The 70260-nt window shown below is 42.7% G+C and overlaps 3 protein-coding genes across 14 annotated transcripts; 1 reads left to right on the forward strand and 2 right to left on the reverse strand.

Moving 5' to 3' along the window:
• The first annotated feature begins 252 nt into the window (after positions 1 to 252).
• On the forward strand, positions 253 to 43823 carry LOC120749645 (rap1 GTPase-activating protein 1-like). 12 transcript variants are annotated; one of them, XM_040057253.2, is made up of 24 exons: positions 253 to 362; positions 8386 to 8479; positions 8927 to 8962; positions 14030 to 14077; positions 15210 to 15248; positions 15366 to 15557; positions 19520 to 19623; positions 21085 to 21163; positions 21447 to 21500; positions 21591 to 21674; positions 22048 to 22148; positions 22779 to 22908; positions 23159 to 23314; positions 25527 to 25598; positions 25785 to 25871; positions 26524 to 26658; positions 28004 to 28150; positions 29360 to 29463; positions 31760 to 31873; positions 36620 to 36746; positions 36836 to 36938; positions 39926 to 40011; positions 40169 to 40239; positions 42982 to 43823. In XM_040057253.2, the coding sequence occupies exons 3-23, from the start codon at positions 8945 to 8947 to the stop codon at positions 40190 to 40192; spliced, it is 2004 nt and encodes a 667-aa protein (XP_039913187.1). In that variant the 5' UTR covers positions 253 to 362; positions 8386 to 8479; positions 8927 to 8944; the 3' UTR covers positions 40193 to 40239; positions 42982 to 43823. The 12 variants fall into 12 exon arrangements, 10 of the variants coding, with proteins under 10 accessions (XP_039913187.1, XP_039913181.1, XP_039913192.1 ...); XM_040057247.1 differs by lacking the exons at positions 253 to 362; positions 42982 to 43823 and adding exons at positions 3337 to 3499; positions 42186 to 42882; XM_040057249.2 differs by lacking the exons at positions 253 to 362; positions 42982 to 43823 and adding exons at positions 3367 to 3499; positions 42186 to 42882 and having other exon boundaries at positions 40169 to 40226.
• Positions 43025 to 50744, reverse strand: GSTK1 (glutathione S-transferase kappa 1). The gene is made up of 8 exons (XM_040057265.2): positions 50593 to 50744; positions 49827 to 49908; positions 48928 to 49056; positions 48488 to 48588; positions 48033 to 48068; positions 45208 to 45324; positions 44603 to 44696; positions 43025 to 43311 (listed from the first exon to the last, which is right to left on the reverse strand). The coding sequence occupies exons 1-8, from the start codon at positions 50656 to 50658 to the stop codon at positions 43271 to 43273; spliced, it is 666 nt and encodes a 221-aa protein (XP_039913199.1). The 5' UTR covers positions 50659 to 50744; the 3' UTR covers positions 43025 to 43270.
• Positions 50745 to 53055: 2311 nt separating this feature from the next.
• Positions 53056 to 70007, reverse strand: LOC120748344 (antigen WC1.1-like). The gene is made up of 16 exons (XM_040054483.1): positions 69938 to 70007; positions 65345 to 65659; positions 63535 to 63843; positions 62208 to 62522; positions 61075 to 61386; positions 60461 to 60778; positions 59426 to 59740; positions 58446 to 58760; positions 57718 to 57780; positions 57317 to 57631; positions 57091 to 57126; positions 56652 to 56789; positions 56246 to 56351; positions 55613 to 55680; positions 54325 to 54504; positions 53056 to 53153 (listed from the first exon to the last, which is right to left on the reverse strand). The coding sequence occupies exons 1-16, from the start codon at positions 70005 to 70007 to the stop codon at positions 53056 to 53058; spliced, it is 3273 nt and encodes a 1090-aa protein (XP_039910417.1).
• Positions 70008 to 70260: the final 253 nt, after the last annotated feature.

Raw genomic sequence — 70260 nt, forward strand, 5'->3', positions numbered from 1 at the left:
ATCCCTGCAGGTCTGGGATTAGAAGCGCAGGGAGCAGGATGTGGATGTACAGAGCTGCCTGTCTTCCACCTCTGGAGCTGCCAGTCTGTCCCCTTCTGCCAGGGCAAATCTTCTCTGCTTAAGAGCACAGCTGCTCCACAGGCTGGCTGTTCAATCGACAATGATCTCTAGTTTCAAGTGTGACGGCACCGACCTGCTCGATCTCCATTCAGCTGCAGGTGGGGGCAGCGGAAGAGAAAGGGAGGGAGGGAGAGGGAGGACACTGCAACCTACGTGAATAATTGATAGTGCAAGGAAAGGAGAGCAGCTGGGTTCCCTGTCTCCATCTGCTCACCAGCTGGGGATGAGAGATCCTTGCTCAGGTAGGGGATGAACAGCTTAGCTGCTTTTATTCTCATCTTGCTTGCAATGCCAATTAAAAATATTTTGCATCTAGAAGGAACGGGAGCAAAGATAGGTGGGGGAGGGTTGATCCAGATCTTCTCTTCTGCTTGCGTGGCGTTGTGTAATGGATGGAGTTTGGGGCAGTTTCAGCCTCATCAGGGAAAGTGTGTGTGCTTTTTAAAAGACATTGTGCTATTCTGCATTGTGTAGAGAAGCAGTTGCAGAGGGAGAAAGGGAGAGTGGAGGTGGGGAGAGCAGATGTCTGTGTAGGAAATGAAACAAACTAAAGGGATGGAGGGGCATGAGAGAGGGTCTGCCCAGACTCAAAGGAATCCCACCCTGACTATGGCAATCCTGGACATAAAATGAGGAGTCCAAGTGAGATGCGGGAGGTGCTGTCTGTGCACACCCGGTGCTATATTTAGAAACTGTGTACACAGATCTGTGGAAACAGCTGATGTGAAAACGTGTATTTCTGTCTGTGGATGCAGCTATGGGTTTGTGTAATATTGAAGTAAAACTTAAAAAAAATACATTTTTTTCCCCCAAAGAGTTTACCCTTGAAGGATATACTGCTGTGTTTATGTGGTACTGCGCAGCTTCCGTGGAGCTGCTGATGGTCTTACAATGACTCAATTAACAGAATTGCAGGGACCAGTTTCTGTGTTACAGACTTTTCCTGAACAAGATAAAATGCTAATAAACTTAAACACATGGAAAAAAAAAATCTCCTAACAAAAACTGGGAAAATATATAGCTAAAGGTATGTAATTACTATAATACATATTTAATGTGCCTACAAGGATACCTGAAAGAACAAAAACTTACATGCCAGTCCCTAAACCACGCAATAACTATAAAAAGCATAATGATCCATGCAAGTATGGACACATAAAGGGATTAAAATCTGAGACTGTAAGTACACCGAATTAGTCATATAAGAACACAAGTATCAATAGGAGCTGAATCTACTTACTTCAGCTGAAGACATATATTAGGCAATATTTTCGAATCAGCAGGGTAAATAGTAACAATCTTCAGCATGATTGTAAGTTAAGGAACAGAAAGCGGTCCTGTGATTTGCTTACATGTGATTTACTCATATTGCTATTGCTAAAGGAGGCTAATTGGAACAGTAATTAAGGTATTTAATAATTGTTTGCTGTTTTTCTTATGCACGCTGAAGGCTTTATACACAACTGGATTTGCACAGAAGGTTAGGTAAAGCTGTGAGACAGTTAAATGAAAGCTGAGATCAGTGTGTATGTGAACAAAGTTGGCTCTTGCCTGTAGTGGCAAGCTGCCGAAGAACAAGAATGGCAGAAAGACCTGAGCCTCTCTGTATGCTTTGCTTTCACCATGGCCAGGCTTGATAGCGCTGCTGATAATGACCCTGAGATGGGGGAGGGCAGTAGTTACTGCTGGCAGCCCTAACAGCAAAAAAAATTTGTCTCTTCCTCCTTCCTAGATGCAGCAGAAATGGCAAGCTTGGCTCTTTGCCTTGGTCCAGTCACATCTCTGCTCAGAGATTCAGGTGAATGAGTAAGACCTGCTTGTGCAGAGAGCAGCTGCTCTATTCAGTGCCCTGGGCCCATTTGGGAGGCATTTAAGTTGGAGTGAGGATGTATGAATTGGCCCACGCCCCAGCATCAGATCTTCTGGGGAATTACAAGAGGTAGACAAGAGGAAATTGAATCACCTGGACTCCGTGCAAGTTACTAAAAACAGCAAGCGAACCCTTTCTTTTTCCATTCAAAGTTGCCACCTATCTTGATTCCTTACTCCTTACAGTCTTTTTGCCCACCAACACACCCTTGAAGTCCCCATAATAATTTCCATCCAGGTCTTTCAAGAGTAGAATTTATAGGAAGCATTAGGATGAAAATGCTGCATTCATCCTCAAAACTTTGATATAACTCCTTGCTCTCTGCATTTTTCTTTTTTCCCCGTCTCTATCTGCTAGCTCATATTTTCTGTCTGATCTGTCTGCATACTGTTTGCACTCTTCCTTTACATCTTTTCCCACCTCTCTGGCAAATTCTGTCTCTTGTTCTGTGTTTCCTTATGTCCCTTTCATTAGTTAGAATGAACCCAGTGTGAGGCTGACATTTGGTGTAAGGCTGTAGCTGCTTCTTTTATAGGTCTTGATGTAAAGAGAAAACATGACATCATCCTGTGGAATGAAACTGAGAAGTGCTGGAAAAAATACATGTCCAGAAGAACTCTCTGTTCTCATTTAAACACAAGTATATGCATATTGTTGCTATAGCAGACCATGTCCTCATGCTCAGTTTTTATCAGGAATGACAATGTTGCTGAATGAATGAAAATACACGTGGTTAAGGTTTTTGTGACCCATGAAAATTTGAGGTTCCCTAGTTTACACATTGCATCAATGAGCTGTTTCGTAAGGGGCGCAGAGCCAAATCTCTGCGGTACTTGAAGTATGTCAGGTCCAAATGACAAGTATTTGGATTTAGTGGATTTAGTATCTTCCTAGCCTTCCCTTTAAAAGAATGGGGATCTGTGGAGAACTGCTTTGATGCTCACTGGATACTGAGAGCCCGGAGATGTGATCTTCTCCTAGAGCAGAGCTGAAGAAGTGAAACCCCTCTGCCGTCCCTGTCTAACGCTGTGCTTGCGTTACCCTCACGGACAGTCTGCAGAGCAGCGTCCCCGGCTCGGCTGTCCCAGCAGCTGCTCCTGCACGCTGTGCTCCATCCATGGGCCCCCACAACGAGGGGCTCCGGGGGGAACCGCTCTGCCACAGCGGAGGAGGGGCACAAGTCATCACCCCATCCCCCCTTCTCTCCTTGTCCTCCATCCCTCCTCCTCCTCCTCTCCTCCGTCCTCTCCGGGGCCGCTGCCCGCCGGGCCCGGTGCCGGCCGTGCGGGCCCCTTCCCCGTCTATCCGGTGAATCCCGGCCCGAGAGGAAGAGGAGGGGTGGGGGCGGGAGCCGCGGCTTCGCAGGGGGCCGGGAGGGAGCCCGTGCCCTTCTTCATGGCGAGGCCGGGGGAGAGCAGGCTCCCGAGGAGGGAACCCGGGAGCTGACTCAGCGGAGCAGTCCAGCATGTTTTCCCGGGAGCAAGGCTTCCCTGCGGGAGCCAGCGGAGGGTAGGTACCGGCACCGGTGCCGGCGGCCGCGGGGCCTGGGGCCCTGCCTCTCCCGGACAGCCCGCTGACGGGGCAGGGCAGCGGCTGCCGGCGTTGGGATCGCAGTGCTGGAGCAGCAGGAAGAGCCCTCGCGGCTTGGCTGGGAGGGCGGAGAACCGGGGAGGGCGAAGGCGATGGGCGAGCCCAGCCCGGCAGGTCCGGGTCTGGCTGTGGGCCCGGCCCTCGCTCCCTCCGTCCGTCCCTCCCGGCCCCGCTCCGGGCCCTGGGGCGGCAGCGGGTGCCCCTCTGCCTGGAGGGAAAGAAGGAGGCTCGGCGGGTTTTCTGCTGCCGTCTTGGGAGCGGGGGACCTCTCCTGTTGGGACTTCTCAGGAGGTGGGGAGTGCGGGTTGGATGGCAAGATTAATTTCCCCCTGGAGTTCTCCTTTCTCCTGCCCCGCAAGGAGAGCTGGCGGGGTTCTCCGGGCCCTCCCGGTACCCTGCCCTCCTCTTCGTGGGTACACGAAGTCCTGAGCACGGGCTGCCCACGAGTGGGAGCGGTGGCCAGCACGGGAGCTGCCCAGCAGCCAGAGGGGAGTGCGGGTGGCAAAGAGGTTCATACTGGAAGTCAGAATCTGTGGGCAGAAAGTTTGTCACCAGCTGAGAGCAAACCGCCTGTCATCTGTAGTGGTTGCTTCCTTTTCCGAGTTCTGCTTCAATAATTCCTTCTCTTGAGTTCTAGGAATCCATATGTAAGCAAATTTCAAAGCTGTACAGGTGTTCTGAGAGTAGGGCTATTCGTGTCGTGTTTTCAGCCGTCTCCACCAAGTAGCTAGCAATTGTATTTGGTAAAGCAAGTGCATCTCTAAAGCAGAAACAAGGGAGTGAAACAGCAGAAACTGTTTCTCAAGAAAAGTGGTTGCCCAGAATTTTCCTTATGAGCATTTCAGGCCTGTTCTTGTCCCACATTACCTTCAGTTCTTCTGAATTGCCCGTGCCTTCTAGTGAGGGATTTAAAAAACATATTAATGTCTCCCTGTAAGAAACTCTTATCAGGCCAGGACACCGGTTAATGTACTGACTGTTGTTCCATAGATAGCTGCAAATCATGCTGTGGTGTTTCTCCTGTTGGAAGCCTTCCAGATTAGCAGAAGTGTTTACAACAGCTATTCACCTGCTTCCCTGTGAACTTTCAGGAAAACAGTTATCTGAGCATTTGGGGCACTTGCCTTTTAGAGTGCAACAAATCCCCATTTGCTCTGGAATATTTATGAAAAGGTGTATGAAATTCTGTCCAATTTGTGTTTTTCTTAGGGCAAATACTTGCATTGACTTGGTTATTGAACTGACTTGGCTACAGTAGATAGCAATGATTTTTAAAGCTGGGTAGAGAGATCCCTAGACTGAAATAGACGAGGATGCTGCAAGACAGGGATACAAGGCATGAACAGAGTTGTAGTGGCTTAGAGATCTTCAAGGGTTCTTCTTGTTCCATTTCAGAATTGAGAGTGGAATTTATCAGCGAATCGGCAGTACCTACATTTAGTTTGACTACCTGCTTGAAATTCAAGCACTGATTACTGTCACTAGCAAAATCCCAGTTTAGCCTTCAGCATTTTCCAGGCCCTATGCTTCCCTATGTTGCCATATCCTAAGAGTAAAGCTTCAGGAAGTATACATTTGCACATAAATACTCCTTTCCAAATCTGCAGAATTGCTTTCCTCTTTCAGAAGGATGATGTTCTTCTTTTCTGTGGTCAAAGAGTTAGAAGGTCCAGTTTGAAAAGAAGCATGTTCTCTCTTTGTAATACAGTCTAGTGCTTTTCATTCCAGAAGTTCAAAGTTACGGAAATTGAATGTGGACTTTAAAGCAATAATTATAATAGCCCCAAATTTTTTGTGGTGGTTTATAAAAGCTAACGTAAGATCTAAGGCATTATCTTGGATTTTCAAAGTCCCGTGGCATATTCCTAATTTGGGGTAAATACAGAATTGTGACCATCTCTAAATGTACTGTAAGACTGATGATTTTGGCATCTACCGGACTCATTTGGACAACAGAACTGTACTAGGATTCAAGAGTAAAGAACAGTTTCTGCCTGAAGTTTTCCAGTCAGTCCAAAGTGTTGAGATGAATGTATGGTGAGAGGACAGGGGCAGGACTGGCCACGTTGACCTCCTGTAGAAGCTGCCAGATTTCCATGATGCAGGTGTGTATTTAAGTCCTCTGAATGATTCAGCATTCACCTCAGTGACGTGCCAAAGAAAATACTAGCATGCAACAAGGCCCCAGGACATCCAGTTGCACAAAAGGTTCTATTGTTACACTTCTTTCTGAGAATGAGAATTTATCAAATTAAGCTCTTGCCTTTTCAGGGCTCACAGAACAGAAACTTCAGATTTTTAAGAGACAATGAAAATGCTTCATGTATTGCCTTGTACATAAATTTTGCTCATCCCAAACACTCTTCAAGTAAATGAATAAGTTGATAAATAAGGCATGTATTAGTATAGTATCAATATTAATTTAAAATACATTTGCCATCAAACTATATCAATATTTATTTGAGGTTGTCAAGACTAACTCCTACATCTTCCCTCCCAGACATATTATGGCATTAATTTCTAGATGCATTATATAGATCTCTCTCATTTGAATTTCAGGAGAAAATTGTGGGATGGAAGCATTGTGTTACTTTGTGTAGATGAGCCTATATGCAAGTTACATGATGCCATTGGGCCACTAAAATAAATTGTGACTTGTCGGTGAGCATTATGGTTCTTGGAGCTTGTGACAGAGCTGTTTCAAGATTACAGAAGTATGTTGTACCTCCATACAAGAGGGAATGTAGCCACTGCTCTCAAAACAAGGGTCTGCATGACTGCAGCAGCAGTCATGCATCTAAAAGCTACAGGACAGCAATTATTGATTGCCTTTTAGGATTATTGTATGCACTGTATGGTGATTGTACAGCCAGTGACAAGTGGTGTCTCTCGGGGCCTGTCTTGGGACTGATGATCTTTAATATCTTTATCAATGACATAGACATTGATAAACCTCAGCAGGTTTGCATATGACACAGAGCTGAGGGGTGGAGTTGACACAACAGAAGAAGGGACCATCTGGAGAGACCTGGACAAGCTTGATGAGTGGTGGTCCCGTGGGAATGTGAAGTTCAACAAGTCTAAATGCAATGTGCTGCACCTGGTTTGGAGCAATCCCAGACATGGACACAGACTGGGAGATGATCTTGTTGAGAGCAGCCCTGTGGAGAAGGACTTGGGGGTTCTGGTAGAGGAAAAGCCATACATGAGCCTGCGGTGTGTTCTTACAGCCTGGAAAGCCAAAGATACCCTGGGCTGCATCACAAGAGGAGTGGCCAGCAGATTGAGGGAAGTGATTTTCCCTCTCTGCTCTGCTCTTGTGACACTGCACGTGGGAATACTGCATCCATCTCTGGGTTCCACCCCCAGGAGAGATGTGAACCTGCTAGAGTAGGTCTAGAGGAGGCCTCAAAAATGTTCCGAGGGCTGGAGCTCCTCTCCTACGAAAACAGCCTGAGAGAACTGGGGTTGTTCAGCCTGAGGAAAAGAATGACCAGGGGAGACCTTATTGAAGCCTTCTAGTACTTAGAAGGGGCTTATTAAAAAGGAAGGGTGACTTTTTACAGGGCAGGTAGCTACAGGACAATGAGGAATGGTTTTAAACTAAAAGATTTATATTACATGTTAGGAAGAAAGTCTTTACTCAGAGGATAGTGAGGCACTGGAACAGGTTGCCCAGAGAAGCTGTGGAGGGCCCATCCCTGGAAGCGTTCAAGGCCAGGTTGGATGGGGTCCTGGGCAATCTTATGTAGTAGGTGGCATCTGGCAGAGGGGATGGGACTAGATGGTCTTTAAGGTCACTTCCAACCCAAACTCTTCTGTGATTCTGTGACCACCTAGCTATCATATTCATGATTTCATTATAAAGTGGACGAGTCCTGTCTCCTGTAAACCTGTTCTTAGTTCCCAGCCCCACCTGTGTGGCCTTCACCATGACTTAACCCCAATTGTGACTGCTAATAAAAACTGTGAGAGGCATGGAATGTTTATAAAGTAACAGTAGGAGAGGGGCAGCTGGCAGTGAGACTATCTGTAGTCCTGTGGGCAATGCTAAATATGTCTTCTAAAGCACAGTGTAGTGCTTGTGTTGCTTTTTATTTTCTCTTCTATGAAATCAAATAAAGTTCTGCCGCTGTTTGTACACACTGCTGCTCCAGCAGGGACCATAGTAATAATATATTTTCCATAGCAGATGTGCAGACAAAAGCTCACCTAATCTCCATGCTGGCTGTACCAGCAGTGGTAACATAAAACTGTGCCTGCATCTCTGCGGGGTGCTATCGGTTCTGTTCTAGTGCCATCTCTGTTATGCTCCTGTCTTTGAGATTAATACCCAGGCTGTGGGAGCTAGGACTGTCCTTTTGGTGCTGACTTCAGTGATGGTTCAGAACTACTTTCATCCTTCTTAATACGGTTCTGCTTTGGGATCTTATTACAAAGATTCTTGTGACACGTGTCTTAATTCTGCTCCAAATCCATGATGGAAGAGGAACTTGGCAAAGAAAAATCATTCAGCACTTCATGACAGTTGTGAGGAAAATATTGTGTTTAAGCAGAGGCAGAGCAGTCAGAAGCCAGAAAATTTTTGCTGTTACATCCAGGATGTTTGCAAGTGGCAAGTGGCAAGTTCAGGCACCTCAGGGATTCTCACAGGCAATGACAGCTTCCTTATAGGCAAGAAATGGCCCGGGGAGAGGAGTAGTAAGCAGAAGGCAAAGGAGACACTGCAGGCAAGCACTGACATCTTAAATTCTCTTAGGAGTTAACTTTTTCTTTTTTTTCTCTTCTGCCTCTGTGTGTTACAGGAGGTCTGAGGAGGCGGTGCAGGGTTTTAGTGATGTTATAGATTCTCCCACTGAAGACTTTCCATGTGTCCTCACTCCTGCTGTCCCCAACAAGGTAAAAGCAGTCCATGTTTTGCTCAGGGTTGATGTGTGCTCTGAATTATGTGTGCAGAAATACTGACTGAAATCAAGCTTGTGTGCGTGTGTGTCTTAGAGCTATAGCTGCCTCCTTCTGTGAGAATCCTAAACTTGTTAATTTGACCAGTTCTTATGCCATACTATCTCAAGTCAGTCTGAGCCATTGAAAGAGAGAAATTCCTGATACCTGATTGGCCGGGTTCCAGGTCAAACTTTTGCAGCGCAAGCAGAAGACAATTTGCCCAGTTGTTTTGTCCATGCTACCAATTAAGGAAGAACAGTTCCATAATGTCTTCAGCAAGCAAGTAGTTTCTTTGCCAAAATATGGAGGGAGCTGTTGGCTCCTTCAACATCTGGGTTACCACAGAGGATAATGTTAGCTTCTGCAAATGTCAAATTATTTTTCTCTGTTGTCTTTTCACAGACTGTGGACTTGTTTGAGATGATTGAAAAAATGCAGGTAAGGAGAAGTAATTCTGTAAAACTTTGGGATCTCTTAATTTTTTTGTAGCAAACAAATAATCAGCTACTATTTGTCCTATTGATTCACTCACAATATACTTTGATGCGGGCTTGCAGAATTTTTACGTCTTCTGGGCTCAATCTCTTCAATGGGATTTCAAAAACATTTTTCTGTGTTCATTTTTCCAGTCAGCATGATGGAGGCAATAGACAGGTTATTATAGGTTATTATAATTCTGTCTGTTCTTTGCAGAAGTGTGATTCTGAGAGAAAATCAAAGTTGCAGTAAGTTATCTCTGGCATCTTCTTCAGGAAACTCTGTTCTGCTGGGTAGCAGGTGTAATGACAGGTGATTAATGGGATGTTAACCTAACTGCGTTTAGCAAGGTCAGACAGTTTAATAAATAACTACTGTAGGTTCTGTCTTTAACTTGTGTGAGAAAGAAGGACTCTGGCTTAATTCTTTCACAGAAATACATGCATTTAGCTGCATATATTATGTTATAAACCTAAAATAGGGCAGAGTTGGATTTTCCCCTTTCACCGTATCAGATAAAGAAAGAATAATATGTTATATGTGTTAAGTAGCTAACAATGAAGTTAGATTATGCTTTCAGATTATATGTTGTCAGAGCATCCTTGCAGGTTACCAATATTTTCCCTGAGTGTTGTACCTTCTTTAAAGTGCCGTGGTTAACTTTGACCTAACATAACGCATAGCACAGCACATAAATCCTGCCTTTTATTATGTGCAGGAATTAAAGTTACCAAAACAAATTAACTTATTTTCTGAAATTTGGGTGATCAAATTATGAATATGAGGAAGATGCCAGACTTCAGTGAGACTACAAAGGTGAGGAGGTAGAAGGTAGCAGCAAAATGCTGAGTTTGGAGTTATGAGGCTGAAGTACTTTTTGGCAGACTTGGGAGGAGGAGTGTTGGTAGGAGGGGCTGAAGGTGTATCTGCCATGTGCAGACAGACACAGACCTTGCAACCACTGTACTGACATCCAAACTATGTTTGGGATGTGTTCTCAGTGCTTTGGAGTAGCAAGCTCTGTAACTGTGCCTGGCTCATTTACCTCTGTGCAGGGAAGTGAACTTGAGCACAAACTGCTGCTTCAGTTGAAGCACATGCTCCAAGGTGGTGACAGTCCTTCCCAGGCCTTTTGAAATATGGATAAGGAAGATTCAATACCGGGTGTCCCTCAGTGGAAGACTGGTGCTTAAGATAGCCAGTGTTTCTCAGCTCCCAGTTTACCATATGGAAAGTCTGACTGGATTTGCACCTCTTTGGTTAGAGAGATAACAGGGAGCTGATGGGAGTTTCCAAGGCATGCAGACTGCCTAATTTTGCATCTATGATGTTTTCTTAGCTGCCCATTATTAAGACTTTATAGCATTCTTTTTCTAGTTAAATTTGTTTTGTCACCTGAAATGTGCTAGAAGAATAAATAACTGCTGTTTAACAAATTTTTTGAAAGTTAAGTGTCTTCCAAATAATAATAAAAAAATTCTAATACTTTTTATGATCTTTGTTTAGATTTTTACAAATTCTTTATTCTCTTATGTTTGTTTTTGCTTTCCCTTTCCTTCCAGTTGACTGTGACTATCCTTTAGGTTTGAGAACATCCTTGAAAACTAAATTTAGGATTTTTATTAGCAATCAAAGTGAGTGAAAAACAAAGCGGGAGACGTAAACATTTCTCCTGTAAAATATCAACAAAAAAGCCTCAGGTTTTTTGAGTACTTTAACAGTTGGGCTGGAATATAATTGTTGGACTGAAAATTAGGATAGCCATTTCACATTCTGTGAGATTAATTAACAGGTAAAGTTGTACTGCCTTTTTGCACTGAAAATAATCCCAAGATCTGGGAAAGAAGTTTACCTTTTTTTTTAATTTTTTTTTCCCTCTTCAATTTTATTAATAGTTTCTTGGAAATAAATGAGCTACTGGCCACCTTGTTCTGTGCTCACTGATCTAATGAAGTATATATTCTGTTAAAGACACTTAGTAATGTGTTGTTCCTAGATTGTTTTGCAGTGCTTTGCAGTTGAAAAACAGGGAAATTTTACTTCATCCAGTAAGCTCAGTTGTTTCAGGTCTTTGTATGTTTGCATAGCCAATCCCTCTTCACTTAACTGCTTTTGTTCACTCCTTCTGTTTTGCATTCCTACAGTTTCTGCATATTCTTCAGTCTTATTTTCTCACAACTACTTCCACGGGGTTTTTTTCCTGTCTTATCCCATTTGGTATCCAAGTTGTCTGTTTTGAGCAAGTCCCTTCCAGGCACTCCTTTTTCCCCATAAAATACATGTATTATCATAGCATTGTTACGCCACGTTGGACCCTCACTCTGGGTCTGGACACCTTTTTCTCTGTCATTCATTCTTTCATCCTGCTCAGGCCAAGTGTTTCCCCTGTACAAGACCTTGGGAATATGAGATTCCCAGACTGATGTTGTCTCCAGTAAGCTACCCAGGGAAACTGGCAGTGCTGCAAGCCAAACCAGATCAAACCAGGATGTCTCAAAGGGTGGCTGAGACTGCTGCAGTTTATTCCTCTCCCTTTTGGGGAATGGCAGTGATCATCAAGCAGTTGCTCTGCCTTTGCTTTGACGCTTCAGAAGCTTATGCTGTAAGTTTCCTGTGGTCCTGGTTACCCTTTAAAATAAAACTTTGGACTGTACACCCCAGGGTTGCATTGTTCTTATCTTAAGCTTCACTCTAGAGGAGAGGTTGTAAAGGCTGTGATACAAAGCTCCTTTACAGCAGCCCAGAGCGTTTTCCCTCAGGCCTTGCTGAGATACTGGTCTCTTACCAGTTCCTCCTTTTAAACTGGAAAATTCTTGCATTTATCAGATCTGCCAAAATGCCAAGGAAGGGGAGAGAGAAATATTAGAAGATTGCAATTTCCCAATCTCTGTTTCTGTCGCAGCACTTCCCGCTGTTTGTTGCGGAAGGCTGTGGCTGCTTTGTACCTATGTGTCCATCCTGCCTCAGTCCTATTTTGACAGTGCACTGGACTTCCTGGTGGTGACAGGACTTTCTGTCTCTTCTCCAAATCCCTGTTTCAGAACCTGGACTTCCTTGTGAACCTCAACTCAGTAGGTTGATAACTGAAACTTGAGACCATGTCAACAAAACACTTTTTAGCACTTACATTCCGTGAACTCAACTTTTTCACCTTTCCAACTTCCCTAAATGCAAAATGGTTACTGACTACCTCTGCAAAATCTTGTCAATCTGTGTTCTATCCTCATTTCACAACTTACCACATCCTGGTTAATTGGTTGTTCATTTTGTCAATGCTGTGTTCTGACATCACAATTCAAAACATATATTCTAACGCTTTCCCATGAAGAGTATTTCCAGGCTGGTATTTGTTTAGTCTCTATTGTTGTAAATAAAAAAGGAGAACAAATTTTTTGGGAGGGTGTGTAACTGTCTTGGAGCTCAGCTTTTGTAGTTTGATCATATGTCACCCTGTAGATAACATGTGAAGCTTCTTTCTTGTAGTAGAGCTAAGGAAAATAATTTGGTCTTTTGTTATCTGCTCATTGTTCCCCACTTGCTATACTGTATTTCTATATTTATCCAATTAAAATTTGTTTTTACTGATACTTTTTGTGATTGAACTCAACCTCAGACTTCTGAAGAATGACCTCATGCATCTACTACTAGTCCCCTTACCCTGTGGCCATACTGTTTTACTTCTGATGTTTCTAAGAGTTTTTTAAAGGTGTTAAGCATTTGTTGTGTACTCAAGGTCTGGCTCCTCATGGTTTAATGAAGGTTTAGGGTTTTTTATGGCTCCGTCTTAGGTTCTTTTAATAAACGTTCACATTTTCCTACCTAAGTGAAGTAGATGTGTTGGGTTTTGTTGGGTTTTTCTCTTTCTCTTTTTTTTTTTTGGCTTTTGTTGCTCCTGCAAAGAGCATCCTGATTATTATGAATCCTCAGTAGTAAGGCTGCTGTTGCTCAGTGTGAGTGGTGCTGTGCTAGCGGTTTTTGCACCCTATACAGCTGGAGCGTTGTCCAAAACTTTTGTTCCTGAGCCTCCTAAGTGTCCACTGTAGAGCTCCTCTGAGATTAATCTATTTCTACCAGAATCTAGTTGACAGACTAGTTCCACTGTAGAATATGTGGACAGGCATGGCTGTTATAAATCCAATCCTGCTTATTTTCATAACAAAGTCAAGAGCTGCTTATCCTGTCTGGAATCCCCGATTAGCTGTGCCATTAAGCAGTCACTGATGGTATATAAAAATATAGTCTCAGAATCATGTTCCAGTATGAGAGTTACAACATTTAGGGGACAGTAGTTAAATACTCATGTACAGGTTGTAAGAGAAACCTGCATTTTAAATCCTGGTCCTCACCTTCCTATCTGATAATGCGAATTCTGCTTCTTACAATTCTGTCTGTGATGCCCACTTGGATTATGGCCTGTTGACCCTCATATCTGCTGGTCTGGGCCTCTGTTCAGACTGTGTTGGTCCTCTCCTTAGTAAAATTGTCCTATTGTTGTGTGCTTCTGCAGCAGAGGTGTGGTGAAAATGGGCTACTTTGCTGTGGTGAGAAGGCAGAGGATGGAATAGCCTGAAGGAGGAGACTCAAGTCTGGATGCCAGCTCCTGATTCAGGAAGAAACTAGGCAGCCAGTAGCCTTTTGCTCTGTTATTCCAATTTTCCAACCCATCCTGTAGTAATTTGGGGTTTTTGGGTTTTCTTTAATTGCTTTGGATAGGTGGAAGGTAGCTAGAAGAGATGAGAGAATCAAATAAGATGATCGGTTTGGGAGATTGTTTTAATATTTATCAATTGTCTGCTTTATAAGGGGTGTAAGATTTGGGGTAGCTTTTCAGTTTTAATGCAAGATTAGGGCACTGGCCAAATTCTGGCTTCATTTTTCCCTTTTATTCCAATCTTCCAAACTTGCTTAAAATGGAAGGTTTTATAGAGGGACAAAATATGCATATTGAGGATCTGGAGAAGGACCCGGGGTAAGTGAAACAGACATGCTAAAATACAGGATTCACTGTCTGTGACTTTATGTTTCCAGGGGAGTCGTCTGGATGAACAAAGATGTTCCCTTCCAGCTCCTCTCAAGGTCAGGCCAAGTTGTTGTTTCCTCCTAAATTGCTGAGAATGGCAGATAATTACTGACCTGGCTTGCAGTGTACTTTCATACTGGAATGAACAGGGAGTCTGCAAACATCCCAAGAACACTTACTTTTTTTCTTCTACCTTTTTACCTTGCCTTTTTTCTTTTCTTTTATTTGCCTAGTTGCTGCACAGGAGGGTGAAGCTATGTGGTTGAAATAGAATTAACGTTTCCCTTTTTCTAATTTAAGTGGCTCCAGTAAGAGTTTATTATTATTAGAAGTGTTAGTTTTGACTAAGTAATTTCTTAAATTTATTCAATTTAAGAGCTGTAATAATATTTATGAAACCACATAGCATTTATTTCAGTAGTCTGCTTGATGACTCATACAGATGCTACTAGAAGGTTGATCTGTTTTGCCCAGTATTAAGGCAATAAGAACAGATTCCTATCTTTAAATCCTCAAGCTGAGGATTTAATTCCATTTCTTCAGTCTCACCTCAGGCCTACTAACCTTAAAATCAGACTTGACCTTGACTTTCATCTTGGGATGACCTATAAAAAAAGCCATATCGAGAACTGACATAGCTTTACTCTGACAGAGATAATCAGTGCTCTTTGTGATGATGGAGGAAGCGTCCGACTGGCATAAATTGGCTCAGATACTGCTTCTGCTCTGAGTCACACCTCAGCATTGCTCAGATGCATACCACTGATCAGCCATGGAGATGACACAGCCTCAATCTCACTGTAAATAACAGCACTTTTTCTACCATTCCTGCTATCATCCTTCTCAGCAGGACAGCAGCTGTCTAACTCTGTGTGGAAGGAGAGAGGCTGCAACTCCTAACCACAGCAAGTTTGCTTCTAGTTTGGCTACTTCCCCATTTTGCATGCCTATATTCCCTGTAGTTTGGAGGAGAAGGGTGGGTAGAATCTGACTCCTAAGTTTATTGTTCTCAAAGTTCTTTGTTATAATGCTGAGACCTTGGAAATGGAGTTTAACCTTAAGTCCCGAAGTAAAACTCTAAGGATGACCTAGGGCAGAATAGAAGCTGAGGGCACAGTTTGCACAGTCATGAGCACATAATAGTTTAAAAGATGTCTAGTTTTTGCTAATGGCCTGTTCTGATTTCAGACAGAAGAGGAGTATATTCCTTATCCCAGCATCCATGAGGTGAGCTAGTACTGCTCTCTTCTCTCTGTTTGCCCTTGGACTTCATTGGTTTTTCAGCTCATTTGCCTTCCAGCTTACAGTCCCATCAGCTTTATTGCTCTCTGTCCTTCTGAATAGGTTTTACAGAAAGGGTGGCCATATCCTCTCATTATCCTACCCCAGTTTGGGGGCTACTGGATTGAAGGGACCAGCCACAACCTCTCCAGCTCGAGTCCAACTCTGTCTGATGTACCCTTTTCCTGGAGTGGTAAAGTGAAACTGGAAAGTGACCCTACAGCCAAGCTGTACCGCAAACATTTTCTGGGAAAGGTAAGGGTGACCTTCAGAGCCTTCTTTGCCCACCCAGCCACAAGGCTGAAATGTTTCTCAGGCTTTTTCTGGTGAACTTAAAAATGTCTGCGTTGCTGCTGTATTTCAGTTCCTTATCATGCCTTGAACCGATGTAAATGGGGTATATACTGAGATATGGTCTGTAGTGTTTTAAATTGGTTGTGTGCTCTTGTGAAATGTGCATCATCCTGTGCATTAATAGAAAGATTTGCACAGGAAATGCTTTTATTTAGTTAAGAAGGTCTTTTGAGGCTCCTATACAGATACAGACATTGGGATAACAAGTGAACAAAAGTGTAATAGTATTGGAAGTGGAAATGGCACGATTTTTAGAGGGGACTTCAGCACTGACAGTGTAAGCTCCTCAGTAGGAGGCAGAACAGTCCATTTCCTTCAGTGTATGGTCATTCCAGAATGTATATGATGAAACCAGACCATGTGTTTTGTAGTTGTTGATCTAAGTAAGTTTGGTGCTAAATGTTCCATGAATTAAAAATTCCAGTTTGACATATAGGGAAACAGAGCTAGGCCTCATAAAGTGAATGTTTGCTGGCCAGCCTTTAAAGTCCATCTGGGTGGGCCTGGTTAGGGAATTGGCAGAATCTCAGGATGCTATTAGCCAAAGGGAACAAGTGAGAAAAACGCATGATCTTTTCAGAGATTTGGTTCATGGCATAAGGAGATAAGAAGGCCTGGCAAGTATGCTCACACTGCATCTTATTCAGTGATCTCCCTCAGTGACTGCTGTGTAAGTTCAAAACCAGGAGTAGGTGGTGCTTTGCACAGTGCTGGGGACCTGTTCTGCAGTAGTTGGTCTTGTCAGAGTGATCTTCTGTAGCGAATCTTGTTCCACAACACTGGAAAATTTTATTAATATGATTTATAAATAATTAGGAAAAAAAAAAGAAACCTTCCTGGAGGCTTTCCCTTAAGACTAACAGATCCGCTGTTCAATCTGTTAATGGACATTTATCGTATAACCTTCTGGAAACTTTCAGTATGCCAACTGTAATTATTTTTCTGTCATGGTAAATTTAGGGTTGTGCTTGAAGGCTTCCAGAGCCAGATAGGATGAGAGGCAAATTTGGATATGATTTTTTCAGTCCAGTTGTAGGATTCACTGCTGACCTGATATCACAAAACAGTTGAGGTTAGAAGGGATCTCAGGGGCCCATCTTGTCCATACTCCTGCTCAAGCAAGGCCATATCATCACTGTTCCTTCCAAGTGAGATCTAGGACTTTTTCTGTTGTGGAGCGTCATATATTCAAAGTGCCCAACCATCAGTGCCTCAGTATTACAGAAAAACCCTCTCTACTATAGTCTTCCTTTTCTGGTGTCCAGTGTTTTATTCTTTGCCTTAACTGACATGAATGTGTGTCCATGCTCAATTAAACATGCGAGTTTTTGAGCCAGCCACTGTCAGAAAAGAATGAGGGGAGCAGGGCTTTTGTCACAGAAAACTCTACCCTTGGCTAGAAAATGTTTAAAAAGCTTAGTTAAGGAGAGAGCTCAGAGCTTTTCCACTAGAAGGGTATTTCTTCAGTACAAAGTTAGTGTTACCAGTGATTTTGATGCTGTCTGTGTTGGGTCTTTTTCTTGTTGGTTACATGGGAAGGTTATTTTAGCAGTGTCAGGAAAGGTCAAATTCATGCTTTGAATAATGACAAACAGTTCTTAGCCGAAGAAGAGTCTGAAAGCATCACGTGGTGGGAGACGCATAGGCAGTGGTTTAGGGAACATCCTTTAAGCAGGACAGGAGATCAAAGTATTGTGTGGCACTACAAACTTAAATGAATGCCTTCGTTGTGGTTGTGTGTATGTAGATTGCTCAAACTCAAACAAATCTGTGATACTTTTTACAGAACATTGTACAGCAGACCCTATAAAACAACCACCAAAAAAAGTGGTAGAACATTCAAGACATAGCTCAGTTCGTTTTCCTTGCCTCATGATCTGTATTTTGTATGATGATTACACAGTAAGATTTATTTAGCCTTTAGGAAGAAGGCTGTCAAACCTTATGTCTTACATACTGTGGTAATTATTCAATGTCTATGTTGTTTTTCAAGGCTGTAATAAAGAGAAGTAGCCTGAAGCCAGGAAGGATTTAATAAATTTATACATTGTAAATGCCAGTCAAATAAACTTAGGGTCCAAGCCCTTGAAGCTCTCAGTGCTGAGGGAGAAGCTTTCTTGCTATGCATTCATATGTGAACATGTATTTCTCTTTATGCTGTCCTTTCTTTGTGCTGGTTAAAGTTGCTGCAGGTGGCAGATGTCTTAGTAGCTTTATAACTTAGGCAAACTGTCAGCATTCCTCGTGTGTTCCGCTAGTCTTTTTCCCTTTGCCCATGAAAGATACTTAATTGTTTTTACAGAGATCTATTTGAAATCCAGAACTGCCTTTCAGACTATATTAAGTGTTACAGAAACTGCTGCTGTGGCTGAACAATGTGTACTTAATACATAGGCCATCTCAGCTCCAGGGTAACTTGTCATCACTGACTTGCAATCTTCAGTATCAACTGTAAAGCCTTTTGATGGTTCATCTCTAACTTCAGGACAGCTAACAATAAAGGCTGCTGTACATTGAAGGACTGTGAGTCTGACATATGTTGCTTATGTGTTTTTACAGAGAAAGAAAATCATGTGGAGTGAATTATAGGGTTATTTGTACATGTGTTTGCTCAGATTTCAGTTTAAATCCCAGGCTTACATTCAGGATCAAGCTACATAGCCAGAGTGGCTTTGACAAAAATTCAGTTATTTTAAGACCTCTACTATTTCTGGTACCCATTCCCCTGTGAGGATTGCACCCATTTGTGCAGCTCTGCCTCGCTATGTCAGCTGCAGAGCTGATAGCCCAGTCTCCAAAGCAACTGACGTCCCCTTGTATCAGATCGGCTGAGGTCTGGCTTAGAAGTCTTATCAAAAGGCATCTTAATTTCTGGTCTTTGCAACTCAGTGTTATTTCTGGGATTAGCTCCAGCTAACCGCAGGCTTTAGTTCCCCTACTTTTGCTTTGCCTTCTAGTTGCCATTTTTGTTGGCATTATGCCATTTTTTTCCTTAACAGCCTGTCTTGGGCATCCAGCCTGCAATTTGACTTCTTTGGTTTAAGGATTTTGATTCTAGACTTCAGCTGACCATGGAACAAGGTCTTGCTTTGCTCCTTGAATCTGTTCCTCAGCTGCTCTGTCTTTCTGCCCTTGGTCACAGTGACTTACCGCACCTGATTCTTGTTCACATCCCAAAAATCCATTAGTATCCGGAAAGTTGTGGTCAGGAGAATTAAACTGTCCTTTGTGTCTTCCTTTGATTTCAGCTTCTTTTCCCATGTACTATCACTGACTGGTGTGACAGATCACACTGGACTTCTGTGATTTGAACACTGCAGCTAGAGGCCGTGTTATTTCGTTTGCCTCTTGGCTGCTCTTAGACTTTACCTTTTTCAGACTGCTTTGTTTGATCAGCAGTGGAACTTTTTGCCCATAAGTCAGTATCAGGGCAGTTCTGGGTGTTGGGTATTTTCTGTCTCAAAGAGGAGCTGAGGACAATGACATCTTTAGTACTTAAAAAAGGTTAGATAGCTACATCGGATTCAGGGAAAGTCCATGAAAGATAGTATTTAATTTACAAGAAGATCAATTTCTTCAAAACATGTTGCTGAATGTTCTAATACTGTTCCTTCTCAGGGGCTCTTCTGATGTTGGACAGGTGAGGAGGAACTGAACTGACTGGATGCACTTTGACTGATATGCTCACGCACTGATTATCAAATGGGCTGGAAGACAACATACACACATCTGGAAGCATGCTACTCCTAGTTAAATTAAAAATTAGCTAATCTTGAGTGACAGGTTGTATACAAAAAAAACAACCTGGTAAACCTCTCCAGGAAGTGTGTTGGGGATAATGCATTTTGGTTTCCTGTTTGCAGGAGCACCAGAACTTTTACTCCAGTGACATGTCCTTGGGCTACCTAGTACTTTCTGTGAAGTATGAACAGATTGAGAAACAGGAAAATCTACGCCTGTTGCTGAGGTAACAGTGCCTGTTATTGAAGTGTATGCTACTGTGCTGTGTCTTACCTTGTGTTCCCTCTGCATAGATGTGGGCGTGAATTTCGTGTTTTTCTTCTGGAGAGAAAAGAAACTGCAAAGAAACCTTTGAGTTTTTTTTTTTCTTGCCCTCTGATCTTGGGTTGCTCTCAGGAGTTTCCTTCAAGAAGATGGTATGGTGCTTGCAGGTGCATCTTTGTAGTACCTGTGTGGAAAATACCGGTTCTTCCCTCAAATAGAAAGTTTTTCTGTTTATTCTGTCTACTTAGAGAATTGTGAGCACTCTCCAGGGGAATATGGATTCCCTAATGGAGGACAGCCTAGCCCAGGCTGTGTACTTGAGACTAAGGCTCCCTTGAAGGTGATCTAGAACATTCCCTAGATTCCCAGGGCAATCTATGAAGCCATAACTCTTAGAGAGAGTTATGAAGAGAGACATTACCTACAGAGAGCTGCTGAATGAGCTACAAGAAGAACAGAGAAGGATCTTGTGTAGGGGAGAGACCACTGCAAAGGAGTTTTTTACCGCACCGTGGGCTGGGTGCACTCCCAGTAGGCAGTGCTACTGAAACCAAGTGATGTACAGTTGCTGCTGATAAGGATTTGTCCCGGACTGAGGGGAAAAAAATGGTTGTGTAGGAATTAGCTACGAGAAAATCACTGGTGGGTTTCCTTCAGTGTCTGCAGAGAATGCTTCAGACTGCCAGCAATAATCTGGGAATAAAGAGAAAGCCTGTTTGTCAGCTGTGCCTGGGAATGTTTATCTTCCTATGTGGAAGAGACCAGGGAAGAACAAAAGGGTAGTTATTCCTCTACTAAGATATTTTATTATATGCAGTACTTTTTGCTCAATAGCTTGTTTATAATGGTTTGAAGTGGCTTTTGACAGCCCAATATTTCTTATTCCTTAGAAAGATATCTCTCCTTAAATACACTTATAAAGAGAAATGCAGCTCTCCTCTGTCAGCTTTCTGGAACAATGCTACACCAGTTTCTGCCTCCTTTACTTTGCATAGACCTGCTTTCCTAGGCTGTTTCTAACAGACCTTTTAACAATCTTTCAAGCCTTCACTGATCATTGGAATCCCTTATTATTCTGTGTCCATGAATTGTACTTTGACATTTAGATTTCTGTGGAAGAAAATGATGTGTGGGGGAGGGGAGAAGCAAAATACTTCTTCAAGGCAGACAGGAGTGCAAAGGAGCAAAGACACTATGGCCTCCTTGTTTTGTCTTCCTCTGCTCACCACAACAGGTGATGGGCAGTAAGAAGTGAAAATACCTTGCTTTTCCAGTGATTCTATGCTCCATGGTTAAAATTAACCCTCTGGAATTAGCTGCTTTAACAGTACTCTGAAGTAATGGCTACTCTTTCTTTAAAGAGCCATTGTTGCTTGTGTCTCCCTTCAGCCATGTCTCTAATGCTTTTTTTCTTTTGTGTCAGGACTCGTACTGGCACCAAACATGATCTAATTCCCATTTCCTGTCTGAATGAGTTTCCCAATGCTGTTCAGATGGCAAAGGTGAGATTCGTGCTTGCCTGTTTGTCTTAAGGCCTCGTTCTTCAAGTTATTTTTACCTCTGTCCTCCCATTTCCCTCTTTTCCTACTATTCCCCAGTAGAACTGTCATATAGTTCCCTTTTACCCTTCCATTTGCCTTCTTTCTCTTCCAATTTTACCTCAGAATTTTTGCCTGAAGGGGCTCCTGTCAGATAATTATAAACAGTGCCTACACTCTCATGCCTGCAGCAAGCCAGGGCACATGATAATCACACTTCTGTTTCCCTGTCCCTCTCACTCAACAGCTACTGTGTGAGGATGTGAATGTTGAGCGCTTCTTTCCTGTCCTCTATCCCAAGGTACAGTGTTCTGATACGTCTGTATGTCACTTTTCCATCAAGATCTGGCTAATGACATGAAGTTGATAATTTCTGTTTTCATTACCTCAGGCCTCACAGCTTATTGTTGCATTTGATGAACACGTCATAAGCAATAACTTCAAATTTGGGGTCATCTACCAAAAGCCTGGACAGGTAAGACCCATCAGATCCCATGGTACTTGGGCCAAAATGCAAAGAGTCAGTTTTCTTAAAGGATGCAATAGCAAGGTCTGCGCTGTCCAGAAGCAGTGGCGTGGAGGCTGCAGTGTTTGTGCAGTACCGTGGTTCCTTTGGCTTGCCTCTTCCACCTGCAAGGTCTCTGACAGTGTAGGCTTTGTGGATCTCTGAACCCTTACTCTAACCCTCATGGCATCTTGGGGCTGAGGCACAGGAGCCCAGCACCATGGGGGGCCCAGATCACAAATGTATTCAAGCAGAGATGTTTGTTGGTTGAATTGTCTATAGAAATGACTGCCTGTTCTTTGTATTCCCTGTGCTTCTTACTACTTCTGCTTTCCTTCTGTAGACAACTGAAGAAGAGGTCTTCAGTAACACAGTAGAGAGTCAGGGTTTCCTGGAGTTCCTGGATTTCCTTGGTGACAAGATTCAGCTGCAGGATTTCCGTGGGTGCGTACCCAGTGCAGCTGGAAAGCCAGATTAAGTTAGGGAACATCATGTGTTCAGAAGGTGTGACTCTGTTACAGCCAGCTTCCTGAGAAGTGCTGTGTCTTCTGAATCCCAGTGCAGGTGAAGAAGCCCCAGATGCTTTTGTCAGCCATCATGTCTGGAAACTAGTTGGAGCTTAGGTCTCTGCTGGTATTTTGATTTAAAGGCGTCCTAGTATCTCAATCTGACTCACGGTATCAGCAAAGAATAATTTTATTTGGCAGTGCAAATACAAGTTGTTTCACAGTGGTTTGGGGCAATATTGTTTTGGGCTCTTTATGTGAGGCATTCCATCCCTTCTGTAGTTCTAACATACGGAGTCTGTTTCTCAGAAGAATGCCAAAGAAGGTAGCTACTTTGAGGATCCCTGATTTAACTTCATAGCTTTTAGCAAGCTGGTATGTTCACCACCACTAATATGGGGCAGCTTCAGTCAGTGCATTGATCTGGGTAAGATTTGGTGCCTCACTGTCACTGATTTCCTAAAAATTACCTTTGATAGTGCTGATATACTGCTGTTACTGATACTCTCTGTCTTCTCTCTGCTCTTTCATTTCTGTACTGCCTATCCTGTGGCGTGGATTTGCTCAGGTTCCGGGGAGGCTTGGATGTTACCAGAGGTCAAACAGGCACTGAGTCAGTCTATACAAATTTCCGGGGGAAGGAGATCATGTTCCACGTGTCCACAAAGCTGCCCTTCACAGAGGGAGATTCCCAGCAGGTATCAGAAGGAGGAGTAAGGATTACAACAGTGTGACTGGGGGAGGAGGGGTATTTGAAGAGGGACTGCATAGAGAGGAGGATGACTGACCATGAAACGTTGGGAATTATGGCAGGAGTAATGGTAAAAGTAGTGATGCGGAGTTTGGTGAACAGATGGGTTTGAGATGTTAGGCAGGCTGGTGTTTGATGTCCCATCATACTGTTCTGCTCTTTTTCACCTGCCTTCTCTCTTCATTATTACTTTCCAGCTTCAGCGGAAGCGTCACATTGGGAATGATATTGTAGCCATCATTTTCCAGGATGAAAGCACACCTTTTGTCCCTGATATGATTGCTTCTAATTTCCTACATGCTTATGTGGTAGTTCAGCTCACTCATAGCACCACTGGGGACACTCTCTACAAGGTAACCAGGATCAATACATTAGCCTCTACTGATTTTGATTCTTGAAGTGGAAATGGGTTCTTGGGCCTTTGGGAGAGGTGCAGCTTCAGCCAGATGTCGTTCTGATTCCTTGGGTATCTACTCCTGAAAGCAGAGTTAAGTTGTATGCTTTTCAAAGTAGCTGATTAGTTTCTAAAGCTTAAAGCTTTGGAATTGAAGCAGAAAGAATTCAGGTAAAATTTTTTGCTTACGTCAAAGAGCACGAGCCACAATTGATCCCACTTTTGGGGGTTGTCTCTCTTACCTTGTGTAAGTCAGGTGAAATCCGTGTCTGCATTGCCCGTGCTGCACAGCGCAGTGCTTGCAGCTTGCACTGCCTGAGGCTGCAGGTCAGATACAGCTGGTTGACCTAACTGTGGAATCCAAGCCAGCTGCACCTGCTTCTGGGGATTCCAGAACTGATGCCCATCTGGCAGAGAAGTGTTGCCTGTTAGGGCCTTCCAGGTGAAAGAAGTCCTGCTAGAGCCCAGATTAATTATCTGCAGCCTTTGGACACAGCTCGTTCTCTCTCTGACATGGCTCTGTCTGGATATCTTTATGTTCAACTTTCAGTGATGCTGAAAGAACAGAAAATATAAAGAAACTTGGATTTGTGATTGATTTTCCATTGTAGAAACATTCTAATCCAAGTGCCATGTGTTGTATTATGTAGGGATTTTGATCTGGTGATAATGAGTCCTTACACATTGGACGTCTACAGGAACACCAAGAATATCAAAACTAGGACAGTATCCCTATCTCCTCTTCCACCAAGAGGGTGTTGTTGGTGGAGCAACCACTTTCCTTTGTCCCCTATGCTTTGGGCAGCTGGGTTGTAGTGAAACCCTTGTGTTGACCAGGCCATGGAGTTCCAGTTCTCCTCTTGCTCCCTGTTTTGTAGGGCACAAAAATCCACTGGGCTTTTTTATGACAAGGAAAGAGCTGGGAAAGCTTGCTATTTGATGTGTGTCTTCCTGCCATTGTTTTCATCTTTGCCTGTCTGCAGTACCTTTTTTTTTTTTTTTTTTTTGTGTAATAGGGCTGTTTCATTCCATGAAGAAGAAATCATCCTAGCAATCACCCTAGAGCCAATGCAGAGTTTTCTAAAGGGGCTTTAACTGATGCTGCCTTGAGAGCATTGAAGTGCACAAAGGACTGCCATTTGAAGGCTTTCTTTGCCATCCCTTGTTCTATAAAGTTTTACTTTAAGCTTTATTGCTTACTGTTAAATTGGAATATTAATTGAATTTACTTCACAGAATCAATTTTTGCAATCAGAAAACTGAAAATGCGAAGCAGGATTTTAAATGGTAGATATCTGTTAGGAGAGAGATGGAGTCTTTGTAATTAGGGGAGGTGGCCTAAAATGTGAGAAATCTGAATTAAATCAAGAACCTATTTCCTTCTTCCTCTCATTAAACTCACACCTCTCAGTGGCTCTGTGACATTTATTTGTTGTTGTTTTGAGGCAGTTGTGGTTGTTATGACACTGTTCCCTCTTGTATGAAAGGACAAATAATGGTTCTGTTTCATCACAAACACGACAAAAAAAACCCCCTGTGAAATATTGTGAAGTACTATATGTATTTGGTAGGATAGCTACATGTAATTATGGGCAAGTGCTGTGAAGAAACAAGTGACAGTGTAAAAACTGGACTGCATTACAGTTACTTCTTCAGACATTGGTATGTCAGGTAGGAGCATGCTAAAAATAAATAAAACCTATCTCTTACTGGGAAAATGCATTTGTGTGTTTACCACCTGTGACTCACAGGGGCAGTGGCACTGAGATAGTCCCCTCAGTGTGCAGCATGTCTCCACCAAGGATAAAAAAAATAGGTCAGTACAACCACACTGACAACGGTTCTTTGGTGGAGATTAATCTTCCAGACTCAATACCAGCATTTTTTTTTGTTCCTAAATATACTGGTTATACTAGTTATTATTTTAAATAATTTTTAGAAAAGCAGTCAGTTCAGCTTTCTTGATTGCTCTTACTATGTGCACATCTGGCTGAGTTTCTGGGAGATAAAGGAGCACACCCATCCAGTGAGTTCAGGAACGGAGGGATGCACAGGACACTATATTACATCTCTTTTGTATAGGTTAATTATTTAGGAGGATTCAGATCATAGTAGTTTGATGGTCTCACTTGTGTTCTGATACTCATTTTTTTCCTCTTATATTGTTTCAGGTTTCAGTCACAGCCCGAGATGATGTCCCCTTCTTTGGACCGCCTCTGCCAAATCCAGCCGTATTTAAAAAGGTTTGTTTCTCTGGTCCACTGTTAGTTGGCAGGAGACATGGTGCACACACGTGTTCTGAGCTGCTACTATCAGTCTGCCTAGAACACTTTGGAGGGCAAAAGAGTAGTAAGCAATTTTTTTATAATGTGATATTTTTACTAGTGTTTTCATCTCCAGTTTAGTCTAGTCTTCATCTTGTCTTGTAGAGTGCAGAGTTTCGTGAATTCCTTCTGGTCAAGCTCATCAATGCCGAGTACAGCTGCTATCGAGCTGAGAAATTTGCTAAATTAGAGGTGGGTCTGTTACCTGGCTGCTCAATTAAATATTATAATTATATATATATATATAATAAATATATTATTGTCAGATAAAGAAAATAAAGTTAAACTTCTGACTTCTAATTTTGTGTTGCTTAAGAAATGAAGATGAAATGCGATTTTATACTAAGTCATGGGATATTTCCTTCATATTTCTCAGCAGGTGTGATAGAATATGGAGAGGTACATTTTAATACAAAGATCTAATCCTCAAGTAAGGATGGGATGTATTTTGCTGGAGGAAATTCTGTGCTAGCTGAAATTCAGTATTATGCTACAGGACACATGCTGATATCACTTGAATTTTGGTTCAAGGTACCAGAATTCTGTTCCAGACTCTGCTGTTGCCTGATCTAGAAAAAAAACATGTCTCTGTTTCATCAGTTGTAAGGAAGTGTCCTTTATGACTTGCTTTAGAAAGAGTTGAAAAGGGCTGTGTTACTGCAATATATTCTGTAACTATGCAGTTAAAACCACTTCGTGCTGTTTACAGTAATTTTCGTGGGGTTTTGTTCTTGTCATTGTTGTTCTTTTGGGGTTTTTTTAAGAAGAATGTGAAACATTGAAAAAACAGGAAGAAACTCTCTGCTTCCAGTAAAAGCTGTTCTCATTCGCAATGTTGATGCAGGAAAGAACACGGAGTGCCCTCTTGGAGAGCCTTTTTGAGGAGCTGCAGCTTCGCAGCCGCAGCATGATGGGATTACCTGTAGGGGAGGATGACAAGATAGAGAATGGCAGTGGGGGCTTCCTCGAGAACTTCAAGGTGAGCCTTTCTACAAACCTACAGTGTGGTCTAGAATTCCATACTGGACCTTAGAAGTCAAACTCTTTATGCTTTGTGCTGATGTCAAGGGTCTACGGAAGAAGGAGTCAGTGTTTGCAAGAGGAATTGTAGTAACTAGGAGCAAGGTTCCTTTCAGTTCCTACAGAAGATCTCTTTCAATTAATTTTCATTATAACTGAAAGAATTGCAGGAGGCACTACAAGAGTTTCTAACTTATCTCTGGGTGTACTGTCTAGGAAAAATTACGATGCTTTACTTACCGTCTAAAAGCCAGAGTTAATTTACCTTTTTCAGTGTAAATGGCATGTTAGGGGGTTTTTATTGTTGATTTTTTTTAATAAACTAGGTGACAGAACCTTCTTTTAGAAGTGATAAAAGATGATTGCTATGAGAAAATAAAGGTTTTGCATGAATGGGCAAACTGAATTTTGAACTGGCTATATAGAGAGAATCTTTATTGCTTTCCTATTCTGTCTACTTGCTCTTTCCCACTTATGTGGGAAGTGCCTTCTTTTATATAATAAGTTATCGCTCTCGAAAGAGAGATGTATTATAAATAGCATTTCTTCAGATGACTTTATGGCTTTATATGGTCGGTCAATTTGAATTACTAGGGTATGTAAAACTAACCTGTTCACAAGTAAGTTTGGTAGCTGTGTGCATAGCTTTAGTCAGGCCGGGGATGCTTTGGTGAGGTGTATTTTTACATACAAATTGCCTTTGCTGCTATCCATGAATTTTAACCCATTCATGTCTTACACCAATTCTCCCAAAATGTCCCTTTATGACTTCTGCCAGGTGCTGTGATTTGCATGTTATGTACACAGATGACATTTGTAAAAGGCTGGAAAAGGCTGAGTTAAGTCAGAAAATGGCTTTTTCAAATGCTGCAGATTTTGATACGGCTGCTTTCCAATTGAAACCAGAACTCAAGTTTATATGAGACTGAAGCTTACAGCCTTGAACAGGAGTTTGGTTTTGTGTTTTATAGCAGTACTGGATAGGACTGCTCCAGATGATGCTGTTTAATCCAGTGTGCTGGGATGCTGGTAGGAAACCTCTATTCATTGCAGTAGGAGAAGAGAGGTGAAACTAGAGAATATACTTGAGAAAGAGCTCTTCCCAGAGCTCCATGAATCAGCTAAGACCAAAACAGAGCAGTATCTAAGGTGCTGCCTTCTAAGAGTCAGGATGTGTGTGGCTCTGGTGTCGGTCTGTCACAACTTCCCACTCGATCTGTGGTGCTTCTCATGCTACCCTACCGTGTGCATGTCTATATGTGTATATCTGTGTTTGTCTGTTTCCCTGCCTCCCTCCTGTTCAGCGGGTGATCAGAGGCCGCAGCCAGAGCCTGGATACCATGGGGATATCCATGAGAAAGCAGCAGCCAGCCACCCTGCCCAGCCGCCCAGCTACAGCTGGCCTTGCCCTCAGCCAGAGTGTCGCCGAGGGCCCTAAGGCCATTGCTGCGGTAAGGTATTCGGGTGGGCTGTAAGAAGAGAACCCGGCATACCTTTGTAACCACGCACACGTTTCTTTCCCCTATTAGTTTGTCCTCTTGTCCCACTGTGAATCTTTTTGTTGTTTCATCCCATTTCACGAGTGGTGACAGCATGTTGCAGTCTGTTTTGTCTGTGCCCATCTCTAGCCCCAGTTCGTGTGTAAACTAGAGCTGAGATTGATGCAGACTGGGAGAAGAAAGCCAAACATGGTTCTACATCAGGCACTATCTCTGCTGTCCTGGATTAGATCCTGTACGGTGCCGTGTGTTAAAAAAATGCATGCACTGTGGTTTGGCTGGAATGGTACTGTATTGTCATATGGCAAGACCTGAGAATATAAGGACACTAGAACTGTTTCATTTTCTTCAATTTCACCAATCAGACTGTTGTCTGTAATATAAACAGGTGCACAAGGTATTCAAGGTGCTGTTGTGCTGTAAATAGAATTTGCATGTTGGGAACAAACAGCAGAATTAATAAAGTTTGGGGTGAGAAAAAGAATGAATATTTCTTATTGCTATCAAAGCCTTTCTTATTTGATAGGGATACTAAACATATGTGACCAATGAATTAAAAATCTATCACAGATCTTTCCAGAAAAGGATCCATGTTTCTGATATTGAAAATGTGGTTACCTTGGCCAAAGTGCATCCGGCTGGTTGTGGTCTCTGCACTGGTGATGTCAATACAGGCAAACTACAAAAAAAACATCTCTGAGTAAGCCAAGAAGGTGCCCTTCAGTGTGAAGATTTCTTGGTGACAGTTTACTTGGTTGTATGCATTCTTTATGTGAATACAACAAAGTCACAGCATACTAATGACTTGGGTTTGCTGCCTCCTTTGCTCTTTTAACTTCTGTTTTCTTTGCCTTACTGGTTCTGCCTCTGCTCTCACCATATGGGGATATCTCCCTTCCCAAGCCTGTTTCTCTGTATACTGGCTGTGTTCTGCCTCTGTTTCTTTATGTCTCTGTCCCTTTCTGACACCACCTTTGTAAGCCCTGGCTGCTCTTGCTCGCTGACAGAAAGCACCCCTTGCACAGGTGGAGCTGAGCTCTTGTATTGCAGTAAAGGAGAGGATCTGGATCCACATTGCAAATTCTTCTCCTACGCTTGCAGCTCTCCACATCTTTTCCTGTCTTGTTCCTCTCCTTTCTGTCATGCTTTCCTTTTTTCTAGTCTTTTGCCTTGCCTGGTAGGAGCCCATCACGTACTCGAGCCAGCCGCTTCCACGGGCGACGGAGTAGTGCCATTGGCATTGAAAACATACAGGAGGAAAAGAGGTATGAGCTGTGGGGAGACGAGACAAAGAGGGTGAAAAAACCAAGAGGAGATGAGAAAAGGAACATAGAAAGGCACATATAGGCAGAGGGGAACCATCAGGAATGAGAACTAAAATGGATGTGGTTGGAATGGGCAGAAAGGGACAGATTATTGACTGGTGGAGAATAGACAAATGACAGAAACAGACAAAAATTAAAAGGGGACGTTTGGAATTGGAGAGAATCAATATTTGAGGAAGAATGGAGGAAACGAGTGGAGGAACTTTATAAGATCACTCTTAAATATTGTGCAGTATGATCCAGGACTCTTGAGTTGCCTGTTCTTCACTCACCACTTTTAGAAGAGAATCAGATGAAAGGCTGGTATTCGGGAAGGGGATGCTTGATTTTTTGTTTGTTTTCATGTTAAAATAATTCAAATAGGCAAAATTTCTGGTAATTTAAAGGATTTATTTTAAAAAATTATGTCCAAATGACTAGTGTTTAAGTTAGATTATTATAATCTGATAAATAATTATAATTAATGGATAATATACTTCTTCAGGGAGTGATTTGGCATATTTGACATAATTGTAACCATTCAAAAGTTGTCTACTGGTCACGAGAGATTATTTCATTAAATTATAAATTTCTCTCAGCTGTAGCTGAGACACCTTTTTAAGATCATACAGAATTTCAAAAGTCACATCAATGCTCTGCATCTAATACGATGTTTTCCCAGTTGCAAGAATTCCAGGAAACAGCTTAAAGACTGGGTGCAAAGGGGAGAAAGTCATCTCTAATGTGGAAACTAGTTATTTTAGGAGGAAGTTAGTGCATTTTCCCTTCTTTCTTAATGAGGTGCCTGTGACCTAATCTGAATAAAAATAAAACTTCTTTTGAGACAAATTAAATCTTCAGAGACAACTGCCCTGTAATAGTCGAAGCTGTCACAATAGCCACAGCTCCTCACAACTTTTAAATACCTTTGTACCTGAGGCAGCTGTATCCTTCAATCCATTACTTTGTGTACAACAACTGTTTCTATTCCCTTGAAGGATCTGTAAAACTTTCCTACTACTGGAAAAACCCCTGGATTTATTTTCTTTTTTTTTCCCTTCTCTTTGCTTGGGGAGATCTGGTGAACTAATTGGCCTATTAAGCTTTCCTTTTGCTTACTTGTAAACTTAGATGTAAGGAACAGGGAGCCTTAGCTTATATTTTCTGAAAGATATTTTTGGTCATTCTTGAAGGTGCAGTTTCACTAGCAACTGCTCTAACAGTTCATTGTTATTGAAAGCAGATGTGATACTTCCCCTCTGTCCTTTTCATCTACCCAATCCTGACTATTCCTTGTGATGATTGCTCAGATCCCTCGTGGGTCTTCATGGAACTGATTCAGCCCATAATTCAAATAGAAAAAGTATCAGCTTTGTTTCACTGGATTAATTGTCTGCCAGGTTCTGCCATGAACTGGCTCGTGGAGAAGTCTGATGGGTACCAGGACTGGTGGAAAGTGCACTCAGCAAGAATGAAGGAGGCTGCAGCATGCTCTCTTTCTGGGAACAGTGAGCTCCAAGTGTCACGTGTGACTTCACCCTGAAGCTGTAACCTAATGATATGCAGTCTTCACTGACACAGCTGACCCAGTCCATCCCACCTGTTAGAGTGTTGTAGGAGTTTCAGGGTTGTTTTAATTTTAGAATTACTTTTTGTCAGGGTAATTCCCAGTCTCACAAACAATTGTATTAGCATAAGTGAGGGTATCAGAAACTGATGTGAGTGGCACAGGATCAGCTGACCAAGGGAACAGAGGAAGAACTTTGTGACAAACTCCATCACTGAAGCCCTAAAAAAAAAAAAAACAAAAAAACCCAGAATCCTTTAGTTTTCCTTTCTTTAATTAAACATACCTCTCATTTCAGTTACTCACACAGACAACTTTCTTCAGAGGTATCTTGGCAAATCTTAGTAGCAGTAACACTTTTGTAACCATCATATTTACACCCTCTATTAAATCCTATAGCTTCTTAAGACCAGTGGAATGGGGAGGATAGAGGAAAAAGTTAAAAAATTAAAGGTGAATACTGAAATTAATTCAGGCTTTTATATCAATTCAAAAGCAGTCTTAAATTAGCCATTTTGAGATGTTACATGTCATATCTAAGGAGTCTGCCCTTTTCAACATAACTGATTGCTTCCCTTTTGCATGTATACAAGAAATACAGCTTTGTACTGTGTCTTGTAAGGGAGTGTTTGAATAGATGGTAGTTGACTCTGGCCCTGGGGTATAGCTGTTTCTCTTTTCTCCCTGCAGAGACACCACAGAGAGGATACAGAGGGTGTTGGACAGTCCAGGAACTTTCTTTGACCTAAAGTCTGACGGATCATCCAGTCCCAGCTCTCCAGAGTTCCCCAGCAGGAAGAGCAAGTGAGTTGAAAATAAATTTTAGTATTTGAAAGATGCTCACTGTCTCTGGTATTGGCTTAAGTGTGGTGCATGTCTTGCTTTGTTGGAGGCCTTACTGAAATTGTCCACATCAGCCATTGTAGCATCTCAAAAGTTGGATGTCTGGCTGTGGCACAGTAATTCAGAGCCTGTCAGGAACTTGGCTGTCTTAAACAGACTGTGATGAAAGATTGGAGCACTTGATTTGGGTTATATCTTTACTGTAATGTGAGCTTGCATCCAACAGGATACACAAAATCCTGGCTGTCCAATTATCCATGTTTACTCGTGTGTATGTTTCCTCTATAGTTTGCTCTGGAGTGATTTTGGAGCTTCATGGAGAAGCTTGGACAAGGGTATGTTGGGACGTTGTGTTGTACTCAAGTTCTGCTCCTTTAAGCAGGATTCATGCCGCTGCTCCCAACCAGCGTGAACTAACCTGTCTCCAGTCTCCCCAAAGTGTTACAGCAGGATTCCAGCGCGGTCCCATGTGTTGCACCTATGTTTCATTGCTAAAGCACGCCATACCACACCCAGTGGTATGTGCAAAACTCTTCATGCAGTAGTCTGCAAGTTAATTCTCCAGTTTCTGGTTGTCAAAAACTGGAAGAATGCAATTTCCTGGTAGTGGAGCTTTGCTGCTGCTAAGCTGTATTATACTGGGATGTGATCCTACCTAGAGCACTTCAGGGAAATCACCCATTTACATTTCCAGGACTCCAGAACAGTCTGTGTCCAAATCAAAAGCTGCAGCTGACTTTCTGTAACATTTTGCTGCACCTAATTTTTTTCAAGAGAACTTGGATGAGACCTCTGGCAAGAAAGGTAGCAAGTACTTTGTATTAGGGCATTTCCCTTTCTTAGGACTGTGGAGACTCTTAAGAAAATTTCAGGAGGTGCCCTAGAACCAGGCGTCTATGGTTATAGCTTCATCAGGTGCCAAATTTGACAAAGGAAGGGCCTCCCTTCCAACTCCACCCAGTGCTCCCTGAGAATTACAAGCTGGTGACTGTCTGAAGTAGTTCAGCTAGCCAGGTGTATGCTGGAGGACTGTGCTCAGAATTTTGTCACAGCCAAGGTGCAGTGTTCTGGCGCGTTTTTGTGTGTGTACTAGTTTTTGGGTTGGATGAGGGCCCAGAATTTTGGTGTGGAGGAGAATGGGAGCACATCTAGGAGATACAGACTGTTGATGAAGGTGCTAGCTCTGGCAGCTAAGGACTAGAGGGAATGCAGGACATGGAATTGCTGATTGGTCAGCACCCCCCATCTTCCAACACCACCACATCATTCCACCTTTCCTTCCTCATCCTGCCTGGGACCTTGTTAGTGATCTAGAAGTTCCTGACAGGCATGTGTGAGGGACTCTTGCTCTGATTAGATAGCTGATTACCTTGCATAATCACCAAGAATTCTGCTTTCCCCACTTCCCAACCCCCATTCTCCATCAGCTGAGGAGGTGAGCCAGCTGCAATGGCTGTTTCAAGTTGGTATCCACATGCTTTCAGAGAGCAAACATAGCATGGGATTTTACTAACAATACTTGCATGAATGTTGTTTATGCACATTAGGCGTGACCTGTATGATTTGTCAGTCTGTTTAGTTCTGTTCCAGGATTCTTTTTCCAATCATGGACTCAAAACCACTTAGGATCGCCAGAAAAAAAGAAGTGTTTTCATATCTGTGGTGGTTTAGCCCATTCCTGGACAGTTCATTCATAAGGTGGGATTGCAGCATGGAGTTTTGCACAATAAGTGGTTAGTCAGAGTTACAGCTGTGATCTCAGAGTTAGGGACTAGCCCATATGCAGCCAGTCCCATATGCAGCCATACTTTTTGCATGACACTGGGGACAGGGAATTAAGGACCTGTAATTCCACCATGTAAAGCACGTCATTTTCAGCAGGACAGTATTAGCACAATATTGCTGGAAAAGGCTGGGAGTGTAAAGTGTCTTGGAGACGGTTTACTGGAGTCCTGCTGAAATGGCCTACCTGTTGTTGATCAGCTGTAAAACCAGGATCAAGATGTAGGCATATTTAAAATGCAAAAGAGTTCTGCCTTGTGCTAGAATACTTTATGCAGTCCCTATTAGATAACAGACAGAATGGGCTATCCCTGGCAGTAGTCATCAGTCCACTCCTGGTTCTCTCCATAGAGTCACAAGAAATTTCTGTTACCTCAGAAATGTCCAGCATGATGCTGCTGGTCTTAACATAATCATTTCAGATTCAAAACTTGGAATGATCACCCTCTTCACCTGTGTTCTACTAAAACCTACAAGGAAATAAATGCAAAGGGAGCACATAAGTAATGGATTAATTATTTTACAGTAGAGGCAAAGCAGCTCTTACTTTCTGTCCTCGCATGCCAACTTTAACACACGTTTATGCAGTGATCAGCCAGCAATCCATGAAACTGCACTGTTCACTTGAGCTAACGGTGTCTTCTCTCCCACATACAGGGACAATTGTCCTTAGTTTCTCTGCTTTACTGTCCAGGTAGCCTTCCAAATAATCCTTCTTCCCAAGGGACAGACTCAAAAGAATGAACCCAGCCTATGTAACCAGGTAGTAGAACTCCTGAGGATCAAACTACTCTCTGGGTTGCAGCTGAACAATCAAGCACTGTACTGTGTATGTCCATATCCTAGGAAAAGTACATGGGTTTTTTGTATGTGTGTTTTCCCTCGTCAGACACATCTGAGTGGGGACATCAAGCCAATCAGGAGTGGACCGGATGCTACTCAGTCATTGGGTACCTCACTGAAGACACTGTCAAGACTTTTGGGGTGAAATCAGAGTCCTGGCTAAGAGGAGCATGAACGTACTTAGAGGACCTCAAGGACTGTGGAGAGACCGAGTGGCACCAAGTAACGCTCCACTGGCAGTTCCTGGAGCAGGAATTCTGTGAGAGGGAGATGGACAGATAGCCCCTGTTGGAGCATTTTGGCTCTGTGCCCTTCCCATTGCCAAATCAGCAGCCACTGAACCAGCCTCACCTAATGATGGGGAACAGAGGCCACCTTGAGTGCGACCCCTTCTCTTCCCTTCCTCTCCCCTCAGATGAATGAGAATAGTTTGGCCTGCAGAAGGCAAGAGCAGAAGAACACAACTCCACCTCTGTCTCTAGTGCCTTGACACAGGTCAAGAAATGCAGTGCAGAGAACAAGGATGGAGAAACGTGCTGAGGAAGGGTGCTGAGAAGGAGATACTTTGTGGAAATCTAGATCCCACTTCACTTAGATTCATGTTTTTGATTTGCTCTGCTAAGGGAGAAGCATGTTGGGCTTCACTTCCTCCAAAATATATTTCCTAATCTCTTGAGGAAATATCTTTGGCCTTTATTGGCCCTGTCTTTACTGTTCTCCCTGTTGCATGCTGGCATGTAAGATGCCTGGGATTTCAGGTTTCATTACTGCTTGTAGGTCAAGACTGGCCACATTTTGCAGTGTTTCTGAAGGAATAAATATATTTAGTATGTTAAAGGTGTCTTATCTTTCTTGCCTCTCTTAATTTTTTTTTTTTTTTTGGTTCCTTAACATTCCCTCTCTCACTAGCTGGTCTCTTATGCAGACAATGAGTATTTCACCATAAATTTGGGACTTACATACACAGTGCACCTTCTACTATGTAAGTGTGTCAGCCTCATGGACTGCTATTATGTCCTGAATGACTCGAAGCAGTGGATCCCAAATTCTCTGCTGGGAAGAGCTGACCTTAAGAGTCTTCTTTGATAGATCTGAAACATGTACCAGGCTACCTCAATGTCTCTTCCACTTGATAGAGTGGTGGTAGAGGGATCCAATACAGTTTGCTTTGAATGTCCCCTTTGAATGGCCTTGTGGGAGCTAAATTTTAGTGGGACAGACCTACAGGAGTCAGTCTATTGGCAACAGGGCACATGGAAAATCACCAGGATGGGAACCCTCTCCTAGGTGTGTTCCTGTCAGTAAGCAGGAGAAAGGCTCTGACATGTCTGTGTAAGAGCTTGGCACTTGATCCTACATAGTTTGATGCTGAGACATCCTGCAATAATGCAGATCTCAGTAATGTGTTTCTACCTCCCCATTGCTTCCTTAAACTTTCTTAGTTAACTGTTCTGTCACAGTGTTTAATGTCTGTCTGCTTTCCTGCCTCCTCCTGTAACACCTGTACAGAAAACAGCAGTAACACTTTATAAGCTCTATAATGTGAAAAGTATGCTTTTTATGGTCCCTTTGTTCTGCCTAGAATTTCACATCACACAAAACACAATAGCCTGAGAGTGGCTGTGGGAAAGGGTGGCCTAGACTGGGTTTCACCTGCCCTTTATTCTCAGTTTAACACCTCTTCATACTGTATTTAGGCTCCTAAAATCTCTGATCTCCAAAATAAGGCATCTGTTGATTTTAAGGAATGTCTACATGTATTTAATACTTAAATGCAGGTGGTTTGAGTCACTCTGCTTTATTACACTTAGGTCTGTGACTTAAAAATTTGTTCAGACTTGTCCTTTCATACAGTTATCCAGAATGGAGACAGAGAATTGGTTTCTCCGAAATGATGTAGCAACTAGAAATTATGGTATGGATGCCAGTTCATCTGAATTCTCTTCCTAGGTGGAAAAACTAGATGTGGATGAATAATACATTCTTACTGTTTCTGACTGCTACATAATAAAGCTATGCCTCAAAAAGTTAAGCCTGTGTGTAACAATAAGCATGATGATGTTGAATGCTTGCATTTCACAGAATGCTCAGGAGTCAGACTTCAGGATACTGTGTGATGCAGCCACTCTCACGTTCATCATCCAGTGTAAGCAGTTGTTGTAGTGGATTGAGGGAAAATGGAACATCTGAGGAAGAGGAGAATGACAGGGTGGGTGTATGATCTCTTAACAAACAGAGGCTACCCTCCCTGATTTTACCAGGTGCATTATTAAAACACGTCTTCTTTGCCCTCTCCAGGAGCTGACGTGCTCACTTAAGGGCCCTCCAAAACAGGATTCAATGGTTCAGAGTATGTGGCTGGATGACAGTGACTGCACACCCAGTACTTCTAGCTCACCAGGTAAAAAAGGAAGAAAAATAGAAAAAACCCTCTACTTAGACTTCTAGAAGTGTATGAGAGGCTGAGCCAAATCTTCTGTATGCTGTACTTAAAATTTTAGAAGCACAGGTAGATGATAGCCCAGGAAAATGGGGAGAGAAGCTGCCATGCAAAGTTTAATGGGGAAAGAATGTTTCAGTGGCATGAATAAATAGTGCTGTACATACTGCAAAAGGAGTTACAGTAGATTGCGAAGAATTAAAGTGTATATGTGTTTTCTGTGGAGAGCTATGGTTGCATTTCTGAATCCAGTCCCCTTAGACTAGATAGCCTGGATATGGGATTATAGGAACTGCTTCCTGAACAAAGCAGTATGCTCCTGAGAAGGTGGGTAATGAGGAAGCTGACCTGCACTGAGAGCTTTTTGTCAAGGCTGGGCTCTTAGTCTAGTACTTGATTAAAGCTGACGTAGTTGATCAAAATCAGCTTGGATCCATTTGCAGTGCAGAGATGATTATAGTCCTTAGCAGTTCTCTTCAGTCCCGTGGCAAGAGCTGGATCACCTGCCCTGATCTCAGACTCTGCTTGCAGTTGTGTTCCACTTTGTTAAAATGAACTGGTTTGGACTGAAGCATTTCTTGTTGAGCATCAGCCTTAAGCTAAAAGTAGGGAAAGTTTAAGTCAGTTTCAGTCTGTTTCTGAGAAAGAGGCTGTGTAAGATTTTGGGAAAGTATGATTGAAAAGACTAAGCTTTTGAGTTTGGGGACTTTTTAGAAACTGTGAAAGGCAAAACATTTAACATTTAACATTTGTTGCTGGAAGAGTGGAATAGGAGCATGCTGAGGTGGTAAGGGATACTAGGGATTATGTGTATGGCAAGGAAGAGAGTTGGTTGGAAGGAACTGTGAGGTCTTTGTAGGAATTGTGTGAAAAAAGATTGTTTGTAAAGATTACAAGGGTCAGAAAATGGGGCCAGCTTACTTTGAGGAGAGAGTTAGTCTCCACAGCTGTCATATATGAGATATCAAGAGTGGCCATCAGATAGATCCCTGCTTAAAATTGTCTGTATCTTAGCAATGGCATTGGAGATATGATACTGTCAGACATTCTGCAGAGACCTCTGTTCTGTGAGATGTTCCTCTTTTTGTTGTGGATGCTGGAGGCAGGGGTGCTTTCGATTGGCCTCTGCTGTTCTTCACAGATAGTTTCTCTGTCTGCCGACTCTTAATTGTCTCACAGTATATAAATCATTAATGTGCATCACTGAGAATAATCATTACAGAGAATGCAGTGTAGAGTTCAACATTATTTTTAGGTTTTACAGCCCTGGGTACAGAGGGCAGTATCCTGGTGGCTTAGTTTTGCCCTTTATTGAGTTATCCAGTAACTATTCAGCCTCAGTTAATGCACTTTGCAAAATCAGACCGAACTGATTTTTTTTTTTCCAGGGGAGAAACCTAAGACAAGCCCACTGTGAATCTAGATCCTGTGCTGAATAAATCCAGCATTCCTAACCCATGTACACATTCTTGGCTTCTCCAATTTGCCTTTCAGATTGAGAGAGCAAAATTACAGGGAAAAAAAAAAAAGTCAGCAATCTGTGGTCATTATGCTCCCAAATCATGACACAGAGAACTGCCATTGCCAAAATATTATTCTAAGTTGGCTTTAAAGCACCAACATGTTTCATGTGCCAGAGTATGTCACATGAGGCAGAGGTGACTTTCCCCCTAGCCTCAAGGGCAGGATAAAAATTGAGCTATAACTCTCCTTAACACTTGGACACTACCAGTTGTGTTAGATATATTTTTATTTAGTTACTTGGCCTATTAGTCACTTCATAAAAAACATACATCATAATTACATTTCAGCATAGCGGAACTGGGATATATACAAAATAGTGGAGAACCCTCATATTGTAAATTCATGTTGTTTAAAACCACAGTTTAGCAGCATTTGGCAGTGATTTACCAGTTTTGTTTTTAAATCTCCATTTTAAATTACATAATGACACTGGGAAAGTGTCTGCCTTGGAAAAATGCTGAAAGAATAGTTGCATCTCATGTTTCCTAGAAGATACTGGTGTGATCACATATAAGTAAAAAAAAAAAAAAAAAAAAGAAGAAGAAGGGGAAAGCATCTTAGCTTACTGTCTTACTGCAGGAATCCCTCATTAGCTTTCTTTACTTTCCTGACTGAATGGTTAGATATGCCATCAGAGGTATTCACCTGCCCATTCTACCCCTTAGCACATTTCACACTAACATCAACTCTTTAATTCAAATGCTTTCCATTTTCCTCTGATTTAAAGAAAAGAGTTGTAATACAGATTTATGTTGTAATGCAGCGATGCATGAACTGCCACAAACTACACTGGTTATGAAATGACCAGATATAGTAATTTTAACCATAGAATGGATAGAATGGAGGATCACCTAAGAATAAATGCAGAATGGTTTGAGAAGGCTGCTATGTTAAATACATCCTATCATTTTTTGAGAAATGTGTATGGTGAATATGGTGAATATAAGCTGATTACAGAAAGCAAAAGAATGGTTTTAATTTGTGAATTTTGCAAGTATTTAATCCCTGGTATTGCCATGGTGTTGATATGTGATGAGGCAAATTCCTTCAACCCTGAGGTTAGATGTGGGAATCTCAAGGGAGGGGTCAAAGGGAGAAAGAAGAGAAACACTGTGAGAGCATAAGATTAGAGTCTGCTTCACAAATGTGTATCCTTGGGAATAGGGCATTCAGACTGTCTGGAACCAGTGGCTGATTTATTTTTAAATGAAATGAAAGCAGTCACTTTCCTCATGTTTCTATCTAGAATGAAAAACAGATCAAGGGAACACTAGTCAGCTTGGGCATAGGTACACTCCTTTCACTCTTACCTGTGGATGAGCCACAGATCTGTGAAAACTTTGGGGTAAAACCAGCTATGTGTACAGCTCCTGGGATACCCTCTTGATTATTTCTGTATTGTTCTGTGCTTGGTTCCCTTCTAGGAAGCAGGTTGCTTCCTTCCAGCAGTGTTGCTGGCTCCAGTGGAAAAGGAAAAGGCAGCAAAGCAGAGGCTCAGCACCATAATCCAGTAAGTGCTTTAATAAAATGTTTCCTTCTCACTTGCACAGAAATGAGGATGGGAGAAAAGAGAGAGGCTTGATTTAGGAGGTGTTGCTTGCTGAGGGTTGAAGGGGCAGTAGGAAGGCAGTTGCAGGGGGAGGTTAAAGCGGTGCCTTGTTCTGCAGGCCTCCATTTTGTGCTGTGTGTGATGTCAGCGCTGGAGCGTGGTCTGCTGCATGCAGGGTGAGGAGCACAGGTAAAATGGACACAGGGGGAGGAGAGCCACGGGCCCCTGGCCGTCCCTGCCTCACTGAGACAGTGCAGCAAGTGCTGTACAGCTTCTCAGCAGTTACTCCTTCACCTTTCTCCCCACACGATCTTCCATGGCCAGCAGCTCTGACCTGTCTGATTTACCTAGGCGCTCCCTTTCTTGGTTGCCTCCTTCCTCTCAGGGAACAGCATTTCCCACTGAGATTCTCCTCTCTGCCCTAATCTAGGCACAGTTTCTTTCTCTTCTTTGTCTTTGATAGTTCAGTTTCCTTTGCTGAGATGCAGCCTACCTTTTTCTGTGCCTAACCTCTGCTTTTATAATTTTACTACTTTACAGAACCCCTTTCTGTTGCTCATTTTCTGTATTTGTGCCTATCTGTATACTTGCTTATTTGCTTTCAATCTAGCATTGGTGGGACCTACTTGTCCATGCCAGTTTCAGTTTTTTCAGACATGGGAGGTGGGACTTGATTCCTGGTGAGGTCTGTAATAGAGCAAATGGGAACACAGCATGAGGTTTGTTCCCTAGAATTCATAGTCCAGTTTTGCCTGTGTTGTTGAGAGTCTCTCTTTTTGCTCAGTGTCCTTTTCCTTGCCCAGTATCTTCTCTGGCCTGACTGCTGAACAGCTGCCTTGGAAGTGGTGGGGATGTGAGGCTCTCAGGAACTAGTTTAGTATATACCTGAGCAGATGTATCATCTTTATGGAAGAAAATTCTTCCAGCTATTCCTAAATATTCCTAGATAGCTGGTAGTTCCTATTGTTGCTGTTCAGATCCTCAGTGCTCAAGGTTTAGCTGCCACCTTGTGGCATTCAGAGCAGTCAGGTGAACAGCTCAGCTCCATGTGGTGTTGGCCACTGGTGCCTCAACAGATCAGAGAGGGGAGCTGGTGCTCACTCACCACTGAGACTGCTTCAGTGTGTGCTGCGACAAAGATGAGAACTGAGCATGACAGTGCAGCTGCCAGCCACTGTTTACTGGGGTCATCCCCAGAGCGTCTGCCAGGAGCTTGTGCTCACATCACAGCTCTGTAACACAGGAGCAAGGTTGCCTAAACCTCTGCCTAAATGAGGGGTAGAACTCCCTCAAAGTTCTGCTCCCAAACAGGCAAAGTTTGCTCAAAATAGGTACAGAGTCAGAATTGCAACAATCTGTAAGCTCACTGATAAGAAATGCAAAGGCTGTGGTTTTGCATTTACTGGTGGCTATTACAGGCAATAAGCAATGTGTCTCATTAGTGCTGAAGTATGATTTTAGTACCTAAATTTAATTTCCACTGATTTGAAGTAGGTAAAAGAGCATTTAAGAGAATTTTGTGAAATATATTGCAGTATGTAGGATCCATGTCTTTTGGTCCATCTGCCACAACATTCTGCCACAAAGGCTGCCTATTTTTCAGTTGATCTGGTTCAAAGAACAAAGTTTCATGAGACCCTGCATGAGACACTGTGAGATTATTTCCAGATGTTCTTTGAATTCTCACCAGCTCCTTATCAGACTTCTTTTTTTCCACAAAAGGGGAATACCACCCACTCCTGAGCACTGTTGGCTTAAAGTGATATTTTAGTCATTCCATTTTATCACAACCTCTGAATCAGTTTGATAGACTGGAGACTAGCAAAATTCAGGGGAGAAATGGTAAAAAATTTCTTTTTTACTCAAAGAAACCTATGGCACCCACATACAGGTAACTTCCTTGACATCTAACTCATCTCTCACAAGGATTTCCTTAAGTTCCAGGCTGGATTTGCCCAAAGACTAATGGGAACACTGGTAGAAAGGAGGAAGGACTCTTCCAATCCTAGGGTATTTCCTGAAGATCTGAAAGAAGTAAAAATTGTGGATGGGGGAACAAATTATACTCCCACAATACTTACCACTGTAACAATAATGAAGGATACAGATTTTTTTTTTCTGATGCTTTGTTCCAGGATTTGCTGTTCAAGTGAAAATACATTAATATGCTTTACCTTGAAGTTCAGAAAAAGACAAAAAACAGGAATTCCAGCCGCTGCTGTTTCATTCAGTGATGCATCAGAGTGTGGAATCATTGAGAAATCAAACTTCATATAAAAAAAATTTCTGTCTGTTATTCAAATTCACTTGATACAGGGCCAGGCTCAAACTGTTTCCATATGAAATTTCTTAATTTTATTGTTTGCACCCTTTTCCACTGCAGACTATATGATTGGAAGTCCCTCACAGCCATATCCAAATCACCTTTGGGTAGGCAGCAATTAGGGCATCCTTGAGAAAGCAAAACAGAGTTTTCTTCAGTTACCAGCTGAACCTATAATGGTGTTCACCACCATCCTCCAAAGACATTACTGTAAAACTTGCATTAATTAAAAACCCCTGCAAGGTTTGGGGTTGGTGCCCAAGAATGCATGTGTGGGGGGGTTTCCTCATATATAAGTCACTGCAGAGCAAGTTGTATCAAATATTGTCCAGGATGGGGACAGCTGCTTTTAAAATATTTGATTGGTTCCTTAGACTCTTCTTTGGGCTTGAATTGTGTCCTTTCCAGCTGCCATGATGCAAAGTAAAAGGAAGCATTAATATCTTAGCCTGTGCTCCTTATGTCTATGTAGTACACTGGACTTAAAATAAAAGGAGAATGTGGCCAGCTCCTCTTAGGTTGTGTGTGTGTGTTTATAAAAGACAAGCAGGAAGGCGTGAGAAACCCAGAGATTGCAGTCCAGTAACTACGTAATCTTCATGTTTTAGGGAAACATGTAAAGGAAAGAAAACCAACCAGGAAAGAAGAATGTTCACTCTGCAAGAAGTTTAATGTCAGTCTTTGATCTGTTGAAAGAAAGAAAGCACATTTGTATTGGTAAACACCTCACCAGGATGGTAATACTGGCAAACCGTGAAATTCTTCGAAATTAGAGATGAGACCAAGCAGTAAAGTTAACTGTTAGAAAGCCATCTCTCCATAAAATTGGATACATTCAGATAATCACTAAAAATTGACATACATTTTTTTCCTTCCTATATATTTCTCTGGGACTTTTCACAGCTTGGGGCTTGGAACTGGTCCCAGCCATTTTTCACCTGCAAGACAAACCAGCACAAAAGAGACAGTTAAAATATAATCCATACAAGTGATTGGCCGGTCATTTTTCTGCAGCAGGATTACTGTTCCTATTCTTGTGCAGGGTAACTTTTCTGATGGAATACAGATTTGTATCTTGTTTGGTGTGCTTCAGCCAGCTCCATAAATCTTTCACTGTCTAGTCACAACTGAAACTGTACAGAAGAATTATTTTCCTCCATTATAGATGAGACATTCTGCAGGTCAGAGGTATTCCACACAAGGGAGAAATCAGTTCTTTTTATATTTGTGGGGGCTGGGGGTTAAAGAAAAGTAAAAAAAGGGAGCAAGGCTGTGGAGTCAGAGAATCAAAAAGAAAATACGACTAAGTCTTTGGAGTTGAGACTAGAAACCAGGCCACAACATTCCAGTCAGTATTAGTGACTACTGTAGTGGGTGTTGGGTACTCTTCTTCCTCACTCTCATGCTTATAAAGAATATTTTATAGAATCAGAAACTCATCCAGCAAACTAAAATAAAAAATAAATAAAATACTAATTCCCTTCTGCTTAAGCCTGTGACTAATACTAATGTGCATTAATTAATTCTTTCTGCTGAACTGCCGAATGTTTTCCACAAATGCATGAGCTGATTATGTGCATAACTCTTTCTAGAGACACTCTCTCAAGTGCCAAAACTTGACATGAACAGTCAAATGTCCTCTAACTCATAAAAACAGATGACTTTAGCTTTATTATTTATCACAGTCAAACTTCTAAAGAATTTAAAGTGTGCATTCTGTTAATAGAAAAATGAAAAGAAGGATGCTCAATATATGAACAGCTGTGTAAGTAGCTGGACTGGGGAGCTGTAATAATGTGCTTTTACTAAGAAGGAACAGATATAAAATGAAAATGTTAGAAAAACAAAAGAAAAAAAAAAAAAAGCAGTGCCAGCCATTGTCATAATCTTAGCCAAAGCCTACTGTCCAGTACCAAAAGGTTACATATGAATATTTTGAGAACTAGAGAGTTTCAGTAGTATTTTGAGAATGGCACGTGGACCACAAAGCCTTGAAACATACCAAGAAAGGATGGAGAACTCAAGTTACTTCTGATCTGGAAATGGATCATTTGATCATTTTAAGTGTACTGAGACAGATTTCTGTCAGCAGTTGCATTCCAGGAGAAGGAAAACCAACATTATTTAACATTTGAAAGCCCCTAAGAGCGTTTTACTCAGCTGCTTTACATATTTTGTTCCAAGAGGGTGAAAGCATGAAAGCAAAGTGATACAATGAGGTAGACTCACCTATAACGCTGCCTAGTAGCTCTAAACGATCAGAGCCAAAAAACAGATGAGGTTTCCCATCATAATGTGCCACAACAGCAGGCATCCCAAATGCCTATTGACACCACGGAGATGAAACAGAGAATGTTATAATGGGAGAATTTCTTGCAGACATACCAATCTTCAGGAATAAAACCCAATAACATTTACTTTTTTTCCTCTCCTTCCTTTCACCTTCTTCATTAGAGATTCTTATTCTTAAAGATAAGCCTAATGAAGCCATCTGAAAGTAGGTGACTCTCCAGAGCCTGTGTGCCCCTTTTGAAGGAGCATAAAAAACTACCTGATTAATCCACAGTTCTATTTCAAGTAGCAATAAATGGTATATCTTAGTACGGGTCCTGCCCTTGCTGTCCAGCTGGAATGACCTGAGTGGGTCAACCTTGTGTTCCCAGATGACAGTGGGATAAACTACCAATAACAGTAAGGTGGCTTTCACACACTGGAAAACAAGGAGTCTGTATAGTGCTTTCTATTCATCACCCTCACTGTTCCTTGCTTCCCTGTATTCTTAAGAGGGAAGGAATGCATAGCTGTGAAGCCCAGTGCCATTGGAAGCATCTCACCCCGTATTTCAGTGCCTCAGCTGTTGTCTCTTTCAGTCGGTCCTTCACTGTAGGGGATGAAATCATTTCAAGTGCCTTCTGGGAGAGCTCTGCTGAGACCCCAGCCTGTCGAGCAACCTGTGAAAAGATGATATAATTAAGAATACTCTGAAAGTAAATATTCTAATTCCTACCCTCGTCTAATTAATTTAATCTTCAGTATTATCACCTAAGGTCTATTGACAAAGAAATTTCAAAATACTCTTGAACCACTTCTTGCACAACTGTCTTGTTGTATTCTTAACCTATTCATCATTTAAAAACTCTCAGATACAAAGCAGAAAAGGCATTTCAAAACTTCCAAGCACCAAATCTCAACTTTTTTTTTTCCTCCAGGAGTTCCTAAACCATAGGGAAAAAAAAAAACAACAAAAAAACAAAAAAAAAAAAAAAAAAACAAAACAAAAAAAACAAAAAAAAAAAAAAAAAAAAAAACCCCACAAAACAAACAAAAAAAAAACCACCAACAAAAAAACCCCAACAAAAACACCTGTGATACGACTCATCAGATAATTAAACCCCCCCCCCTCAAACTGGTGTTATGAAAAATAAAATCTTACTGTGCAAGCCTACCAAGACAGAAACAGTTTGTATGACAAATGTGGCCACATGGGATGTGTAAGTGACACTACATGAGACACTAAATCACAGAGGTGAAACAGTTCCTGGTGTTACTGCTGTATCTTTTTCACCTCCCCTGAGGTTCTGCCACACAGGAATGAGACAAAGTAGCCAGATTTAAAGGTCTAATGTTTAACTGTTAACAAAGAAATAAAATACTGCACATGGACAAGTAATCCTGCACATGCAGGTGTTAATGACTCTTTCTTTCAATTACTTTTTTTGTTTAGTGCACACTTTCGTGTACCTTCTCCTACTTACACATGGGGGAAATGAGGAGCACTTTTTGACTGTGCTTGAACAGGAGGTTAAACAAATGTACCACTGGACCAGAACAAAATGCTTGGTAGCCGCCGTGCTTAGACTGCAATATTTACACAGTGACATAGTATCTGGTCATCACCATTTCAGGGCAGAAAGAAGATTTAAGTGGAACGGGGCAGAATTCAGATCCTACATTGCTGCTATAGCAATTTATGTGAAGCTACTGCTGACCAAAAATACTTAGGAATTATTATCAAGTAAAGAAAGTTCCATTTTTCTGACTGACGTGTAATATGAGTTCACCTATAAAGACTCAGATGATTGGTTGGGACCTCTCATCCACCTTTGGATGACAAATTTCCAGAAGAGGGAAAGTCTAGTACTTGTTGCAGGAGTGACTGAAGACAGACACAAGCAGACAAGGGAACACCTCCCTCTCTGCCTTGATGAACTGGGGGGATGCTCATCGACTGCCAAACTGTCACTAAATTAGAGATCATTCTGAGTATGAAGCTTGTGGCACTGAAGTTCTGCATGTCCTTGCTTTATTTAAATAATGATGGATTCAGACACTATGTGACAGTGCTCTGTATATATTTATGTGCTGGGTCTAGCTGTAATGGAGCTACTTTTCTTCACAGCAACTCATGTGGTTTTATGTTTCAGATCTGTGACCAAAGCAATGCTGATAACATCCTAATTATTTTACTTATTGATGAATGGTGTTTCCACAGTGCCTAGGCAGCCTCTGGTTCTCACTCTCCCCCCACAGTGAATAAACAGGGGCTTCACCAGAGGCTGGGAGATGACCTGAACTAACCAAAGAGACAGACCATGCCATATGCCATGCTCAGCAGTAATTGGTGAGGAGGAGGTTTAGGCAGGTGAACCTTTTTCTCGGGAACTGGCTGAGCAGTCTATGTGTAGGTGGTTCTTTGTTTTTTTTTAATTCTGCTTTCACTTCTCTTATGCTTATTAAGTAATTTTATCTCAACCCACAAGCTTTCTGGCTTTTATTCTGCTTTTCCTCTTCCCCTGTCGTGGGCAGTGGGAGGAAGCAAGCGAGCACCTGTGTGGTGCTTGGCTGCCTACCAGGGTGAAAGTACCACACTTAAATTATATCTTTCAAATCTTGCATCTTAAAAAGGCAAAATACAAAGCTTTGCTGAAATTTTGGTAAAAAGATACACAAAGATGAAGCTGAAGTGCAAGGACAAGACTTGGGAGGAACAGCACAAGTGCAAGTTTCAGATTTCAACTCGGGATGTTGGACAGGAGAGACTAACCATGGACTCCTCTCTTTTCTTAATATTCCAAGAACTAGTAAAATAATGAAGAAAGGAGAGACCTTCAAGAGGATCTTGTGGTATGCTAACTTACATGCCATTACAGCTTTTACTGTAATAAGCAACATTGAAATGGCAAAATACATCAAGATTATAATTTCCAGGTATATAAAACGGCAATACAGCACTGAGCTGAACCTGACTCCATCACTTTCTCGAAGGAAAGTCACCTTTCCCAAGTGTTGCATTTCACCTGAACTTTTCATAGAGCAGGAATACTTCAATGCATTCTGGAGAAACTATACTTTCATGACTGTTAATAAAACAGTATCAACAGATAACTCATTGTCCAGACTGGGTATCTTGCCACATGAATTAACAAAAAAGAAGTGTATTCTGGTTCTGACTGTTACGTAAAACATGAGAAGAAAAAAAAAAGCAAAAAGAATCCAAACAGCTGCAAGGGAATTTAAATCCATGTTTTTTCTGTCTGAAATTTTTCAATACTTCAACTGCTCATTTGACAAAGATGTCTTTATGTCTGTTAGTGATCAAAGTCATCAATAACAATCTCTATCAGAAATTCAGAAGCACCAAGAAAAAGGAGACACTTACAGCCAATATGTTCTCTGTCTGACTGATATCTTCATGCTGATAAAAGAATAAAATAAGTAAATCAGTATTTAAGAAAGAAGAGCTTGGCTCTGGATTTAAAAGCAAGTTTTCTAAGGAAAAAGAAACAACTCAATACTAGTTACTGGAGAAATTACCTCAGAAAAGGTCTTATGTCACCTAATCTGGGAATATATTAAAGTGCTTTCTGATATGAACCACTGATCCAGTGGTCCAGCCTGCTGGACTCACCATATATACCTAAAAGAAGGCAAATTAAGCTGATTATAAGCTAATTCTTTTCATAGTGGCTCCTGAACTGCTGTGACCTTAAATTCCTTGCTATGACTTTTCATTAAAATACATTTTCTTCCTCTTGCTGGAATTCCACATTTGAATGATATAGGACAGGAAGGGTGACAGAAAGGGTTGGGAAGTTGGCCGCATAAAATACTGACCTGTGACCAAAACCGCATCCAGAACTCCCTAGATAATGGTTCCAGGTACTGGGGGTTTGTCATGTCCATGGCTGTGATAAAGCGCATGGCCGTCAGACTGCCTGGATTCGTGGGGAGACAGAGAAACACACAGACAAGGCACAGCATCGGGAGCAGGTGTGGTCTGCATGACTAAGAAGTGTGATCTCCCCTGTAACAGTCCTGAGAAACCCACAGCCTGTCCAGTAAAGCTCATGTCGATCCACAGTTATCTCCCATGCTAGTATCAGTCACAGCCGTATTTCTCCAGAAATTTCTTTCATGGCTAAGAATGAACAGACTTGATGCTGCTCACAGGTTCAGGAAAAGGCTGCACACAGGGAATTCATCTTCACCTTTACTGTTAGGCAGAACTAGAACCAGAGGGGCTAGGGATGAGAAATACCAGCTAAGACTCTTACTTGTGCCCATGATACGTTGGAAGTCATCTGCAGACATGTGTACAGGCACCTGGTAGTATTTTGCCATCCTTTTAATATCCTTCAGCATGTATTCCCCTCGCTTTGGTAACATTGCTGGTGGCTTGTTACCTTTTAGGAAAAAGTTCTGTTGAGATTTCCCGCTGTATTATAATAACACTGAACAACCAACACTAGACAAATTATGCCTCATAGATACACATACCTAAGGAAGAGTATAATTTCATGTTATTTCATATTGGCTTACTGAAACATACTTGTCTTTTCCAAAGATAATGCTATGATTTAAACATGGTATATTTCAGTTTTGTGCAGATCAAACCTTTAAGATAGCTGAATCAGTTTTAAACCAAGGTACAAATGTACTGGCAGGAATTTATGTTTATTTAGACAGATGACTTTTAAGCTAGACCAATCCTAATACATGGCTAAACCGATGTAAAGATGTGGTAATTCATGATTTATAAGTCTTGGTGGTCTAGTTAAGGCCACAAGTACTGTTTCAGGACATACTTGTATCCTTCTCACATATTACAAAGTGCAAGTGTTCCACAAATTAATTCTGCTTTAAAACCTAACTCTAGGAAAACACTCCATATCAAGGTTGGTTGGTTTGTTTGTTTGTTTTTTATTGTATTTTAGAACTGATGAACTTTGGCACAGACTGTCTGTGCAGTTGCAACGGTGTGAAATTCCTCGTGACTAATTTCTCAATCCCTTGGCGCTCCACAATCCTACAGTTAATCTGCTGCTGGTGCCAAAACTTAGTTCGGAGCTGACTCTGCTTGGGCTCTGCACACACCAAGGGCCTGCACACTAGTGCTCCGCTAGTGAAGAAGGTGTCTATCTCCCTGCAGAGCTCATCTCCCTGTACTCCGTACCAGTTTGTTGCATTATGCCACCAAGGAACGCTGGACGGAAGCGCAGGTCAATGTTCCAGATGTTCCGGTACCGGCAGAGAACCTGCAACGGGAACGAGTTGTGAGGGATTCACAGTCAGAGATGTCTATAGAGCAGTAAATACTACAGATAAATCCTTTCCCGTTGCATTAGAGCTAGTCCTAAAGCCTTTCCTGGATGCTGCCACAGGACTATGTTCCAGATGTTCCGGTACCGGCAGAGAACCTGCAACGGGAACGAGTTGTGAGGGATTCACAGTCAGAGATGTCTATAGAGCAGTAAATACTACAGATAAATCCTTTCCCGTTGCATTAGAGCTAGTCCTAAAGCCTTTCCTGGATGCTGCCAGAGGACTCTGTTTCAGAAAAACTGTGTCACGGCTGTCCACGTCTAAGCAGGGGTAAGTAGGGGAAAGGTCAGGCTCGTCTCATCATCAGGGCACTCGCACTTGTTAAATGTGAAAACAGTGTTAAACGTCAAGCATAATGTTGAGCACTATATCCTGCACTGGCGTTTGGCTCGGACACGCTTCCCTGGTGTCCCTGGATTTCAAAATGCGAAGGAGAAGCCCAGGCACCACTCAGAGGTGAGAGAAAAAGTAACTACGGGCGCAAAGGGCGCTGCCAGCAGCCAGCCGGCCGAGCTGCCGCCCTTGAGCGGCCCTTCCGAGGGACCGGCGGGGCTCCAGAGTGGCTCGGGCACCGCGGAGACCCGGGAAGGGCCTCCCTCCCTCTGCCCACCCCTCACCTCAAACGCCAGCCAGGAGTACGGGGAGATCACATCGTAATACAACTCCACGAGCGTCCGGCCCATCCTGGCCCCGTCCCGTCCCGTGCCGTGCCGTGCCGTGCCGCCGCTCCCCAGCGTCCGACGGCCGCAGCCCCGCCCCGGGCAGGGAGCGGGCGAGGGGCGGGAGCGGGGCCGGAACGGGGCGGTGCTTCCTTCCCTGCGGAAAGGAGCCTCCTCCCCCACCGCCCCCTGGCTCCTTGTCCCCGCAGCTGCTGCTCCCTCGGCGAATCCCGGCCCGGGAGTAAGAGCAGGGCTGGGATCGCAGGGGGCCGGCACGGAGCCCGTGCCCTTGTCCGTGAGGAGGCCGGGGAAGAGCAGGCTCCCGAGGAGGGAATCCGGGGGCTGACTCAGCGGAGCAGTCCAGCATGTTTTCCCGGGAGCACGGCTTCCCTGCCGGATCAGCAAGCGATTTACACTGCACTGTGGCCCTTTTATCCCGCTACCCTCCGTGTTCCGCACAGTCGTTCCTCCTACATTCGCCTAAGCCCTTCCCTTTCCCCATCCTTGGTTCCTCCCCTGCCCATCCCACAGGAGGTCCTGTGCAATCCCAAAACGCTCTAGTTCTGCTGCGGTTCCCTTCTCATCGGAGCAGCGCCTTTTAGTCCGGGATGTGATCTGGAACGTGTTCCTGGATCCCTCCTTTGGCTGGAATCTTGATCTTTTTCAGCAAAGCAGCTTTCTGAGTTATGAGTAACTTTAACTTAGGAATGAAAACCTGAAGTACCAACCTGAGTGCCAACCTGAAGTCTTTCTTAACCCCTGAGTACCGGGCAGGGAGCCAATCGTTAAGAAATAATTTGGGAGAGAGCTGGGAAACTTAAGTGTGAAGTTTTTACCAAGCATATTGGTAGCAAAAAAAAAAAAAAAAAAAAAAAAAAAAAAAAAAAAAAAAAAAAAAAAAAAGAACGAATGAGTGACTGAATTAAAGTTCTATTTAGGGGGGAATTGTCCTGTCTTACGTTTTTCTCAGGGGGTCAAAAATACTGCAGAGTGTGACTTCAAAGAGCTGCAATAAGTCACTGCCTCAGGCATGCTCTGGGTTCTGTGGGTTCCTCTCTTCAGGCCACTGGAGCCTGTGGATGTGACTGCTGCTTTCCCAAGGGCTGGTTCAGCCAGTAGTGAGGCTGAGTGTGTGTCCCAGAGAGGTAAATATGTACACACAGAGGTGACTCCAACGCAGCTGGCTACACAGGCTGCAACAAGCACTGCTGCCTGTAACCCCACTCACAAACAACTTCCTTTCGAACCTGTTTTTTTTTTCAAAAGTTTGAAAGATGGATTTGTAATGAGCTCAGCTGTAGCCTGATTCTCCTGAGTTTCATCCTGTATGCAGCTGTTTTCATCCCTTAGAAGAGAGACTTTTCCTGATAGATCCCGCAGTTAAGCCATTTTACATCTTTTATTAAACTTGTGTTGTTAATATGCTTTTAATCCAGTTACTCCAATTATCCTAAAATTTTCCTTGTGCAGGTGCCATTCAGGTGCAGGCAGAATGCTGTAAGAATTTGGCTACAAATTTTAACACATTCCCATTATCAGTCCACTTACTCAGTCACATTGAGGATTATATACCCCAGTCAACTGGGGAGCACTCAGCTCAACTGCATCATGCCTGTGACATCAGTTGTTGCCATCTCTGAGTCCCCAGGGATTCCTTCTTCCTAGTCATTGCCTGGTGCACCTGGAGAGGAGAAGTTCTGTCCGGTGTAAATAGTTCTGACAGGGATAAATAGCTTGCTACACCTTTTTCTGGCATAAAATTGGGTGCCCCTGTCAGTTTCTGCTGCTTTTTCCTATTCCTTGCAAAAACTGTCTACTTTCCCAGTTTTCCTGTTAGTGAGCCAGGAAAAGCAGATTGCATGATGCAGTTAAATCCCATGGGTGTATGTGTTTCCCTCCTTCTGTGCCTCACAGCATGCCTGCAGCACACCTGTCAGACCTTGTTGATGTTCCTGCAGAAGGACTCAGCAAGAATTCCTTTCTCAAAGACTTGGCTGGAACAGAATTTTGGGGATTTTCCTGCAGTTCGGTCTCCATTCCAAACAAGTCCTAGAAGCTGTCCCCATATATCTGGGAGGAAAAGCATAAATTTGAGACCTTTAGACAGCTTCTATTAAGGAAATATTATAATTAAAAAAATTAACTCAGTGTAAAAAAAATTAAATTAAGGTATTTAAAAATAAAGGAAAAAAAAGTGCCCACTAAGTCTTAGCAACAAGAAATTATAAGAGAAATCTGAAAGATTTTCCTAACAGCTATGCTTGTTTATCTCTTACATATGTAATCTCTTCTCTGGAAATAACCCAAACTTATGCAAACTAATCTTGAATGCAGGTTGTTCTGGTTCTGCTAGTACAGGATTAGCTTTTTATGGACAGTGGTGTGTTTCCAGAAGAAGTCAGTACAGCTCAGCAATCTCTGTCAGTGTCCCAGCTCCTCAATGTCGTCATAGTCAGTATCTTCAAGAGCAGGGGATGAGGTTCTCTCAGCCTCAGCGGTCCTGTTTCTGGGAGTCCAGTCTGAAAACATGAAGGGAAGAGCATTGAGATAAAGAAATGCACATCCTGTACATATTACCTCTGTGTGGTTGTGCAGCTGCCAGTTGTCTCCGCCAGAAATTAGAAGCTTAGATAAGAGTGACTGCAAAAGACCTGGGAAATACTTAGGTCACTCTGCTTTCTGCTGTGTGTATACATATCCAAGGACTAAGCTTTATGCACAACATTGAAAGGAATATATTCATGGGCTGTTAAAAAAAAAAAACAAAACTCTAATGTCTCTCTAGTTACTTTGAGTCCTATATTTTGATTATTTTTCCATGTCTCCAATAGGCCAGAAATATTTATCACTATCCCAAAAAGTAGAGTTTGGATCAGAAGGTGTTTCACTTTCATTCAAGTTACATTAAATGCATTAAATGCACTGAAAAGAGAAGTCCGTTTTAAATATTTAAAATATTTATTGTTAATTCATACTGAGTTATATGGGCCTGGTTAGTGCCAGGTTAAAAACTTGGCTCAGTCCATCCTCCATGGACATAGAATGAGATCTAATAAGGAAACTTAAGAGACTACAGATGAAAGGAGAAACAGTCAATTGTGTCATTTGAAAAATCCATGTCTAATGATATGTAGTATTTTACAGAGCACAATCTGAAGTTGCATCAAATATTGAGCTCTCTCAAGCCTGTCATGTTGCTGGAAAAAAAAGAAGTATCACACTATCATCCGGAAACAGGGATATGCTGTAAGAAATAAGAGCTGGTCCTTCTGCTCTACCTGACACTAGTAAGATCTCAGTACCATGCTGTAAAGAAATACTGTACAGTTTTGGGTTTGAAAAAAATTTTTGAAAGATACAGACCTGTTGACATGGACTGAGTGGCAACACATCATGAGCAGAGTGTACTCTACAAGGCCTAAGTAGAAAATTGACTAATTTAGGTTGTGACTGTCTAGAGAAACAAAATGCAAACCAGAGCTGGGGACAGGTATGTCAACAAACTGTTATCAGTCTTCAAGTATTTAAAAGGCTGTCACAAAGATGACTGCAACACTCTGTCCCCGTGGTCATTCTAATAGGAAGTTACAATTTTAATTTGCAGCAGTGGAAACTTAGGTTGGGTTGGCCACAGGCAGGAATTTTATGGATGTAAGGAAAGCAGAACATGGATTAGCCAGCAGTAAAAACAGAACAGCACTGCTCTTCTAGCCTCACCTGTCCATGAATCCTTGTTTCTGTCACTTCCTCCAGGGATCCCAATGATATCCTGTTCATTCTGCCCAGAAAGAGAAGCATCTCTAGGTCCAGGAGCTTCTGTCGCATCATCATAACCATCTTCCAGGGCATTTCCAGGCAGTGGAGAGGTCTCTGGAACAGTACAGGTATTAAGTTCCACTAGGGAAAGCAGTAGATGATGATCCAGCAACACAGGGTAATACTGTGTTTGTAATGTGTACTGGTAATACTGGTAATGCTGACGTGCCTGTACTTAACAGGAATCCATCCCTCAGCAAATGTTAGTGTGCACAGTTTTACTGCATATACATAATGCTTACCAATAATACATGTATAAACAGAAAAGCATATCAATGCACTCCTGTTTCACTTTTTACCTAGAAATCAATATTCAACCCGAATAAGAGAAATTATTTAGAATAACTGTCTTTTATAAGCACTTCAAAGCAAGTAAGGAAAAGCTCTTAGTTTGTTTCTTTAACTTAAAAAAAAAAAAAAAAAAAAAAAAAAAAAAGTCCTTAATATAAGAAAAGCAGTAGAAAATAAAGACATGGTGCAGAGCCCAGGATATGGGTAACTGAGGTCCAAGGCTGCCTGTGCCTTTGGCAGTTGGTCTCTTGGACACCAGACAATAGTTAACAGAGCTTTTTGATCAGCTCTGGGAAAATGCAGTTCTTCTCCAAACACTTGCTCTCCCTCACCTATTCCAAATTAGTCAACAAAAACAACCAACAAACCACATGTACCCCCCAGGCAAATCCCACAGCTAGGAATCTGTATTTTCTTCAGATTACTTGGATTAAGATCCCTTGATTGGCTCAAATTGTATACCAGTGTTCTTATTTGGAATATGTATTTCCTCTGTTTTAATTCTCCCCATTTGTCTCAGAAATAAGGCAACTGTTTACAAGCTATTACAGTTGCAATAGCAACTTGTCTGGAAGAAGCAGTTGTCACATTGTTGGATTCATGTGACTGGATCCTGTGAAGTGTGTGCAGAACTACCAGCAAACAATTTAGTTTGAATTTCTCATATAGAAGAGAAAACTAGCACTTGTATGTGCTGGTTTTGAGACTGCATGACACTCTTCCACCACAAGAGTTACACAGAGGATTTTGGATCACAATGAAACATCACTAGGACATGGAATGAAAGTCTTAATCACTTATAATGCTTTGAATATTAAAAACTACTCTGATTTGGGATCACTTTCTTTGTACAAACGGTTTCTCACATTACCTTGAGTAGCTCTAGGATGATTTTCTTCATCACTGTCCACTCTATAAAACTGTTCCTTTGGTTTTGAGCTCTCTGGATAAGAATCTAGGTAAATGAGTAAGAGCAGGATAGCAGATTAAACTCTCCTTAAGTGCTAAGACTGCACCATGAGGAAAAGAGCAGGCGACAGTAATAGCATCCTAGTCCAGCATATTCTGTGGCAGTCAGTATTACTTCTGCAAGTCAGAATATAAAATGGAATAACCAAGAATCCCTCAGGGGCCCCATAATACCTCTTGTGGATCATGGGGGAGGCAAGCCACAAAGGGAGAAAAGCGATCCACGGGAGGAAACCTACAGGGACCCAGCTGCTGTGAGGGAGATGCAAATTATTCCTTTATTTGTCCCTGCTTTAAATATTTGTAGCAAAATGATTTTGTTAGTTTGTTTGACCTATACTGATCTATGGTCTGTGGCTGCAGTGAGGACTGCACAAAACAAATTGTCCCTAGGAGAGGAATTGACAGAGTCCACTGAGTAGGAAACTCCTCTCTTCAAATCCAGGAATTTAAAATTTCCCTGTAGATTTGGGAGCTGCAAAGCATCAGATTGGGATCAGAAAGGAGAAGCTTTTCCTTGAGAAAAGCAAGACACACACACAGACCTGAGAGTAAAGTCATGCCCTGCTTTTCCCTCATCAGGTTATAATCAATCTCTTCGTAGACAGCCTCAGAGAAGGGGTTGTAGGATAGTTTGGAGCCTGAAAGTAAAAGGTAAGGATCACTTTCACAGTCTCTGCTTATACTCAGGCTGGAGTCATGAAAAGGAGAAGTGCCATACAGGGGTCTACATGGCCTGGTTGGTACCTAGAAAGGCACCAAGGAGTGCTGACAGAGGATAAGCACCTCAGGGCTCTTTCACTGCCAGAAAGTAAGTGAAAAATCCCAGTCTGGCAACAGATGCAGTTCATCTCAGTCACCCCTCCCCACTGCCTCTCCATCCAACCAAACATTTGGGGCCATGTAAAGCAAGCATTTCATACCTGTCCTGAGAGACCCACCTCTCTGCTGTGCCCTGGCACGTCGGATCTGCCCAGCAAGAATGGCAAGGACCAGGCAGAGGAGGGTCCCCAGGATAATGCAGAGGATGACAGGCACTGAAAGTCTCATACTGCCTGTGGCAGGGCGACGGGGACGATCTGAATGGAAACAAAGAGGAAACAGGTAGAGAATCTCATGTCCCAAAGAGCTCCTCGTCTGCAGGCGCTTGCTGTGCCCATGCTAGCAGGGTGAGGCAGGGCACCTGCTGCTCTGTTATGGGTCCTGCTCAAGCAAATAAAATTTAGCAGCTGGGGGTGTTACCACTCAGTGTTCCTTTATGAAAAGATGTAGGAAGTGCTTTCTGATGAGCTGAAATAAACTGCTATTTTATCTGCTAAGTATCAGGGACATTAAATTGTCATTTGATGGGAGAAAAAGAAAGAGAGAGAATGAATTTACCTGCTCTTGTGGGTGATGCTGTTGTTTCTGTAACACCTGCAAAAGGAAGATGAGTCCAGATTAAGGAAGAGGCAAGTATGAAAAATAAGGAGGCTATCTTCATATAATTTGTGATGTTTTTGCAGTCAAAATTATGAAAGGCTAGTCACTGGGAAGTACAGCTGACATAATGCTCCCCTACCCACCTCCTTCCCATATGTGTGTAAATAACAGACCAGCCACTTACCAGAGCAATTCACAGCAGCATCTTCCTTATGATCACAGTTTTTGCCAAACAGTGGCTTGGCAGGACAGTCCCAAAGAGACAGCTCTGTTCCTTTACAGTGCACCTTCTCCAGCCAGATGGGACCAGTCCCTTCCCCAAAGGCAGCTTCACTCAGAGCAGACACAGCAGATCCACAGCCCAGCTGCCTGCATACAACATTGGCATCTGCCATGTCCCAGGAGTCATCACAGATTGTTCCCCAGGAACCTTGGTGCCACATCTCCACTCTGCCTGAACATTCATCCTCTCCTCCCATGACTCGTAATTTCTCCCTGTCTGCAAAACACAGAAACCTTCTGTTTTACTGAAACAGCAGGAAGGTCCACAGGGACCAATAAGGAAAAAGAAAGAGGTGGAGGTACCTGAACAAGTTGTAGAATTTGGACATTCAGCAAACGCAGCTGGAGATGTTGCCTCCTTTCTTCCTGCAGAATTTAAGTAATGAAGTAAATAATTTAATTATTCTCTGAAAAAAAAAGAGAGATTATAAAATACCTGAAAATTAACCATCAGGTTAATTATTTCCTGAAATATGTGTATGGCCTGTTTAGTTCTTGGCGGATGGCTGTTTAGCTGTTTCTGTGAGTAATAATCTTCCTGATGGTTATGCCTTCCTTCTTCTTATGAGGCAGCTGCAATCCCTTTCAGGATATCTGAAAGTCATGTCAAATTCATTTTTAGTGTAGTGAATATATATATATAAATACAGATATTGATACCCATAGGTGTGAAATGCTGTCATGAGATCAGGCATTAGAAATGAATCTTTAGAACCAAAGTGATTTGTACACTTGTCCATGGCTATGTGTATACACTGATATGCCTCCTTACATGTAGAAACATAGGCTTGGCTCTAGACCTCTTGGAAAGTCTCATCCTAACTCAGATCTCACAGACTGAATGTGTATCACATTTTTGCATTACAAAATATGCAACGGCACCATCCTATTTAATGTTGCTGCCATTTTCACGAAACTAGAAATAATATATACCAGGTAACAAGTGAACACAAAGTAATTACTGTGATGTCCACGTGTGCATGCATAGGTTAATGTACATGTCTGCCACATACAAATGCATTTCTGATTACCAATGCAAGTAATGTGGGTCTCTTCGGCTCGATTATTGCACGACTGAGGGTCCCAGGGGTCTGACTGACATTGCCAGAGCGAGCTGTGCTGCTCAGTGCACTCAATGTGGTCCAGCCACGTGGGCCCAGACCCTCTGCCATATCTAAAGTCTATCTCTATTTCTCCTTCATCTCCGCAGCCCAGGTGTTTGCACATGGTTGCTGTGGTGAGCTGGGACATGCTATTGGAACAAACGCTCCCCCACGTCCCGTTGTAGAAAACTTCGACACGTCCGGCACAGTCATTGCCGTTCACCAGCCTCAGAGCCAGGAAATCTGGAGGTGAAGACATAAAAACAGAATTAGTGCCGCAAAATTCTCGTATGTGTTGCTTTCCTGCCTGTGTAGTAACACTTTTTTTACAGTGCTAACTACGTGTGTTGGTTCTACCCATAGTGGAGCATGGATGCTCCAGAGGCTTCAGTCCTTTCAGGGTTTGTACTGGGTCCAACATGGGCCCTAACAGGCTGCACTCCCTTCAGGGGTCAGCAGTGGTTTTTTCCATTTCTCTTTCATTTCTCCTCTCTCTTGCTGCTGCCATTCTGTGTGAAATATGCGTGAGCAGAGCCACCATAAGCTGCTGGGACTGTCTGATTCTGTGGTGCACAGTGGGTTGACCCCACTGGCTTCAGAGCTGACTGTAACTTACTATAATGAGCACACAGCCTCTTGCTGTGGAAATCTTTACAAACTCCTCAAATTTATACTCCAAATATCCTACCACACCACAGACTTTTGTATGTGCGTGTGTGTTGATGCATAATATGGGCTTCTGTAGATCCTTTACATCTTGGTCGGACCAAGAAGATGTGCTGACCAACTGTGCTTGTCATCAAGACAGGAAGAGGCCGTCTAAGCAAGTCCCCACTATTCTCGACTTCCCTTTTATACAACCCTCCTGCTTGAACCCACAGGCTCAGAAAAGGTTTTTCCAAACACACCTGAACACAGGACTCCAGCATCCTCTTTGTGTTGGCAGTTGTGCTGGCCCCACGGCCTAGAGGGACATGCCCAGAGATCAGATTCATCCCCTGTGCAATTCACATCATCCAGCCAGATCTGCCCTGACCCTTCTCCATAATGAGCAGAGACAAATGCCTCGATGGCATGCCCACATCCAAGCTGTTTGCAAACAACATTGGCATCTGATAGATCCCAGTTATCATCACAGATGGTGCCCCAGATGCCGTGATGATAAAGCTCTACTCTCCCAACACAGTGGTTTGTTCCATTCACCAGCCTCATCTGTCTGCTGCCTGTAGGAAGAAAATCCAGCTGTCAACATGCAGCACAACTGTAATGCACAGGTCAGCATAATGGCAATATTTTTAAAGCACTTTTAAGATATTCTGTTCTTGTTATATCCCAATTCTTCTGCTATCATTGCTTGGGCAGAAGTCCTGTGAGGCTAAAACTGCATAAAGGGAAAGGCCTACTCCTGCACCAGGTGGATGTTTGAATAACTCCTGTGAGATATTGCAAGCAAGAAGTGTCTAATCATACTAAGTATATGCAGACGTCACCTTATCTTTGAAAACCAGACAACCTGTTTTCTATTTATACCCATTTAGGTAGAGACAGACACTGTTCCTGTTACAGATGGGTTACAAAATCAGAGAAGAGTAGAAACAGTTGTAATATTCTGTAGAATAGCTCCAAGTATCGATAAATATAGAAATGTCACAAAATGAAAGCTATTTAATTCTCAAGTGGCAGTAAGAGTGCTTGGCAATCATAGCCATATTAGTGTTCTTATGGCTTCTCTGTTCTAGTAGTTCTTTTTGGCTCTGGAAGATAATTCTGTCAGAAATTCAGATGAAGAAAGAAATACGTAAATTACACTTGCTTCCTTAACTATCATCAGGCTCAGACTCATGCTAACTTAAGATTTGTGACACCACAGGACAATGTGGGCTGGAGAAACCCTAGGAAACACTAGGGTACCTAGTTTCTGTGCCTTTCACAGAGCATCTCACCTGAACAAATCACACCAACATCTTCAGAAACTCCCGTTGGCACTGTCTGATAATGGGAGGTGTTGCAGAGCATCAGCTGGGTCTCGTTTCCAGTACACTGGACACTCCTGAGGCCAACAAGACCCATGCCTCGCTCAGACTTCGGAGGGTAATAGGCTTTCTCAGCAGTCCCACACCGGAGCTGTCTGCACACCACATGGGCATCGTTAATGTCCCAGTTATCATCCAGGACTCTGCTCCACACACCATGGAGGGAGATCTCAACTCGCCCATCACAGCGGCTCTCACCACCTGAGAGTCTGAGGGATTCAGCAAGACCTGGGCTCAAGAGAGTTGGGAAATACATTGAGTAACATCTACTTATCTCACTGCAGTAGAAATAACTTGCAGGAAAGCTATAGAAGCCAAATTTCTGTGCTGGTAAAATATTAATTCTCACCACTGATTAAGGAGACTGCCCCTGTTAAGGCTTTGTTGGCTTTTGTGCAGACAAGGGCCTGCAATGGGAAGCGAGAAAGGCTTCCCTACCTCAAAGACTAGATCCTGTCAGTGAGATCACCAGCACTGCTTTGGTCTGAAGTTGCACCACCCAAAAAAGGCCACTCCTGACTTACCTGAGCAAGTTACAGTGGCTGCTTCTTTGGCTGAACAGGTTGGATTGCCCAAAGTCACTTGAGCACAGTCCCACAGGCAGGACTCTGTCCCTTGACAGTGAAAAGCATCTCTCCATATAGGCCCATTTCCATCCACAAAACCATCTTCCATCTGGATTGATTTAGCATAGCCACAGTTCAGCTGATGGCAGAGAACACTGGCAGCTTGCAAATTCCAGTGGGACTGGCAGAGTCTTCCCCACGTGTCTCCATGGCGGATCTCCACAATGCCAGAGCATGTGGTGCCATTCACCAACCTGCCCCCTGGACACCCTGAATGTAAGAGAAAGGGAATATTGGAGTGGTACATTTGCAACTGCTCATGGGCAGGACCTGGAAGTGACTGGGAAATGGGAATGAGTTTTTCTTATCATTCAGTAGTAAAAATGACTTAACTGGGCCATATTCATAACTAGAAACTTCCATACTCATGCAACTAGACTTCAGTCCAGCCTATTTTACTGAGCAGCATGACTAAAACTCAGGATCAGGTCCCATTTGCAGTTTTTAATTTCAGGGCACTAGGTTTTGGGGCTTTGGGTCAACCAATAGATTTTAATTTTTCAGAGCAATGCCACTGCTGGGCTATGGCTCTGCATCCTTCCACTGCTGGTCCAAGTCCTCACTTGAACCTGGACCAGGAATGCAGTCCCTCCCTCAAGTAGAAGACAGGTGTAACCAACTCCAGTCTTGTCTCATGCTATGCCTGGCTGTTCCTTCCAGCCAGACCCTACATGTCTTTTTTGGCTTTGACTTGTCTGGGACTGCTCATAGACCCTATTACCAGCACCTTCCTCTGTCCTCTGTGCAGATGGAATGTGTCTTGGTGGCAAGGACTCTGCCTGTGCTGTGCTCAGCCTCTGTGCCCAGCTCATCCTGGCTTGTGCAGTGGCCCTGCTCTTGCTGTTACCTGACACTAGGAGCATTTCAGAGAGAGCAGCCTTGTGGTACAGTTGAAGCGCAGCCTCGACTCCTGTTGCAGCATTCAAAAGACAGAGCCTGACTCCACATATGACCTCTGAATTTTGAGTCCATATTTTTCCTCAGGGAAGGGTTTTTTTTCAGTTCTCCTCTCAGACCTTTCTACTGCTCACCTGAGCATGTCACACGAGCCTCTTTTCCAGCAGGGCATTCATCATGACCTAGAGCACGCACGGGACAGTCTCTCAGGCGTGAGCCATTCTTCTGGCAGCTGAATGTGCCGTTCCAGACAGATCCATTTCCTTCCCCAAAGGACTGTCCACTTGGTATCAGTAGTGCAACTCCACAGTCTAGCTGCTGGCAGAGGATATTGGCAGCTGGTAAATCCCACAGGTAGTCACACAGGGTTCCCCATGTGCCTCCGTGAAGAAGCTCTACTCTCCCTGAACACGTGGTGCTGCCATTTGCCAGTCTGTACCCACCGTAGCCTGCAGAAAGAATAAAGGAGCTTAGCAGTTACTTTTGGATTTTTGTGCTATTGCGCTGAAATCTGTAAGAGAGGTCTCTCTATCTGCAAGAAACTAGCCCTTATTTACGTGTCAGGTTACTGGAAAGCATCTTAGAACAGGGTGCAGATAAGCCAGCTCTGACAAAACTCTCTATTGTCCATGTTGTAGCCTGCACTGTATGATTAAAAGTCTTTTGACTCTTTAAGTTCAGTGTGTCCATGGACATGAACTCCAGCCCTTTTCCAGGCTTGTTTTGCATCAGACTGTTGCCAGCAGCTCTGCCCCAGGTTTAGTTTACCCCTTTAAAACTGTGGCCTGAGGAAAAAAGTTGTGTTTGTTAGGCCTAATCTTCACTTTTTCAATGGGTGGCAATACACAGCTGTGCTCAGAGCCCCCAGCAGCCCTGACTGTTTGGAGTTCTTGAGTAATGTTACCTTCCAGTCACAATGAAAGTCATCTAGGCCTCTGGCAACTGATTTTTTTTTGGTTTTTTTTTTAAGCAATTTACATTTCTAACTTGTGCCTCTTTAAAAATTTTGGAGATATGGTACCTCTTCCAGTTTATAATTAACTAAACTACCAGGGATTAACATACACACTGGCACCACAGGAAATAAATTAATGTCTCAATATTCCCACTTGTCTGCTCTGGCCATTTTTCCTTTTATTTATAAGAGATGGATTCTTAGGACTGATGAGTGCATATTTCTAACAGCATAAAAGAAATAACAGCCCTTTTGAGATCTCTGTGTGGTAGTGAAGTGATTAGAGCAGCCCAAGTTAGATGCAGACTCTCAGCAGAGTGAATGAGACACTGTGGGGCTGCTCTCTGTTATTTTCTGGTCCCCCTTGAAAGGCTCAAGGTATGGTAGGGGAAGCATCCAAGGATCCTGAGGGCCACAGACGTGTGCAGATGCTCTGAACTGTGGGTTAACAGGAAGAAAGCATACAGAACATGGGTGGATTATGTCCATCAGTCCAAAAATCTCACCTGAACACACAACAGTGGCATCATGAGAGCACGTGTCAGTGTGGTGTATGTTCCTGGGACAGTCTGCAAGGTGAGTCTCATTCCCTACACAGTGAAACTCTTCTTGCCAGATTAGTTCATGTCTGTCTCCAAAGTGAGTTCCTCTCAAGGTATCCACAGCCTGGCCACACTCTAACTCATTACATATGACAGTGGCAGTTTTGAAATCAATATGTGAGAAACAGACAGTTGCCCAAGTTTCTTCTTGTTTTACTTTCAGATGTCCTGAGCAGGGAGTGTCCCCTCCAGTCAGACGCAGATCAGAGAAGCCTGGAAAAAATGAGAAATCCAGCATCAAGGGTTGATTGTACTGACCTATTTTCATAACTCCTGTACCTTAATGGGCAAGACACATTTCACTTCTCTGAGGACCCCTAATACTTTTGAATTGTGACTGGGGCAATTCCTGTATAGCACTGATAAAAAAGCAAATAGTGTATTGGATTGCTCATTTCTCAGTATGTGAAAATACTAAATCCTTGGGAAAGAAGGAAGGAGCTTTGAACATCTGCCTATGACTGAGAAGTAGCAATCCCCAAATAGATAAAGAGACAAACAGCCATTTATTAGTGTGTGCCCTTGAGACTTCGTTATTTCAGTGAACAGGAACCTGAAGCACCCCAGGAAGAGGAAACAGGAAATGTTGCACCCAGTTTCAGAAATGACAGCCTGGAGACCTACAGGCTGAGCAGCCCCACTTTGATACTTGAAAAAAATATGGAGCGAGACTTCTAGGAACTCATTTGTGGGCACAAGGAGATGAATGGGAAGAGTCAGCATGGTTTTATCAAGCGTGTATCATGCCTGTGGGACTGTATTGCTTTCTCTGATTAAAATGGATTTATGAATGAGGGGACAGCAGCACATGTCATTTACCCCACATTTAGCACTGCTATTAACACTGTCTTGCACAATATTTTTATGTCCAGGAACTAGGATGTTACTGTCTGGCTGGAAGGACAGCACGGTTAAGCAGCTGATTGAATGGTCAGGCTCAGTCATTAGTGAATTGCACTCACTAATGGGAGCAAGTGGAATATCACTTGTTGTGTCTTTCCAGGGGCCTGTTCTGCTCACTGTCTTCTCTTCATGGAGGTGGTGTTGGAGTACATTCTTGTGATTTTGAGAGGGTGGGGAGATAACCATGAGGGCAGAGCTGCCATTCAGAGACATTTAGACAGGCTCGACTAATGGGCTGACAGGGACCTTACAAAAAATCAAAAAAGGACAAAGGCAAGGTCCTGAAGCTGGGAAGGATACACCTCTTGCAGTGGCTCTTTTTCCAAAGAGTAAAACCTTCCACATCTGGCACAGGACGCAGCCAAACAGATACTGGACTTTTCTGCCATTTCAGACCGTCCTGTCTTAGCTTACCTGAAGATCTGGAGAAGAAGGGCAGCTATACCACATAACATTGCATTTTCTTACTTCTCTACCTACACCTGCTTTTTTAGTCCACATTCCTGGTCAAAGACAAGTTCGGTACTACTCTTCTGTTGCCTAGAAGAGCTGTGGTAGAAACAAATAGTGCTTTTTTTTTTTTTTTTTTTTTTTTTTTTTTTCCCTGCTCTATGTCATTTAATATGCTCATTCTGTGTTGCTGCTGTGCCCAGACAATGTCAGCCCACACTCACACTCAGCAGAAGACTTAATGCTGGAGCAACTTGCTTTGGATGAGTAGAGGGAGTACTTGGCTTTATCCAACTAGGACAAAATTTGATTGCAGGCTCATATCTTTTATTCTATTAAACAAGGTTGGATCACTTCTTACCTGAGCAGATCACTCCGATATCAAAGTAATGAGGGCAGGTAAAAGCACCCCATCCTGTATGTGTGCAGTTCCAGAGGGCAGGTTCATCGCCATGGCAATCAACTCGGTACAACCACGTTGGTCCAGTTCCTTGTCCAAAAGGAGCTCGATTAAGGGCCTTAACAGCATATCCACATTGTAGCTGCTTACAGACAACCTCAGCATCCTTTATGGTCCAGTCACCATCACACACGGTTCCCCACTCCTCATCATGTTTTACTTCCACTCTTCCAGAGCAGGGGACAGTTCCATTTGAGAGCCTCAATTCATCAGCGCCTCCAGACAGAGCAAGGTTACAGAAAAGACAGAGCTTAATCATGATTATCTATTGCAGATGCTAATGAGATCATCATTGCTCTTAATTTACTCATACATCAGACTTATTTGGTTCACCTCTCTAATTAGCCCAACTTAAAGAACATTTTTTTGTAAGGAGTTAGGTCTATATTTACAAGTTTGAGCTAATTGCACTGCTAAAATGTAAATTATTTCTAATGACAGGCAAACTTTCGCTTTTACTGACTTATCAGGGCTGGAAAATGCTGAGTAATGTCCCTGCTTTGTGATTCACAAAGCCTACCACAATAAACACTGGCAACTGGAGTGGGTGAGGGGACTGCCTGTCAGAGTGTGATTGCTACAGTCGATCAAGCTTCATTAACCTGTGAGTTAACTGGCCTGGAAGCCAAGTTTGTGTGTGTGTCTTTGGGAGTGAGGTGACTGGAGGTTACCAGAGGGACCAGAGGAGCCAGGCCAGCTACTGGAGAGGTGGTAAGGTCAGCGGATCTACTTGAAGACTCAGCTCAAAGCTGGCTTTCTGGGCTGCAAGGGCACATTGCCAGCTCAAGTCCAATTTGTCCCCACCAGTGTCCCCACGTCTTTCTCCATGGGGCTGCTCTCAAGCCATGCATCCTCCGCTCTGTGCTGATCCTGATGGTTGTCCTAAGCCACGTTCAGCACCTTGCACTCGGCCTTGTTGAACTTCATGGACTGAGGCTCATTTTTGAAGCCTGTCAACATTCCTCTGAATAACATTCTTTCCTTCAATGGCTGCACCACTGAGCTTGGTGTCCCCTGGAATCTTGCCAAGGGTGAACTCAATCCCACTACCAATGTCAATAATAAGGATTTTGTGCAGTTCCCATCCCCTGACAGACACCACTTGTTACTGATCTCTATTTGGACATTGAGCCATTGACTGTAACTCCTTGGAGGTGTCCATGCAGCCAATTCCTTATCCATTGCATAGTCCATCCATCAAATTCATCCATATGTCCAATTTAATGACAAGACTATTACGTGGGACCATATCAAAGGCCTTAACTTAAGAAGTTAAGGTAGGTCATTGTAAGACCACAGGTGCTGTTTATGTTTTTGTCTGTGTGGGCAGCCATGTACAGCTGTGGTGTGTGTGGGCATGTATTTGTAGGTGATTATTACATATGTGTGATTCCTTGGACTAAAAGTTAGCCTCACTACCAGCTGGATCAAAGTCACTGCTGTATGAAGCATGGAAGAGGATATTCATGAAATGGGTGGAAAATCAAAGGGTAGAAAACCGCATGCAGGACTATTGTATTCCCAGGTTAAGGACAAATTACAAGCTAAATGTGCAAAGGAAACAGGAAGAAGTTGGCCACTGCATCTTGACTTTTGTCTTCAGTTTGACCAGGTTTGCATTTCAGCATACTATGGAATAGGTAAATCCCTGAAGTGGGCTGGCAACTTCTTTTGGGCCTGGGGGATTATTCAGATTGACCACATGGCTAAAGAAGGTTTACAGGACAGTCACAATAAAAAGCCTAATAACTTTGGTCACAGATTTTTACTATTTCAAGACCTGACACACAATGGAATATTAAAGCAAACATTTACAGGACAGGTTTGATCCAATTGTTGTTGTCCTGAGTGCACTAAGAATCCTTAATGGCCTTGGCCTTCCCCACCATTTAAGCACAGACCTGGACCTTCTCTCACTGCCTGTGCTATGTGGGAGCGCCTCTGTGTTCCGCTCCAGCGCAGCCATGCCTGGCCGTGGTGCCTGTTGATCTGCACTCACAGCTGCAGTGACCAGGTGCCAAGAGAAAGCTGCAGTACTCATCCAAACCCAGCACTGGGCACCGATGGGGATGGAAAGAAGTGCAGCTGTGCAAATCTTGCAAATAGCCCAGGAAGATCATCTCCTATCAATGATGGTGTTTGATAAGCAACAAAAGATAATTTGCACTAAGAGCCTTGGATTTTCCTGTAAGATTTCTTTCAAACAATCCTTTATGTAAAATATCACCTTCCCCCTCTTCCTCAAAAAAGAGAGGTGTTTCTACATATCGCATATATTGATGTAGTCTGACATTGTGAAATGAGAATATTTAATTTTTCTTCGCATTTGGAAACAAATCTAATTCTTCTCTCTACTCACTGCAAGTGTGTCAGCCGTAACCCATGAGCTGGTGCTAATGCAGCCATTTCTTTCCAAAACTGACCAGTGTTTCATTTCTTTTTGCAGAGTAAACTGCTAGCAGTAGTCAATTGGAAGGCAATTTTGCCTCCATCTTCATGTGGTCTATAGCTGCTTCGTCAGACACAATGAAGCTTTGACACACAATCACCTCTCGTACACAGGCAAAGGCTTCACCTCCTTGCTAATACTGCTGGATTTCCTGACAATTCCCTGCCTATCATTTAAATTTGGGAACAAACAAACAAAAAAGGTGGTTATTCAAGTCACTGACAGCTGGTAGCTTCCAAAACCAACTTTTTCTGCAAAATATCCTCTCTCCTCAAGTCTTCGGAGTATGAAAGTCACTTGTGTAGCACAATCCTCAGGTAACTAAAAGACCACTTCATGTCTGCAACATGTTGTCTCGGAGGGAGCATAATCTTTTTGTAATACATCTTATAAGCCTCTAGAAAGATATTCTGGAGAACAAACCCCAGGCTATTTGAAGAACATAGTCCAAAAAAAAGTGTTCTCAGCTATAACATTTATACATTTAAAAGAGAAATTAATTTTAAGAGAAGTAGAATTCCTAATACATTTTTAAAGGAACCAGATAACCAATTTCTATTAGCCATATCCAGGAGCAAAATGAACAACTCTTCATTCAACTGTATGACATTTGTGCACTCAAATTTTTTATAATTGTACCTCTGATGTTTTCAACATGTAACATCATGCAAGACTGGATGAAGAGGTAGGCATAACCCAAATGACAGATTTAAATATTTCCTAATAAAAGCTATAATCTGCTGTAATCACGCTTCTCTGAATTTTTTATGCTATGTACAGGTACAATTTTGTATTTCCTCACACTCCACAGCACGTCCCACAAGTACCTTCACTGAATTCAGTGGTTTGGTGTTCTGCTTGGTTGAGAAGGCATGAGATTTTTGCTTGCTCTGCCTGAAAACCCAATTCTTCTCACAGGCAAAGGATGAGAGTGCACCATGTGTTCCCGTCCCCCAGCCCTAAGAGGAGGTTTCCAGCCCAGGCCTGCTGCCTCAGGGGCAGATTGCCAGCTCATTCCTGGAGGGTAGTGATTCCTGCACTGCTCTGCACAGTGCTCTGCCTGGGGAACATCAGAACTCCCGTGGCAGCATGGAGAGTGCAAGTGCTGCCTGGGCAGACACGAGGGGGATAGGTCCTGATGATGGTGTCATTGTAAAGCTACTCTTGTCTGCATCTTCCAGTCAGTCTGTTACTGCTCCCTGATGTTAACAAGGAGCCGGCAGAAAACTCACTCTCATTTCTGCAGTACAGCTCAGTTGACACTAAAACATCACTACAGAGGTGTCAAAATAAAAAAAATTTCATATTATGAAAATGTGTCAAGAGTGCCTCCTGTTCCCTTCCATGTGAACTCTGACTGCATCTACACAACTACATCCACTTGAGAACCTTCAAGACTAGGGCCATGCTGTAGCAAAACATCAACTATGAAGTTCTGTTGTCATCATACAGAGATGCAACCACCATCACAATGTCATAATGTCACCTCCATGCGGAAAGAGAAAAAAATGAGGTTCCCAAAATCTGTCTATCATCACCAGCATCAAGCATGTACACATAGCTCCAGAAGAGCAGAGAGACAAATAGTGAAAAGCTTCAGATATGCAGGAACAACTGAGTAGATGTTGTGTTTCCCAAACTCCACACAGGGCCCACAGGGAAGAGCTACCTCATTTTAACTGGTGTTGAACAAAGACCTGGAATTATTAATTCTGTCTACAAAGACCTCAGTGGGTGAGATAAAGACAGTAGTAAGAATACTCAGCTGGTTTTTAGTACAGCTAAACTGTTTACAAAATTTGGACTTGAATTCTTACCACAATGTCCAGTCACTGATATCTGAGTAAAATACAAAACATTTACAAAAGGCTTACCCTTCCTTATCTCAGGATTACCAAGGAGATTGAATCAAAGACATAAGAAACACACTTAAACATATGTTTGTCACTTTGCTTTAGAGGTTGGTAGAATAACGACCTACTTATATTAAATTTGCATGGTTTTTTTTACCTCACGGCCTTGTGCGAAATAAAGTATGTACTTACCCAAGGAGACCTGAATGGAGAGGAAAAACAACCACAGCACTGGAGCAGAAAGATGTCCTTTTGTTGCCATCCTGACCACAGATGGATGAAACTTCACCCTCCAGGCACTGCCTAGATAAAATTCTGGCTGTGCATTCCTGTATCTCACAAGTGACTACAAAGGAGGAAATATATAGATTCATGTGCTAGCATGAGCTACCTGAAGGAACCAATAGAAATATTGTTCACCTTTTTAGACGTTATCAGCAGATTAATCTCCAATCTGAAGGAGCCAAAACCTCCAATGAAATTCAAAAAGTTTACCTGTGACCTTATATGAAGGA

Source organism: Hirundo rustica, chromosome 2, assembly GCF_015227805.2.
Source record: "Hirundo rustica isolate bHirRus1 chromosome 2, bHirRus1.pri.v3, whole genome shotgun sequence".
NCBI classification, from domain to species: Eukaryota; Metazoa; Chordata; class Aves; order Passeriformes; family Hirundinidae; genus Hirundo; species Hirundo rustica.

Bases quoted from the DNA above. Each gene is read 5' to 3' on its own strand.
- GSTK1 (XM_040057265.2), bottom strand. From the start codon at position 50,658: ATGGGCCGGACGCTCGTGGAGTTGTATTACGATGTGATCTCCCCGTAC. The intron at 49,057-49,826 runs GTACGGAGTACA...TTTTCCTAAAAG, and splicing joins TGGCATAATGCAACAAACTG to GTAACAAGCCACCAGCAATG. The intron at 45,325-48,032 runs GTAAGTGTCTCC...ATCTTTTCACAG, and splicing joins AGACAGAGAACATATTGGCT to GTTGCTCGACAGGCTGGGGT.
- LOC120749645 (XM_040057247.1), top strand. From the start codon at position 3,456: ATGTTTTCCCGGGAGCAAGGCTTCCCTGCGGGAGCCAGCGGAGG. The intron at 8,480-8,926 runs GTAAAAGCAGTC...GTCTTTTCACAG, and splicing joins CTCCTGCTGTCCCCAACAAG to ACTGTGGACTTGTTTGAGAT. The intron at 19,624-21,084 runs GTAACAGTGCCT...CTTTTGTGTCAG, and splicing joins AATCTACGCCTGTTGCTGAG to GACTCGTACTGGCACCAAAC.
- LOC120748344 (XM_040054483.1), bottom strand. From the start codon at position 70,007: ATGGCAACAAAAGGACATCTTTCTGCTCCAGTGCTGTGGTTGTTTTTC. The intron at 60,779-61,074 runs GTAAGTCAGGAG...TCTTGAGCCCAG, and splicing joins AGCCACTGTAACTTGCTCAG to GTCTTGCTGAATCCCTCAGA. The intron at 59,741-60,460 runs GTGAGATGCTCT...TTCTTCCTACAG, and splicing joins TGTTGGTGTGATTTGTTCAG to GCAGCAGACAGATGAGGCTG.